This window comes from Manis javanica, chromosome 9 (assembly GCF_040802235.1).
Source record: "Manis javanica isolate MJ-LG chromosome 9, MJ_LKY, whole genome shotgun sequence".
NCBI classification, from domain to species: domain Eukaryota; kingdom Metazoa; phylum Chordata; class Mammalia; order Pholidota; family Manidae; genus Manis; species Manis javanica.
In genome coordinates this window covers 67,243,880-67,307,111 of record NC_133164.1, presented here as the reverse complement: position 1 = coordinate 67,307,111, position 63,232 = coordinate 67,243,880, and the positions used below count along the sequence as shown (strand labels likewise).

Below are 63,232 nucleotides of genomic sequence, written 5' to 3'. Positions count from 1 at the left end.
ACACTTTATGGGGACAAGATTATCTAGTTAACATAAGTGATATAATATCATAAAGATACAAATCAATAATAAGAGGGACCTGGAGACTTTCTGTTTTATATCATTGGGTTTTGTTATTCAGTCCACCAATATATTAACTTACGGTCCATTCTTTCTTACAACGGAATATTCAAGGAAGGCCAGTTTAATCAGAAAATTCTGCAGTTTCTTTTAGCATATTTCACCAGTGTGGCAGAATGCACCAATGGTTGTGACAGACCCACTGGTCCCCTCTCCATACTTTGCTCTCATCATTTCAGCACCCACAGCCCTAAAGTCCTCCCCTCCTGTGTTTATTCACTTCCCCGGTGGCAGAGCCCCTGCACTCACCTGAGCAGCAGGCATGGGGAACTGTGTCCAGAGATGGTCCTTCGCTATTAACTGATGGTAGCTGCTGCCCACATACGGGAGCTCCCTCGTTCCCGGGACGGTCTGACTCTGCAGAGCATGTGCTAAGCTACACTGGCTTCCAGAGTTTCCCCAGGAGGGCTGAGCTTCGGGTGCCCCTGGTGGTAACCGGCTTTTATCAGCTGCTTTCCTTTCTCCATTTCATCTCCCCATTTATGATCAGTGGTTCCTTCGCCTCCATCCCTTTCCCCCCAGATTGTCCTTAACTCCTGTTTCAGGTTCTGCTTCTGGCTGAATCCAATGCAAAATGTGATCAGAACAAACCGAGAAGCCTGGATCATTAATCTATCAGGTAGCAACTGGCATACAGTTTGGAAGAAGTATCTATTAATTGCAACACAGCCAAGTATCTTCCTTTGAAAAAATGTGACACATTACATTTTGGTCCAAACAAATATGAACTTGGATGAAATGGGAACCTGACATTTCAAGCAGTTCTGGGGAGATTCCTGAGGCCGGGCTTCTCCCTCCGGGGTTTTCTCTAAGGAGAGGTGACTGAGACAGGCACAGAGCACACTGGGATATACCGAGTATGGCATATTAAGCTTTGTTTGTAAAATTAGAAAAAATAGAATCAGTTGGAGTCTGTCTTATTTGAACTCAGTCACCGAGTACATGGCTAGAAAATGAGATTTGAATTTTATCTATTGCTTGGTATCATTTTTCCAATTGCACTTTGCATGGTGCTTTATTAAGCTGTCCAGGCTTAGTTTTATTTTGGCACTTGTTTTGCTACCAAACTGATGGTCAGACCAGTAGTAGAAACCCCTCACCGAAAGCTAGCCAGAGGTGGCCTTTTAAACTTGCACATCTGAGCAGGGCCCTCCCCTGCTCAAGCTGTCCAGGGGCTGTCCGCTTTGCTCAGAGCAAGTCAGAGCTCCCCTGCCGGCCAGCAAGGGCGGACTGGACGTCAGCCCTTGGAACGTCTCAGATTCCATTTCTTAAACTGCGTTTCTTCTTTCACTGGCTCCAGCCGCGTGGGTCTCTGTGTTGTGTTCTTCCTGGAATGCCCCAAGGACATGCCTACCTCTGAATTCTTGCAATTGTGCAGCTCCCTCCGCCTGAGAAGTTCTGTACCCAGAGCCACATGGCTTGTTTCTTAATGTTCTTCAGGTGTCTGCTCAGAACAGAGCCTTAGAATAGAGCCGATTCCCGCCACCTACGTGCACGAGCAGCCTCCCGCCAGCCCCCTCCCAGTCGCCCCCCGCTGTGTTCCCCTCCAGGCCACCTGCTGGCTGACACCCGCGCGTTTGCCTAGTCGCGGGGATGGTCCGTGCCCACCCTGAGAGTGAACTCCATGGGGAGAGGGACTCTCTGTTCTGTTCCGTCACAGCACCACCACCCCTTCTTGGCACAACGGTCAGGCATTCAAAAGGTATCTATGGAATGAATGAATGGATGAATGAGCAAGGTGGTCGAGGAAGGAATTTCCGAGGAGATGATACTTAAATTGCTACATAAAAGATGAAAAGATGCAACCATTTGAAAATAAGCAGGAAAATGTGCCCTGCAGAGTGAATTCCAGTCTCGAAGGTGGAAGCGCTTCCTCAGGGGGTTTCGCCTCATCTTCTCCGTGACAGCCTTTCTAGCCCAAGCTGCCATTGCTTTCCATCATGATCTTCATGCCAGATCAGGTGGGTCCCTTGAGGCTATTCTAGGACATGAAATGGAAATCTACTGAAATTCTTAAAACAGGGGATCGGCTCAACCTAATTTATATTTTAGAAGGCCACACCACCTCATCTGTGGAGAACTGTTTGAAGAAGGCCAGTATGGAAGTTGAGAGATGACTTAAGAGGCAGTCTGGTAGGACGGGGCAGAGATGGAAGCTATGAGATGGCTTGAGTTATATCTTAGTAATAGAGTCAATCACAGCCATTAGGACTTACCACTGGATCAAATGTGGGAGGCATGCTGATGGAAATGTTCCAAGGGAGAGAGAGAGGTTGAAGGTTTAGGAAAAAAGTCATTAGGAAGGGAATGAAGTCCTTGGGCACAGTGGGGGAACGTCTTTTTTATGAATGGGACACTGACTCCATCGCAGTCAAGCACGGGGATGGTGGGCTCAGGACAGACAGAGGGGCGGCTTTGACAGGGGCAGATGAGTGGGCTTGAGTTTGATGACTTGTTTTCTCAGTGAGCAGTAGGCTTAGGTCAATAATGAGAATGGTGAGGGCAGATGAGGTGTGGAGTTCTGAGGACCAAGCGTAGAGACGTGACCTAGTTCAATGAGGCGGGAAGTCTGTGAGAGAATCCAGATCATAGAGAAGCATTTGGCCAGAGTCTCAGAAACTCTGATGAAGGGGAGAAATCACAGCCATGGGTACGAAGCACACGAGCTGGTGGGATAAGGAGGACATGGCCAGAGGCTGTGCAGGCAGAAACAGGCCCCCTGGTTTCTATGCCAGGTGAGGACAAGGAAGCGGTGCAGGTGGAGTCCAGCAGTTGAGCATTCTGGGGGTCCGTGCCTCACCCTGTGGTCACTTCAGTGATGGCGACCACTCTTAGGAGTTGGAGAAGTCACAGCAGACTGTGGGCCAGAATATTAAGGGTCTTCAGTGGAAGTGCAGGCATTATTAAGAGCTCTGCAAGTGGTAGAAACAGGAGATGAGGCAGATTACAAGCAGGTCACCGAGCCTGAAAAGTGCAGGGTTTTGTGCCGCTGAAGCTGGTGATGGTCTGAAGGTGGCATTGGACAGCGGCGAGCAGAGGGACTCCAGTAAAGATAAAAGGGTGTGGTTTTAAAAGCAAATGAGAAGGAAAGCCATTTTAAAAGAAATACATGCTAGTAGAAACAAAGTAAGAATTGGAATATGGAAGAGAGAAAAATAGAAGCACAAGGATGTTTAGAATATCAAAACAAATCAAAATTTAAAACACAAGCTATTTATCATTTATTTGTGTGAGGCTGCTCAAAGCTGTGCTCTGACATTACTCAGAGGCACTCTAGGCGTAGGCTTCTCAGTAAACATGAAAAAAAAGAGCTCAGAAATGGAAAAGGAAAATAAGTTTTAACAGTGTGAACATAAAATGACTATTTCTTTCCTCATTTGGGCTGAAAATAATCACTAGATTTGATAACTTCTAATTATTCCTTATAGTTAAAACCCATTGCTCCCCTTGTGAGTCAGAAAAGATAATGGAGGCATACCAATAATTTTATTGCTGTAAACATAACTCTTTGGAAATTACAGACTTAAAATAGCCAACAGATGATCAAGCAGTAACTAGTACCCAAATAATCCAAGAACATTTATGTTGAGATGGGAAGGCACCTTGTTTTAAACCTCGCCAAAGACGAATAGTAGATTAAAGAAAAACTTGTAAAATAGCAAAAGAAAAATAAGTTAGACTCAGTACAGTTTGATGATAAAGTGTTTAGTAATTCACATACACCAAAATGGAGGGAATATAAACAACTAAACAATAAATTATTCATTGTTTGAAAAATATTTGATGGCTAATAGGTTGATTGATTCATTTTGTCCTAGCATGAATTGAATCATCTAGAACTGGAAGGCAGAGTTTCTCTCATGGGTATTTGTAACCTATGTGGACTGCTGTGTCCTAGTGCAGTGTGAAGGGGGTCTTAGAAAATACCAGAAATCTCACAAAAGGTTGGGATTTATTACATAGGCACAAAAGAATGCAGCTAGTACTTTTAAGAGTTGTTTTTGGTTTCAAATGTCTTTTCTGAGTAGCCGTGGCCATTTTAGCCAATGATTGCACTATCTTTGGACTCCTAGTGAAGTCAAAGGGTGTCACATCTGTTATATCCTGGTTGACATTCAAATGTTTGTATAAACTCAGAAATGAATTATGTATATAACTAGAACATCCAGTTTGAGTGGACATGTAATTCTTGAAACTATTTAATTAAAATTCTGTCAGAACATTACATCGACTGAAGATTATGATGTTAAAAATTTGATACACAAATGCAGAACAATGAAGCCCTATAAATGACCCCAGAGAGAAATTTTTCTGTAAATTTTTCAGTGCAAATACAGTTAAATCAGGCAACATACATAGAGACTAATAATGTGTAGTGGATTTATCTGGAATTCAATGTCAAAATTAGCTCAGGATGGTATTTTGGTTGATATTAAATAACAAAGGAAGTATTAACATACACTAATTTTTGCCCCTAATCACCACTGCTCTAGAAAGTCAGAGGTCTTATAAACATCAAAGACTTTGTTTTTAAAGTATATATACATAACATTTAAATTGCTCTTTCTTCCTTCTCTCTTTTTTAAGAGCAAGTGGATCTGAGATTCAGCTTGCAATATAGATTTCAATTATAACTATTCACTTATAAAATAATTTCAATATCTTCGGTCTATGGGATGACCTAAAGTCTTTGAGTTAAAGCATCTAAAGAGAAGACTTGAGTTGTGCCCAAAGGCTATTCATTGAAAAAAAAAAATGCCTTTAAATGACTGTTAGAACAGTTAATGTCTTTAAAAAGGTAATTTTAAGAATTAGAGTTATAAAGAGTTAGAATAAAGAGAATATCAGTGTGTAATCCTGAAAAAAAATGATTTGAAATTTTTAGAAATATTGGTAACTAATACTGACATGTTTTTCTTTTGTCTCCCAAGGCTTTATGTGACTAATGGATCTTAATAACCATGGTTATTAAAGACTGTCACTCCGGCATTTATTAGACAACCTAAAAAATATTTCTGGAAGATATTGAGAGTCTTAAGAAAACACTTCTGATGATATGTCACATCAAAGTGACAAGTAATCCAATTGTGGTCAGATACCACTCAGGTACCTTTTAATTAATTGGCTAATAATTAATTATTCCTTCAATCTCCTGGACCCAGGCTACTCAAGTGTATTTCAGTATGTACCTTTTGACTTTGTTTTTAGGAATATTACCCATCATTACTGGAATCCCCAAAATGGGAGAAAGAAATAAAAGACTCCCATTTATGACTTTATTTATACCTCCGCATTTTGGCATCATACTATCAAGATTTTATATAGCCCACAGAGTTAAAATAAGATATCTCTTGTGGCTTTGAAAATATTGACATCAGCTTTAACACTGAACAAAATAGCTCTAGATAAAATAATTCACTTCCTATCCCACTTTGACAAGTGTTGGAGGTTAAATAACTAGTCTTTGATCTTGTAACACCCTGGGAAATTTGAGTAATTGGAGAGAGTAATCCTTAAGAGATTTGTCATATCCAGTTTCACTTCACTGAGCTCATATTATCAATGAATTTGGAAAAGAGAAAAAAATTCCTCTACCATGCAATAGTAAATTTACCTCTAGTTTAATAATGCTTTGGTTCTATTCAGGGATTTTAACCATTTTTAACTATATAGCAAACACACAGAAATGACATACCATCAATAGTACATTACTAAATTTTGTAGCTAGAAAAATATATTGTTCTATATAATTTGGAAACTGTCTACAAATTGGAGCATATATGAGCTGAGAGCTTATGGACAAATAAAATCAAAAATGTAAAATTTATGCTAGTGAGAAAGTTCATTAGGGAGTGGGATAGAATAAGGAAATGGGGTTTTCTAGTATGGTTTCATTTGTGTTAACACAGTATCATCAACTTTGTTAAAAGTTGCGAGTTGATCCCTTCAAAATAGCAGCAGAGGGTTGTTTTAAAAAGTACTGAACTCGAGTAAAACTAATAGTATGGTATATTACTTTACTGAACAATTCTAACTGTTCCCATTAAACATTTTACACGTTCTAAAAACTCTTTTTAGATCCCCTTAAAAATATTCTCCCAAAGCTTAACCATACTGCAGGCTTATTTTTTCACAGCTCAGCTTAAGTAAATTCTTTTTACTTAGGAGATGGACAATAAGCAGCTGGAGATTAATGAATGACACTTACTAAAAAACTCAACCTGAAAATACAATGCAGTTGCCATCTGCTTCCCGGAAAGTAATTCACCACGAGGGATGACAACTGTGTCACGTGTTCCTTGCTTCAATCTGAGAAGTACACTTTGACATATTTTCTTTTATTAAGTCAGAGCCACTGTGTCAAAGGGAGAAATGAATGTGATTCTTGCAGCCTGACCCGTGTCCAATACGGAATATTGCATCTACCAGTAAATGAAAGTAGAATCAGAAAAGTCCTTGACTCTTCAGGAATTTTAGTTGAAGCCCCATTTCAAGATTGAGGCTTGGACATTGCGAATCTCTCCCTGTTGCCACTTTCTGGTGGGATTTCCCTCCCATGAATCATTTCATAATTTGCCAGAACAGGAGGGGTTGGTGGCAAGTGGACATGGCCATATACCTGGGTTTTCTTCTTTAGTAGTAAACCCTGGTCTGAATATATGGTTGGATTTTTATTTATATTATCTGTGAAATGGGGCATTTGGCACATATTTCAAATTCTTCCCACACACATGAGCAGGTATTACATGTTCAATTCTTTGTGAGTATTGCCTGTGTTACACGGCACATCGAAACAGAGCAAGGAGAATTATGCCAATTGCCATCTTAAGGCCAGTGCTTTCCATGACCAAGTTTTATTTACTACACGTGCTGGAAATACACCATTGGCCATACAGAAGCAAAGAACCTCCAGGCCATACAGGCACACAGAAGCCTAAGTTTTAGTTCACTGTTGCGATTCCATTAGTATTAATAAGAAAAGGGTCTATGAATGCTAAGGAGAGCTGCGGCCCACAGCACCATTTCCATCTATTTTTCTCCTTGTGGTCTCTCACTGTGCTCCACGATTGTCTTAGCACTGAGCTGTGTGTCATGAATCACATGGTTAGTTTTTGGTGGTGGGAAGTGGACCGAAATCACAATTGCTGAAAAAAGCATGCTGGGCCCCTGCTACTTGGTGTACTGTACAGTGCTGTACTTTGTGATCCGACTCCGGGCCATGCCCGGTGAGGCGGACCCGAGGGTCTGGCTGAACTGCTGCTCGGAGGAACTCCTCGTGTGGCCTATGGTGGCCGTCCCTCCCATGCTGACACCCAAGCCCCCGCCCAGGCTGCTCAGCCCACTGCCGCCGCCACCTGCTCCCGCTGCGCCGCAGACCAGGCTGCTGCCTCCGCCGAGCGCAGCTCTGCCAGAGCCAGAGACAACTCTCTCTGTTACAATGACATTTTGGGCGTTTGCTAGCTCGGGGGGCACACTCAGACCGCCCGCCACCCCGGGGGTTGGTCGGATCACTCTTTCTGTTACAACCACGTTTGACTGCTCTCTGGAATCGGGGATGGTCAGAGAGGTGGGCAGACAGGAACCCGGTGCTATCACCCTCTCTGTCACTATAACGTTTGCCCCATCTCTCAGGTCAGGCATCTCTAACATGCCATGCAAGTTGGCGCCGGAGATGGGACCGACCACCCTCTCCGTCACCAGCACGTTTGATGCCTGTCGGGTGTCGTGGATGTGGACAGAGGGCTTCAGAGTGCCAGAGGTGGTGTAAGACTCGGTCACCGTGACATTACCGTAGCCCAGAGGGTCAGGAATAGGCATGGGATGCTGCACACCGGGTCCTGAGGGGCAGACACCCTCGGAAATGACTGAGGTAGTGCCGAAGGGCGGGGCCATGGGCGGGTACCCACACACGAGGGGCTCTGCGCTTTGCTGGGGGCAGATGGGCTCAGCACCGTCTGGTGGCCAACAGGGGTCAGGGTCGGGGTACAGCTCCACTTCTTTTCCCAGGCTGATATCTGCCAACTTCTTAAATTTAGGCCCCAGGGTGTCCAAGAAGCTGTCGTCCAAGTCTTCTCCAATGAAGCTGCAGCAGCCTACAGAGCCGGCAGGGGAGCCCACACCTTCGATATCGTAGATAAGCAAACAGTCATTGGATGGGCGCCCTTCATCCTCGTCAGCATAAGCATATGCTTTCTGAATTTGCAGAGGAAAGAAAGAATGGAATCATGAACACATATTTAACAATGATAGAAGTCTTTATCGTTATTTTTTCTCCCAGGGCATTACCAAAGATGGATAGATAAAAAATTCTAACACCTACTAGAGATTCTTTAAAAGTCATTATGTAATTGCTTGAAAGAAGTTGGTTAGAAATATTTTAACTGTAATTCTGATAATACTTTTATTCCAAAAATTTCTGTAGATGGAATTCTTCCTAATAGTGCACTTTGGATTCAAAAGAACTCAATGACTCACATGCATTATTTTGTAATTAAAAACACTGAACTTGAAGTACATCAGATTGGTGTCCTTTTTTTGGGTTTGTTTAAACAAGGTAGGTCATAATTGATTTTGATTCATTCAGAATTGCACTTTTCTTCCTTTAAATGCAGGGTATTGTGGTGGTTCTGTGAAGATTTATTTCAATGTGGCTTTTTAAGCAAAACAGCAGGAAAATTTGACTCTGGGTCAATGACACTTTTGTATTCGAAACTGAAGGTGGCCAAAGACAGTTGTTAAAAATAGAAGAGCTCAGTTCACAGTGAAAATTTGATCTTTCTTGTTAGTGATACTGGAGTGCTGACCTTCAGGCTAAGTATCAGATACCTTTATTAGCAAACCAACTCAGTGTGCTGTTTCATTCAAAATCCATTTTTTGAGTCTTTACTATTTGCCAGACACTCTATTAGGAGCTCAGCAAGGAAGTAATGGACCCAATCAAGTAAAGTCCCTCGTGTAGGGCTTACGTTTTATTCGGATGAGACAGACAACACAAACACATTTGTCAGGAGGGTGAGGGGCAGGGTGAAGGCATACAGCCTGTTGGGGTTGTTTTCTCAGGCAGAGTGGCCGAGGACGGTGTCTCATAAAGTCATGTTTGATCAGAGATTAGAATTAAACGACAGGGTGAGTGAAGCAGATAGAGTGTTCTTGGCAGAAGGAACTTCAAGTGCAGAAGTTTTGAGGCAGAATTGTGCTTTTCATGTAAATATAATATTCATTTGTAAAAATGTGGGCAGGAGGCATTCCTATGGATTTCAGCACAGGTCTCCTTGATTTCAAAACATCAGCCACCTTCTAATCCATTGGGAGAGTTAGTAGGTATTTGAGGCCAGGATGCGGACAGATGTCAATATATCAGAGACAAGAAATTCCTAAAGGCTTAAGCATCATGTCTTATGTAACCACAGGCACTGCTAATTTTCCCTGGGGTCAGCTGGTTCTTAGAATATTCTGGAAGTGTACTGTGGCTCTTGAACCCACTCATCGTATGTGTTTTATGTGCCTGGACTTGAGTTGGGGACTGGCAACATGATGTAGAGACTGTGGACAAGACACTAAGAAAGGCTGTAGACATGTAAATGAACAGATTTTAGCAGTGGTGTGTTCTATAACATGTACAAAGTACAGAAATACAGGTAAAAAAACAGCAATCCAATTTGGGATGAGAGGGTTAAGCATAAAAACTTCAGAGAGGCAGTGATTTTTGGGTTGAGTCTTGAAGGATGGGTGGGGATTTGTGAGGGTGGGGATGGGATACAGATATCCCTAGAGGGGCAGACACAAGCAGAGGCAGGGAGGGCCAGACCAGTGCGAAGAAGAGAAAGCACTTGGCAAGTGGAGTTGCTGTTAGAAGTTGTTGGAAGGAAGAGGGAAGGGGTCAGTTTGTGGATGACCTTAATTGCCATGTGAAGGAGTTTGGACTTCATGCTGCAGACAAAGTAGAGCTGGGGAGGCATGGGGTTGGAGTTACTTACCTGACAGAAGTAACTTTCCATGAAGTTCATGTTCAGACCCCCTTCTCTACATTCCCTCATGGAATTTCTTCTTAATGTTCCAGGATATTCTGGACGTATCTCAGAGGCTCCTGATGTCTTAACTCCATCTATTAATTCAAACCCTGTCGTCCTTTCTACTCCTCCCAGCTCATGCATTTCTCTGCCACCGTACTCGTTTGTGTAGACTCCTAAACACGTCGATCAAATTAAATTTACTTTCTCTAGCATATTGTAGACAAAAAATTGGTTGCTTACTATAATGTACAGTTTGCATTTGTGAGCAAAGAAATAAAATGAAGGTGATAGATAAAGAAAGGAGGTATACCTAGGACATAGAGTTCAAAAAATTTTATTAATCAAGTTGTTAATTTGATAATTATTTGTCAATAATGCTTTGTAGGTAATTGTATTGTGCTGGGAGAGCAGGCTGCAGAGAGTTTACAAAAACCTCTGCTTTAGAGAATTTATTTCAAACTGAGGAAAGCTGGGAGAAAATACCCAAATTCTAAAGTTAAATAATATAAGAATACCCCAACATATCAGAAGCACAGAGCCCTGGGAAGAAGGCCCCGCGAGCCACTGGGTTTTAATGAAGAAACCAGGCCTGTGGACTGGGGAAAGGTTTGCTTGGAGAATCTTGGATTTGCAATTGAATGTGAGGGGTCAGTAGGAGCCTGTTGCAATATTGGAGGAATGTGAGATAAAATGATGGCCTGGACTATGGAAGTGCCATAGTCAGGGAGAATGTTGGTGGTTGGACCCATGTACCTTGGCTTTAATATTGCGGAGACCTTGATTTGGGGGACAGTGTGTTTTTCATACTTCGGTTACTCTGGTGTCTCTCACTGTGTTTTGTTCAAGGTTTGCACAAAGGTCTGTCTGCATAATGAGCAAATAACTGCATAAATAAATTCTGATGAAGTTCTTGATTTGACAAGTCTTGAGAACTGATAGGGCATCAATTAATAGGGAAACCGAAGAGTCAATGAGTTTCTGCTTTTGAGGTGGGGGACGTTGGCATCACTAATAAAAATGGACACATCAGATGGAGGAATAGTTTTTACAGACCAGCGTGTCCAGTACTTTGCATAAGGTTCAGTTCTACAAGCTATAAACATTCCTATGCTTCCTATATTTTAAGGAATTTAAAGTAGAAAAGAAATGATTACAAGTTTGAAAAAGACTAAGAGAAAAAAATAACATAATAATATTTATTTACTTTGAAAAAAGGTAAGATGGTACAACTATTCTTAAAGAGAGGAGTTTTTAAAAATTAGTTGTTCCTTTTATTATACTGATAGCAATCTGCTGTGAAATTCTAATAGCATTCATTTGAGTCTTGAGACTCAATGAGAATTTCACTCAAATTCATTGCCACCTGTGAACTTCCCTGTTTTAAGGGTAGTTGTATTTCTAGTCTTATCCACGGTTAAGGAGAAACTTCCACCACATACACAGAGCCTCAGCTAGAGCTTTGAAAGATTTTGATAGTGTTTTACCCACTTACTTTCGATTTAAGAGACTGGACACATCATTCTAGGTCAACATTTATGTGGATGGTGAGAAGGGATGTAGTTTTTTATCTGTCATGGTAGCAGCTGAAGTCAGAGTGCTTTTGAGTCATCCATGAACTGTGGAGGTAGATTCTAGCCTCAAAACATGAGCACAGACCTCATTTCATTGGGTGGTACTCTAATTCTGATTATTATTTTTTGGTAAATAACATCTGCTCTTTTACACAAAAAACTCAACCAACACTGACTGGTGGTTACAACTCAGTTCTTTTCTCCTGTTTGTGGAGGTGCTCAATCACTCTGGTGATTGAGGAAGATGCTAAAGATTCAGCATGTTAGAGTAACAATTACTGTAAGTTTTTCCTGTCCTTTTAATTGGCAAACTAGTCATTTAAAAAGGAATGGGGGAAGCAATTTAAAGACCCATGAGATAAATGGGACACAAGACGACATGTAAGGAAAGAGTAGAATTTCTTATTAGTCAGTTGAGCTGCTAAAATAAAAAATGTCTTACCTGAGTGGTCGATGCCTTCCATGATATGTGCATTATTGGGTAGTGGTACACAGACGGTGGTCATATCCTAAAAGACAGGAAACAGTTTCCCATTTGTAATCACTTTCCTTTCTATTTCTATGGTTAAACATCGGTTTATTTTCAGATTATCTCAGACTTTCTGCAAGAATACTATTCAGAAACTTTAGAAATCTATTTAAAACCTGAACCTCATTTAGAAAGCCTTCCTTGGTTACTTGCATCTAATTTCAAAGTGCTTTGATCCCTCCCTTGTCCTCGTGCACCTTGGTGATCCCGGCCCAGAGGAGAGGGTGGACTGTGAGTGGTCACCGAGTCTTGGTTCATGTGCATAAGCACGTTTAGGAAACTCCCAAAGGCTTCTTACAGCTGGCACTTACGGCGAGCTCAGGCTGTGGCCCTTCTACCGCCCAAGGCTGAATCGCTCCCTCTGAACATTCTGGAACAGGCTCAAAGCCGGCTCCACCGCCGGGGGCGCCTCCACAGTCGCAGCAGATCAGCAGAAATGGGACCACTGATGGTGAAAGAGCAGGCACAGGAAATGATCAGTTGGGCTATATTGAAACAAAGCAACCTGCTTATTTGTGATTAAATTTGAACCCCTGATTTAACTCCATTTGGTGCTAAAATTATTAAGAAAGTTCGAGAAAGCAAACTGAATAAGGGTCACATTCCAAAATCAATGTGATCATCAGTATACTAGACTGAACCCGTTTTCATTTGTTGTATAGCAGTCAGATTACAAATAGTATTATATTAGTAAAATAGATGAGTCTCATCCTTGTCATCACTCAGGAAGATACTAGAAGGAAAGCCGGAGAGGCAGGGCCATGTGTCTGGCGCTGTGCGTTCCCACCCACGGTCCTTCATTTTTTTCCTCTCACACGTTCCTGCCTTTATTTCAGCAGTAAAATCTTATTCATACTTCAAGCAACTGTTTTCTGTGAGGCTCTTATTTTCCCCTACATGGATATCTTTCCTTGAAATTATGCATGCACAAACAGAAAATATTACACTGCTAAATGATGACTTTTTCTGTTAATCACTTGGATTTTTCTTTTTCATCTATATATTGTAAGTTTTGTAACACAGAGCCTTTTATACTATGTGAACTTGATAAATGATTTGGGATGAATGGACAAAGAGAGAAAAGGACGCAGAAATACATGCAAGGGGGCAAGAGGAGGGGAGAGGAAGCAGGTTGGGAGAAGGAGCGTGACCCGGAGGGCTTGACAAGGGAGGGAGGGAGGAGCAGACGCTCACACGCTCCGCTTTCGTGGGACTGTGCCAGGCCCACAGCTAGCTTGTGAGTCAGATGAACACATCCTCATCAGTTCTCGGCCTGAAGAACGAACTCCAAGCCAGAGGTGCGTATTACTGGCAGAACAGAGAAGCAGCACCGGGTAATTAAGTTACTTTCATAAAGGATTTACTTTTAGAGTCTTAAAATGTTGGTTAAAACTGATATGGCTAAAACCATGAGATGAGAGGATCATTCCCTTGCACGCACACTTCACGTCACACTCTGCGGACCTGCCGGTGCTGCGGGCTCCCACCGCCCTGCCTGCAGGGCGCTTTCCCATTACATGGACTGGGCCGAGCAGTTGGAGGTTTTACCTTTTAAACCCAGCAGCTGACATACAAATTTCTTCAGAAGCGCACAGAAGAATAATTTGAAAGTGTATTTTATCAAAGGGTCAGAAAAGGTCTCCTCCCCACAATTTTGGGGTGGTGCATAGAAATACGACTGTGAGAGCACTTACGTCCCAGCACTAGGAACCCCATGATGAGCAGCCCGATGCCAGCAGGACCAAAATGGATATTGTCTGGGAAATAGTCACTTCCAGTATATACGACTGCACTGGTGAAGTCCAGTGTGTTGGTGGAAAAGCCAGTTTCAGTGGAAATTATTTCTGTTCCACGAGTGGTACTACCTCCGGAAACTGTGGTACCTCCAGTAATAGGCCACGTAAAGCCTTGAAGGACAATAACAATTGTTCCAGTACAAGTCCTTTGAAGAACATCTGTAACAAGATTCAAAATAGAGAAAATGTTTTATACATTTACTGTAATAATTGTTGGACAATACAAAACTTATTTTCTTTATGCATCAACACTTATCTGAATGTCTTTATTCCCATCAACTCAGTAACTCCCATATTACCCCCAACAGTGGCTCAGTTTTTAAATCAAGCTGTGCTGAATATCAGTGCCCCTGAAAAACTGTCTCCTCTATTGAGAATCATAAACATGCATTGGCTGACTATGTGTTAGATGCCAGAGAGGGGACATTTCTAGACTGTTTTTTGCACACTTTTCTACATATTAGAGCCCATTTTTATTTGTTGTTTTACTGCTTTTCATCTTCGGTTCTTGTTTATTCTGAACAGACTGGTAAGTCATCTCTACAAAAACCTGACGTAAAGCAGCATGCCCCCTAGGCTCACAACTCCTAGCAGGGGGCAGTGGCCCCCATGGAGGTGGGAGTCTTGATAGCAATAGGAAGGGGACAGCACTTTTGCTCCATAAGCAGATACTGTAACTTTGTTTTCTTCTTGTTCTTCAGTTTCCTTAAGTTATGATGTTTGTTGGGTAAACACAGAGGTGGAGATATTTATTTGTTTCAACTTAATTGCGCCACACTTGCTGTTTGTTTCATCTAACCAACCAACCAACTAGTCTTTCAAAAGAGTAGACTAATTTTGAGTACATTTGATACAAAAGGTAGTGTATCAAAATGCTTCTACATGTAGATTAGCACCCGAGTGAGGCTGAAGTAGTATTGACTACAAGGGCACACAGAGGAATGCCTTGTGGTGAAGCATGTCCTATCGTCTGGTTTGCATCAGTGCACAGATGGGTATATACATCTGTGAACACTTGTCAAACTGTACCCTTAAAAAAGGTGTGTGTATTATATGTAAATTATACCTCAGTAAAGTTGAATAAGAAATACATCTGCCTTTTAATTGTGTCCTTATCTTACAACAAAATTGGTCTCTTAAACAGTATCAGATAATCATATGTTTATATAACAGTTTAACAAAAAAATAGTATATGTCACAGGTGATAAAGAAGATATTTTTAAATGAGAAAAGTTCCTTAGACCAATTCAATAAAGGCCTTAGATAAATAAAGACAGTCATAGTCCACATTCTGTTTAAATGAATGGAAGCTACTTGTGTCTGTGTTCCATATGCAGTTGCTTTAACTCTTCTCTTCTAAACTACCTTGACAGGGATTCATCCATTGTCTGCACTATATACTCCCCACAGGATTTGAATACATGATAATCCACAATTAGGAATTGCTCAGTGCAGAAAAACCACAGTACTGACAGTTCACAGTGTGATTTTCTTCTCTTTCAGAGATAAGACTTCCAAAGTCTAGCATCCACCATACAGCATAGTTTCTTCACAACATGTGCTATTAGGCTAGAAATTTGTCATAATTCTGAGGTTTGGTTGAACTTTGGTGTCCATAATTCTTGCTGTAGCGTAGGAATGATAATGATGGAATATTATCTTATTCTAGAGCCCATCTAGAGATGTTTTTACCAACATCTCCCCATTTCCTCATCCTCCAATGCTTTTTCTGCTATTTTAAATGCTTTGTAGCCATGTAGCTGGTTTTTAGTATTTTAAACACATCACTTCATCTTTTAAATATTATGCAATCTGTATCTATGAAGCTAAATTTGCTTCAAAAGTCACCATAGCATATCTATTTTTAAAAGAAAATGTGATTTATTTTTCAAATTATATACACACTATACTATTCTTGTCTATACATTCAGATAATCTAAAGCTAAGTAGATTTTGCCTAACTGGAAGAGAAGAGAAATAGCAATATTTATGTTCCTACTGTGGGACTTTACAGGTGTCACAGTGATAGAATCCGGACCTAAATACCACCTTTTGACTAAGCCCACCCACCTTCTCAGACAGACCTAGGTGTCTTCTTCCCTAGGCTACAAGCATTCTCCAGAGGATGCATCAGCAAGCCACAAGCCCATCTTTCCCCTGACCACTCCTCTCAAAGAGGCCGCCAGAGCCCTGGCCACAAAAACCCTCTTGACCTGTTAGAGACTTTCCTTCCTTTGTTCTGTTGGCCAGGACAGAGGGGTCCCTCTCAGGTTCAGCAATAAACCTGCTTGGACTGTGGAGTTCACATCCCCTCTCTTCTTTCACACAGCATATAATTTTCTCAAGAACTTTGAGTTATTGTTATAATCAACCTTATTCTTATTACTAGTAACATGATTTATTGGATTGCTTGTTTGCATTATAAGTAGTTGGACATTATATATAAGTAGAAAAATGTAGAAATATATAAAGAAGCAAAAAAACAAAAACAAAAACACAAAAACAGACTCATACTAGCACTACCCAAGACAACCTGTTGATATCTTACCTTTTAGCCTTCATTACAATGCCTAAAATCTGCTAATTATGTATGCTACATTGATAGATCATGTGGTTCATTCTGTTTTAAGTTTTTACTTTGCATTGTAAGAACTCTTCCATATTTAAACAAACTTTTCATGAAAATAGTTTCTGGCTGCAGAATTTTATATCAAGTGGACCGTGGGTTATCTACCCAGTTGTCTATCATTGCTATTGCCTTCAATATTTAACCAGTACAGATAATACCATAATTAACATCTCTGTATATTCTGTCTTTTTTATTTAGGATTTTTTCCTAATATTATTGGAATTGGGTAAAAATATAGGAATGGTTTTGCTTGCAGTTATTGTTTTTATTTATCTCTATTATATAAATGTGAGCTATGTTGTCAGACTTTGTCCACTGATGTAACCTGGCAGAATGGCTGATGTTTTGCTAGCCTTCTATATATAGTTTCTGAATAAATGAATAAAGATACTCCTGGAAGTATATACCAGAGACATGTTTAAATCCAGTCTATCTGACATCAAAGTCCATATATCCTTTCAGCTCAGCTTTGTCAATTCAATTATTGTTTTTATTATTTTTGTGTTATCATCACATGTGATATATATCTCCAGAAGGTTGCGATTCTTGAAGATAAAAGGACTGCTCTCTATTTGCCAGGAGCCCAACAATTTTGTAAGCAAAAGTTACGTTTTCCCCTTAATGTATCCAATTAAACATGAGGTTGAAGGTAAGAAAAGGAGTAAGCTAGCAATTGCTTAAGATGATTTCAGCATGGAATCAAAACATGCTTGATCTATGGATGGAATCAACATTTCTGTACATTTCTATTAGTAATATACATTTTAAAAACTATATTTCTTTTGACTGACTGTGGAAAAGACCAGTGTAAGTTGGTTAAATTCTGAATTGTTGGATGGCTTGAAAGAAATGCTACTTTCTTTCTTTTTAATCTGTAAAGCTAGTGGGAATTCTCAACCCCTTTTTAGGATCATTGAAAGAGAAAAAGGGGAGGGAGAGAGAAAGAGAACGGAGGGAGGAAGTAGAAGGGAAGTAGCAATCACCACTTTGTGGAATCAGCCCTGGGAACTTCCCCTGTTTGGTGCCCAGGCTGAGTTAATTTTATTGGCCTTGAAAAATAATATGAGCATGCTGCTCCCAAAGTATTTATATAAAGTTGTACATCAACTTTCCAAAAATTATGTGAAGTTAACTTGGTTTCTGGACTAATTCTTTGAAAATAATCTCAGAGTACAATTTAAACATTTCAACTCTTGACATTAATCAGAACTAACCTCATGGAATGTCAGCACTTTTCTGAGTGCTTCTACATGTGGTGGCTCCTTTAATAGTTCTCGGTCCGCACTGTCATCTCCTCGGTTTACAGAACGGAGCACTGAGGCGTGAGTGGGTTAAAAGTCTTTAAAATCCCATAGCTAGTAAGTGATGGTACAAGACAATCCAGTCTTATTCCAGAGCTCATGGACTCAGCTGCTAAATTATACTGCCTCTATATCATTAACAACTTGATTCTACAATACCCAGATGATAACTTTTGTTGGAAAAGCACTTACTTCAAAACATAAAAATTAAAATTTTAATTTCTGAGTATGTGTGTGTGGGTGTATATACATATATGTATATACACATATATATAAAACTTCCTCTGGAAGGGAAAAAAGCTAAATTGACTCCTTACCATCTATAGATAGAATCGTTCCTTGGTATCTTCCCCCAAGCATCTCATATTGCTCCATGGTAACTCTATTTCTCAAAGTAATTATGCCTGTTCTTTGGTCAATAGCGAGCAGACCAGTTGGATTACTCCCCATTATGTATCTGTATTGGAAAGAAAATAGGACAAATTAATATCTAAAAAGAGAGTTTTTTTTAAATTATAAAATGTGTATTTCCAGTCAGTAGTTGTAATTACTGGATATTGTTTTCAGTTATTAGAAACTTAATTTTTTTCAGGGCATTCTCAGCTGTTTGAGGATGCTTAGATGAAGATTTAACATAAAAAAATAAAGAATTACTGAGCCGCCTCTTCTGATAAAGTCTCTTAGCCCACTTGGATGTCAGGACAACCCTTGGATGGTTGCAGCCTTCTTTTCATTTTGGTAGCATCAGAACTATCCTGGAAGACCCAGAACCTGGGACTTCCTGGGCTGCTCCCGATTCTAAACTGTTCTGTAACTGCAGCAGTGACCTCTCCTTCGCCAGCTCTGCCTTCGTTCCTCCCTGTTTTCACCCCATTTACACAGTGACTTCATAGGACTTCATTTGAATTCTAAACTGTCCTTGGCTTGTGTCTTTCCACACTATTGTCTTTCTTGCTTCATCTTTGACTTTGATGTTCTCCTTCTCATTTACATATTGGTTAAACACCAGTTAGATAACTCTGTGTCTCAGGCATTGTGCTAAACTCAGGGATTAGAACTGGGAGAGGAGATGGGTGGGGGTGGGGAGGTCTGCCTTTAGTGAACTCACCTCTGTGGGGTACAAGAGAGTCCATCAGGAATGGTGGACAGTGTGCTAACAGCTAGATCAGAGATACATGGTATGAGGAGAACAGAGAACTTAACGCTCGCCGGGGAGGTCTTTCCCCTCATTGTTATTCTTGAACACAAGTTCACGTGTAAAGTACATATGCACATATACACATAGATTTTTCGTGATCAAGCAGAAATATTTGGATAGAGTTTTAAAAAGCTACATAGCATGACACTTCCTTAGTATAATTTTTCAGTTATATTAAACATCAACATAAACTGATTTCTCGAATAGAAGTTACTACTGACCAGTATTAAATACTGATTAAAGTGAAGAAAGTAACTGACATGAGCCAACTATATCTAATGGATTTCAAATTGTGGCATATTTATGGTGGGAGAATCAGTCCATAAAATCTTCCAGGGGGAATAGCTATGATCTGTGGTAATTCACTGAGAGGTCAATAAAATATATACACACAGTAGTGTTAAACTTTCAAGATACCTTATTTTCACATTTTACTTTTCTACATGTTTACATCTTACATTTTGCACAAATGTTTATATTTTCTTAAGTTAAACACTCTAAATTAAGTAACAATTCAGAAGTTCATACCTTTTGTGATTGAATGATGTTCTCAAAAATAACGAAAAATATTTTAATTCAGATTTAAAATTTCTAGAAAGAACATATGTCCTTAAGTTCAATACGTAGTGAAAACTAATTGGAAAATAGTAGTCTTACCTAACAGTTGTTGAAGGCAGGCCTGTGTCCAGATCAGTAGCTATAAATTCTCCCACTTTATAATTTGCTCCCATATTATTATTCACTACGTACGTCTTTGAACCTGGTCGGAACACTGAGCCTTCAACTACATTCTCTACCTGCACAGAGACTGTAGTTGCTGTGAGTTTATACTGAGACATAACTGACTGATGAAATTCAGCCTTATTTCTAACAGCAATACTAAGCTGCAGATTCTGCATAGCTTCATAATCCAGGGGCTAGAAAATAAAGAGTGAAATAGTTTTATGAAAAGAAGAAAAAATGTTCTAGAAAAAAGAAACATCTTTTGATAACAGGCAAAAAAATTCTTACATCTCTTTCCTTTATTAAATATAAATACATATAAATATAGAATCTGTTGTTATTTTATCTTTAATTCAGTACAAACACATGCAAACATACTAAGGGAAAATCCAATTGTTCTAGATCATTTGTTGAAAAGTTGGACATACATGACATGAGTTCTAACTGTCCACCAAACAAAAAACTTATTATGGATGGTCACACTCAAGTATCTTGTAGTGCAAAGACAGTTTACGTTAGTTTTGACCATTTCATGTTTCTCAGAAAGTAGCTCTATTTATTGCAAAGTTTGGGCCAAATAACCATAGGTTCAATCGTTTGACTGGTTTTATCCATGAGGAACTCTTTAGAGGAAGTTTTACTTTTGTAAATGTGACTTCAATAAGTCAGGTAATAGAACTTGTATATACATCATAAAAAGGAATCCTTACTGTCTTAAATATAGTGTGGAAAAAATTCACTTCACTTTGTAAAATAATCAAATAGTCATTTTCTTTATGAAGGATGGTGTTAATAACAACTATCTATAAAGCCCACAATGATGACTTATGCCCGTAAGTACCAAATACATTTTTCTAATTTTCACAAGAGTAATTTAGATGACCATTAATTCACATATTGAACTTTCCACTTAGCTAAAATTTTCAATCTTTGCTCTAATGTTGGCTTTATTTGCAATTTTAAGAATGGCTATGAAATCATGTATAGGTATACATTTATACACACACACACACACACACACACACATTACTTTATCATCATAACCAAGGAGATAATCCATGATGTCATGTCTGGGAGAAAAATCATCATTTCATTTTACAGAGAGAGATATTGAGGACACATAGACTACTTTTCTAGAGGAAGGTACTAATTTGAGGTAAACTAGATTAGGACTCAGTTTCCCAGGCATCCATCCAATAGTAGCAGAAAGCATATGAACTTAATAGCCAGAGAAACCTGGGTTTGAACATCAGCTGTACCACTTACGGGCTGTGAAGACCTGAGCGGATTATACACTGTCTCTGAACCTCAGTGTGTTTATCTGCAGTGCAGGCCTGTGAGCTAATCTGCGGGGATGCTGTGAAAAATAAACAAGAGCCACTGCCTCTGTAAATACAAGCTGCAGGAATGGGGCACTTCTTGAAGATGCGGGAGACAGATGATCATGCATGCCTAGGGGAGCAGAACTCCTTGGGAGTCTAATTCCCAAGGGCTATGCTGAAGGCAGGAATACATGTCACCACGAGGAATACATATTGTGTGCATCACCATCCAGACACAGCTATTTCAGATTTTAAAAACTTGCTAAATCTTGTGGCACAGGGTGATGCCTCACCATCAGCTCCCCAGGAGTCAGATACTTTTTTCTCACATCTTAGAGGCAATTCTTCCACAAGTAAATGTGATGGATCATTAATGTAAGGGCACACAGGAGAACTCTGTTGCCTTGGGCAAATTTCTAGTGTATTTATGTTTGTAAAAGCCTTGGTCGGCAGCCCCAGTGAGATGAGAATGTGATAATCTTACAATTAGAGTAATTTAATTTTAATTTTATGATAACACACTTGAATAAACTACTTTCAATTTATGTGATGAATATATTCTTAGTGCATAATAATTGATGTACAATACTGATACAGACACTTTCTTTGTTAAAATGTTAAATCTTCTTTCAAAATATTCTTCAAATACCTTAAGACACAATCTTAAGGATTAATCATACTTTGTTGTAAGCATAAAATAAGATGCTTTCAGTTTATGTGAACTGTGAGAAGGCACTGCATTGATAGAAAAGAGTTTGAAGCTAAAGTTCAGTGCCTGTTTTTCTGAAATGATACAAGGAGAAAATCTCTCTGTGAAAAAGTTCTACGTTATATATAGTCCTTAAAACACAGTATTTTTATTCTTTCATCCACTCAAGTTTGTGAAATGTTAGCATCGTTTTAAGATTAACGTTTTGAAAAGAACCAAGAAAACAAAAAATCTAGGATAATTGTACCATACCTTAACCACCTTTAAAATTCCCACATTTGTTCTTTCATCCATTTCTATCTCAAACCAATTTCCTTCATTTCCAGAGATAAAGAAAATTACTGCAATCCAGTTTGCTGAGAACTCCTCGTCCAAATCGATTACTCTAATCTGGACCAAGTTTGAATCAAGAGTATTTTCTTTGATAGTTATTTTATACTGAAAGAAAGAAGTACAAAAATCTTAATGCAAATAATGTGAGAGAAGAGCTAGACTAGAGTTATAAAAAATGTTTATATAAAGAGTGTTCATTATATAGAAAAGGAATCTGTATTTATAATTTTACTTTTCATTGGTAAAAATCTTTTTTTTCACACAAGCCAAAGTCTTGTCTAACTTTGGGGTGTCTGTGTCTAAAGATAACATGCATACCTCTAATTAGAACTGTTTGAACAATTGTTAGAATGTAATGCATGTAAGGTTATTAATTGCAGAAATGAAAACTTACTGAAGACTGTTCCATGTATGGGATGTTGTCGTTGACATCGAGGATTTTAATGCTGCATTCACACTCTGCTGACATGCCATCTGCCCCGCCATCTCGGTCAGAGCCTCTTACAGCAAGAGAATACTGGCTGTATTGCTAAAAATATACAGTATAAACAATATCACAGCTGACATAGACATTATTCTTTGGCATAGACAAGAATATTGGCTCAACATTTACATAAATCTGATGGAGAGAGGGTAACATCGAATATTGAGAACTCACAAATCTCACATGTATCAATATGGAAGTTGCCACTTCTGTTCCCAACAATGCTTATCCAGCATCGTTTAAAAGAAGCAACAGTAAAAAAAAAAAAGATGTCCAGGGGTTGAAAAAGTTTATAAAGGGCAAAGCAGATCAACATGATCAGGAGAGAGACAAAGGTTTACCAAGAATTTATGCTGTAAAATTCCAAACCCTAAATAATTAGTCCCTGAAATGGGCAAAAAAGAATACAGAGACAAGTGGTTTGCGTTTATGGGGGTGGGGGCAGTGGGTTGTGGCAGTGGAGTTGTGGATGATCTGTCTTCCTGATTCTACCTAATGGTGCTTAAATTTTTAGAAGTTGGTAAAAGCTGTGTAGTCTTTCCCAGACACAGGAGTTTATGCATCCTCCTTCAGACTGTGGATGCAACTTTAGGGGAGTCATAGTTAGTGGCATCTTGAGGTCTCTCCATGAAGCCCAGGGCAAAAATAGCTGCCCTGGTGGTTTCCCAGTAATTGTGGAATTACTTCACCCTTTAGAGCTCCTGATGCTGAAGGAATCCCACTGGGCTGTATAAGTTGGAGAGAGAAAAAGCTAAATAGTCAATTTCTATCATTCTGATCCTGTAATTCATTTCCCAGAGTAATCCCTGGGCTGCCAGTAGGTGAGAGGAAGAAAATCTGTTACTGAATAAGCTTAGGGTATCCTGGGTTAAAGAAAGATGAACAGGTTTCTTAGCTTGTAAAAATTCTTGGAGTTTTTACCATGTTCACATGCACTGCAGCTTGCTGAGATGGGGTCATAAGAGCAAGTGCTCCTTAAATTCATTTTATTATAGAACACACTTTTTTTTTAAAGGAGCTTTTGCCTGTATTTTATATTTTTATGTACTCTCTGGATATAGGTTTCTTAAAGAGGCAAATCATAAATAGGTATAAAAAATGGCAGTACAAAATGTATTTGAGGAATCTCCATTTTTTTCATTTTGAAGGCATTTCCTATGTCATTGCCATTATGTGAAGAAATCATTTAATTAAAATTTGGAGCTTTTTTCTTTTTCTTTGACTTTCTTAGACATGATGCTTTTAGCACCACTGAAAAGTTTTGAGACTAACAACCCATTCAAGAGACAGTAATCACCTCTCGGTCTAGAAAATTATTCATTGTCCGTATTTCTCCAGTGTATCTGTTGATAATAAACATTGGTGAATCCAAAGGTTCCTGTCTTATGATCTTGAAGGCGATCTTTGAGTTCAAATTGTTTGGTTCATCGGCATCGGTAGCATTGAGAGTCATCACCAGTGTATCTAGAAATCAAGGAAAAATCATTGCAAACAGGCAGTTGGCATTTGTGTTCCCACGCGGTGCAGCGTGTGGCTCCCCCAGGGCCGGCACGTATAACGTGTGCTCTGTCATCTTCCCTTTTGGCTTCTTCAAAGTATCAGTATCTTAGCTCTTTTCTGTACTTCTGCCTTGACAAAAATAACACATTTTTACCAAGGCCCTAGACATTACTGATAGTTAGAAAACAAAGAAATGTTTTATTCTGCCTTTCCATTTCTCATTCTAGTATAATTCCTTTTTTTTTTCTTCTGTTTTAAGACTGCTATGGTGGAGCAAAAGGACATTAAGGCCAGAATGACTCTTTTCCGACTGCAGCACTTTCTAGCTGTATGACCTTGGCCTCAGTTTCCTCAGCTACACACGGGGGTAATACTAGTACAATCCTCACTGACTGCATGAAAGGATTACACAGATTAATGAGGGGAAATCATATGAGTTCCTACTGAATAATGCACACTTACAAATATACATTACTGCTCTGTTTTTTGTGGTCCCTAGTGATGTTGTGGGCACCTAGTAGGTTGAAAGATTTGCCTGCTTTAACTACATACCTTGTGCTATCCCCTCATCTTTTCCATGAATTGTATAATTTCTTATAAATTCAAGATGCCCTTACATTTTATTTTTCTTCATTAAAATACAGTAACTACCCTTTGAACTTTTAAAAGTACCATTCTAAGAATATTTGTTGTAAAAATTCACATGACACAGGAAGTAAAAATGGAATAGAAATCTGTTCTGTTTTCTCTAGTACCATCCTCCAGAGGCAAACACTATCTTTAGTTTCTTAGGTACATATGTCTGTAATTCTATAAATATATACAAACACATTTTTGGAAACAAACAGGTACATATGTCTGTAATTCTATAAATATATACAAACACATTTTTGGAAACAAACAGGGCCATATTTTACATACTATTCCATAATGTGAAGTTTTATGTAGGATGTTTTTGACAGGTAGATGCTCTATCTACTTTATAGGTGCTCTGGTGTCTCTCAGCCAGCACCACCGGAGACAACCAGCTGGTCTGTGCATGGTGGGCCAGCCAGGGGTAGGCTTATGATATGCGTCAGGTATATAAAATCAGTGATGTGAGTGAAAAGTGAACAAAACCTGTATTTATTGGGTCATGTGTAAGAGGGGGAAATGTTTGCTTTGAACTACTAGAGAGCTGGTGTGAGTTGCAGGGCGAAATCCTGCTATACTTTGGAGTTGTTCCTCGTATATGACAGGTTAGTGCTGCTTCCGCAGTGGAAGGGAAGCCATTACGGAGACTTCTCACCCCTTTCTGCTCTGGATGCTTTTCTAGACTGATCTCTTGCCTTTGGGACATAGTACCTTGATATAGTTTAGCCTCCAGTTGCCTGGATGTTAAGAGTGATCTGGAAGCCAATATATTCTTGTTCACTTAATAAAATAGACTACTTACTTGCATTAGAATTTTCTTCTATTTGTCCTATGAAAGTAGACATAGAAAACACTGGAGGGTTATCATTTATATCCAAAACCCTGACTCTGAGCTCAAGAATCCTCTCTAAATCTTGGCCCAGTGAATTCAGAGCCCGGCAATAGATCTAGGAAAGAAAAGAAGAAGAATTAGCTGGTGCAGCACACGTTTATGAAGTCTGTACTTTGCGTGGGCTCTGTGCGGGCTCTGGGGGCAGCTAAGAGGAAGGGGGCACCTTGTTTCCTGCTGGGCTGGACGTACGAGTAGTGCTGATGGTCAGCAGGGAGGATGGACATGAACTCAAATATCATGGAGGAAGGGTGACACAGTGAGAAATACAAAGGAAGAATAAAAAAGAGTGCTGGGACCTCATAGGAGAATGTAGTGGTTGGGATTCATCATGGAAGAGAATTTCAACAGGGAATTGGCAGAGCATTTCTAAGAAAAGGGATGCAGGTGGGGCAAGAAACGGAGCAATGAAAATGCACTGTTCGAAGTCAGGAGAAGGGGCGATGGGGCTGGAGGGTGTGGTAAAGGAGAGGCATGTGGGAGCTTTAAAGAAATAAGGTGCCTGAGCAAGGTGGTGGCCACGGGTGTTTGTATCATCATTATTATTCATATTTGAACTGTTCATAAGTTTAATGTATACTATTTTACTATGTGGTATTTCACATAAAAGTGCACTGTGCTTCAAGGAAAGCTAATAGGCTAATAGTTTGTAGGGGAAACAGTGCTAAGGAAGAATATAGATTTGGAATAGAAGCCTAGGTAATTGAGGCCGTCTGAGGAATGCAGGCAAGCAGCGTGAGTGGGCGGCTACAGTGCAGATTCCTGCTCGAAGGTGTTTTGGGATATGGATTGATGGAACTTTGAAAGAAGTAGTTACAAGATCAAGAAGAGTTTTCCTTTTCTTTATTTTTTTAAGTATTAATAAGTGCTGGCCATGGTGATAGATGGAAATGGAAGGAGCCAGACGGAGCAAGTGGAAGAGAGACCGAAAAGCGAAGTTGATGGGATAAGGATCTCAAGGAGACAGGTAATGATGGGACAATGGGCATTTCTTGGGATAAGCTGTGGGAAAAAGAAGAAAATCGATCCTTTATTTGGATTAAACGCAAATCACGTCTGGACTGGAGGAGAGAGAATTAACTGTGGGAGTTTGGGCTGGAGGGTCAGGCTTTTCAGTGAAGCTGGCCACCAGGCCAGCTGCTGACAGTGGAAATGAGGTGAAGGGTCGGCCACGGGCAGTGTAAGGAAGGAGGGAGAAGCAGTTCAGGATGAACTAAAATATCTCCAGGGCATATTCTGAGCTCAGGTGAGCTTGAGCAATGTGGACTTTTAATACAGTGGCTTTACTCAGAACAGGCTCTCTTGCCAGTTCCAGAATCAGCACTTGGCATCAGTTAAAGGAGTGGATATTCTCAACCGAGTTCAGTAAATAGAAGTATAAGTTAGGTACTTGGCCTTCCAAACAACATCTAGCTTCCCGCTAGGTACAGACCAGAGGTTACCATTTTTGCTGTCATTTAAATGAAACCTTCCTGCATCTAAATCTTTTGTTTCTCTTGGGTCAATGGATGCTCATGAGTTAAGAGACAACCACATATGCCTAATATTAAGGCTCTTGAAATCATATCAAGTCTGATCTGAGCTTAAGATAGTCCAAAAACAATTTAGGTCAGTACATATATATTGACATGGAGCCCACTTACAATGAAAAAAGGGGTGACCTCTCGATCAACTATGGATGTTATATTAATTTCACCAGTTTTCTGATTAATAATGAAGATTCCATAAGGTGGTTGGTCAATTCCTACTCCAGAGATGCGGTAGGTAACCTGCTGGTTTGCGGCACAGTCAGAGTGAATCTGCAGGAAGAGCACAGTGAAAACATCAGAGAGCAGACAGGAAGGGCTCTGTTTGATGTCTGACAGCTGTCTTTGCTGAGCATCGTTGAATGGGAGTACCTGTTATCCTTTTGGAAAATGACAGGAATGGAGAATTAAGTTCCTACACAAGTAGGGTAATCACAGCTCTAGCATTTTCAGTGGCAGCAGACAATGCAATAGAAGTTCAGTTTCTGTTTCTTCCAGTAAGGACAAAGTAAAATATCAGCCAATACACTGAAGCCTATGGGATCCCTGCTCTCTTATTCACTCAGCATCACCACCGTTCACACTGTTTCCAGGCTCTGTGCTGCCACTGGCACAGTGAGAGACTCCTCACACTTTTAAGGACTTAACCAATTTGTTATCACATACTTTGATCTTCTGATTCAAGTTTTTTTTTTATTGTAAAGCTTGAGAAGAAAGTTTTAAGTGTATTTACATAGGTGACGTTACTTGACTCTATGTAGAAGCCGTTAATTCTAAAAATGTGGAGGATGTATTATCAGAAAATCAAGGGGACGACCCCAGATAAGTGGTTATAGAAACCAGGACTCTTTCTCTGAAATAAAATATTGTGTGACTAAGCAAACCTTCCCGGGAGGCCTCTGTACATATATGTGTCAGTGTGTGTGCATCTGTATGTGCATCTGTATGTTTGTATGTGAGTCTGTGTGTGGGGATGTGTTTCTGAGTGTGTGCATGTGTATACAAAGGAAGATAATAGAAAATGAAAGGAAGAGAGAGTATGAAAAAGGCTACAATGTGAATGTTTATGGAAAAGCCATATTAGGAATTCAGCTCTAATGGATTGAGGCAAAAAGAGCACCCACGTGGACATAGATCCTCCGAAGGTACTGAGGGTTCAATTCTCATTTAAATCGTGATTTTGTTTCCTTTTCGAGTTTGTGGTAACACACGGTCACGTGTATATTCACTTTGGCAGTCAGGTGGGTCAATGTCCAACTGTTTACCTGAGTGCGTACATTTCTTAATGCACCTTTGAATAGCTCCACTTTTGACAGTCTGAGTGATGGAAGGTCTGTCCTATGTTGTGACTTTTCAGTGAGGTATGGTCATAACATATTTAAAAGACGCGTCCTGACACGCACCCCGGAGCCTGGCTCCCGGGTCGGGCCTGTGGGGCGCACTCACTTTGGCAATGGGGTTCCTCTTGGAGTTGTCCTCGCCCTCCCGGCAGGCTGCGGCGAACTTGATCCATTCGCGTTTCTGCCTCCTGATGGAATGCCACTTGATGGTTCCATTGTTGGTGTTATAATCTCTTACCTTGAGGTGCCAGGATAAAGCAATAGCGTTTGTTAATTTTTATTCATAATTCACATTCCACTGAAGCTTTGGGAGGAAAGGGTAATTTTAATGTCAGAGAGGGTGCTTTTACTGGGAAAATAGGTAGTTTTGACGATTTATTTATTTTGGCATGGCGTTCACTTTACTTATAAGGACGAATCTACTTTGGAAAATATGCTGTGACTCCCAAACCATTTTCCTTGCTTTTAATTTGGAAAAAAAATAGATTTGCTGTGTATTACCTGGATTCGAAATTCACTGTTAACTTCCACCACCACCTGTAAAAAATCAGAATCACAATAGTCAACTTACAGTTAAATGCTTTACAGTACATGCTATTCAATTATTTTAAAAAAAGATCAAAAAGTCCTGTGAATCACTGTAATTATTTTGTCAGTCTAGTAAGTAGTAGGTGGATCGGGTCCCTCTCGGGTCTGCTCGTGACGCCAAGGGTTCCTTTCCTTTGGTTTTTACTTTTCAGTTTTGCTCTTCTTTTTATTACTTTCATTTTTGTCCTCTGGTTAATTCACACACAGCCTGTGCAGATACTTGCGGTCTTATGAGTAGGATGTCTGAAGCCAGAACCCGGGAGGGGCGGTGGCTGGGCGCTCAGGCCCTCTTATAAGTCTTGCACCTGCAAAGCTGGAGATTGGCTGGTGCTATTCCATGATATTCAGCTAGTAGTTGTGATACTAGAACTTTTGACTACGGTCTCAGGGCTTGAGTAGAGGAAAAAGTTTTGGAGTGAAGAAAGGATATGAGGAAGAAAATATCTGGAAAGCGACAGAATATTTACTCACAGAAAGATTTTCTAGTATTTTTGAGACTCTTGGAAAGTGGTAATTTTTCTCTTTTTTTGGGGGAAATATCAGAATAAAAAGCTCTAAAATAAAAGCAGATAATTTCCTCTGAAAAAATGAGTGCATATTTCATGTCTTACTGTAAGTACTAAACAAAATAGGCATCAGTGCACGCTGATGTCCGAGAGGGAATCGGAGGAGTGCGGGGGCGAGTTGCTGGGTGAGCGGTTTTCACTTGTTTTTTTCTTCTGCATTAAATAATTTCCCTGCCTAACTGCCTCATTTCAGCTCTGGCCTTGATCTTTACATAGGAATTGTAGTGAAAAATCAGGATGACTTAAACTATTTTTCTGTAAAAACTAAAGGCATTTCTAAAAACACAGACATTTGTGTGTTAAGTTTAATACACCACAAAGACATTGTAAAATATCTAGTTAAAAACTAGGTGTGGACTTGAAGCCTAGTTTGCATTTATTAAGTTTTAAATTGCACTTAGAATTAATTAAAGATGGTTACATTTTTCATTTTTATTTCTCCTTAAATAAGAAATTTTTAACTTCTGTTTGATTTTCTCAGAATTGCAAAGTATGAAAACTGGTACTACAATTAGATTTTATCTGTATCACCAATAAAAGGAAACTGTAGTTTGCATTTTAAGCATACTAATAATAATTTCAAAGTATAGTAAATTCTTTATAGGTAGTTTCAATTTCACCACTAAGTAAAAATAAATTTTTAGTCTCCAGATACATCTTTTAAAAAATTTGCCATAACTGATAACTCAGGAAATGTTTATTTATTGTTGATATGAGTGGTATAGGAGACAAAGTTTTTATTAGAAGACGTAAGTACACATGGTATATACTCAATGTTAATTGTCATCATTATTACCTTATAATTCACTGACATATATTCTTCACAAACAGATATGGTCAATACTCTAATATCTCTACTTTATAGTTTAGGGTATTGAAGTTGTGGCTAAATATAAGCCAGTACAAATGAGCCCCAATTTGCATTTGAGGCATGGGTTTTACAATAAAGTATAAGACAGCCTATTCCAAACAAGTTACTGAATAAAATATACCACAAACAATTGACATTACAACTTTGAGAATTTAAAAAAATTCTTATTTTCCTCTAATCTCATATTACCCTTGTGATGAGGAATACCTGTGTACAATAAAGTAACAACAATAGTCGTAATACTAGGGGAAAAAAGAAAATGAAATGGCCCAAATGGTTTGGACAACGAACTGCACTGTTCCCGCAGAGCCCCACCTCAGGTGCAGAGGTGTTCACACCCACGCGTGCCTCTTGCTGCCTGTGGACTCGTGAGCACACTTTCCTCTTCCTTGCTGGGCGGTGTGGTCGGCAGTGTGAGGATACTTGGTCTGGAGGCCGTTTCCTCACAGCGACAGAACTGTGTGTGTGTACCTGTGGTCTGTCTCGTGCTGAGTGGCAGGCCCTGCTGTTTGTTTTGAAAAACTATGCCAGATGACTAAGAAACCTTCCACCTTTGTGAAGCTGGCTCCTTCTTTTTCCCAGGAGAGGCAACTTAGGCAGAAGACCAAGTACGTTGCACCATAGTGTCAGGCTCTCAATTAGATTCGTAATTAAAAAACTGCCAAGTCTGCTTAAAAATATGTCGTGTTGACATAGCCTGACTGTCTTTTGCTCAGAGTCTAGAATAAATTCTGAAACAAAGTCACTCCTGGACTTTCACAGGCAAAATAATGAGAGAAAAAGAGCACTTGGTAGAGGCAGAAAATTTTCAAGGTATTTCCTAAATTCTCTGAGCTTTTTCTCGTTTTAAAAGGACACAGGTAGACTAAATTATATTCAGTTACCTTTCCAATTCTAACACCACACCCCTGTGTGCAGCAGGAAAATATTGAAGGCTTTTTAATCATGGGAAGACACGATAAAATTGTTGGTTTAATAGATGGCTTGACAACAGGTGGTGGGAGTGGTGGGAAAGCAGCGCTTACAGGCCCCCAGCGCCTGAGTTCTGCAGGAGGTCAGGTCAGGGGCAAGAACCAGCTGAGCCCCAGAGGAGGCAGTGGGAATGGCCGGGACAGATCAAGGGAGATACAGATGGGTGAGCTTGACAGGGCTTAAGAGCAAGTAGGACGTGGGAGTCGAGAGGGGAGACACTCTGGAGACGCGAGGAAGGCAGTGGCAGGATGAAGCAGGTTGGAACACACTGTGTGCGATATGCCAGGGAAATGTCCTGGTAAAGATGCTAAGCAATTTGAAATATGTATCATCACCAGGAACCCGAGTTCAGGCCTAATAGGCAGATTTGAGAGACATCTGCTCAGATAGGATAGTTGAAATCATGGCAGAATTTTAATTCCCTAATGTGGAGAATCCAGCAAAGAAGCAGCCTGTGGCTGAGAATGAAATTAGGGGGATTCCTACATTTATGTAACTGGGAATAATGACAATAAACAAGAAATGAAGAAAGAGAAAATAACTGGCTAAAGAAATGAAGAGAAAATATAATGCATTTTATGGATGTCAAAGAAAGTGAGGATTGCAAGACACCTGGCGGGTTACCAAGTGTCAGATGATGTAAAAAGGTTGAGCAGAGTGAGTACTGAGGAAATCCCAGGGTTTTCTGTGGCTTTTCAGAGAATGCTTTCATTTGGTTGAATTGACTCTGGCAGACTGAAAGGACCAGGGAATAAGATGGTGAGGAAGAGGCCAAAAAGATGGTCACTGTTTAAAAAATTTGGTGATAAAAGGAAACAAAGATAAGATAGTAGAATTAGATGTAGCATCCCAGGAAATATTTTGGGAGAGGGAGACATGGATTTCTGAAGGCAGAGAAAGAGGGAAGTAGGAGATTCTGCTCTGAAGAGGGAAGGTTCAGAAAGAAGGTGCCCTCTGGAGGTGTGATGGACAGGGGAGGAGGGCATGGCCGAAGGGGAGAGCTTTGAAGACAGTTGGGGAGGAAGAGAGGAGGATGGAGGTTAAATTCAACCAATGATGAGACGGACTTTGAAGGACATTGTCCTGAATGGTCTAGACCTCTGCCCCAAAGTAAGGGTAAGGCAATGAGGGAAGCTGGACTCCTGGGTGAGCTGGGAACACGTGCTGTGGGGGCTGTGATGGACACTCGCTTGGAAATGAACGCAAGTGTTACCAGGCTGAGAATATCTCAGCTCTCTTGCCCACTGGATATGGGCTCAGGGTAAGCCACTTTGCTATTCGGTGCCTCCATGTCTTGTATATATAAAGCTAAAGCCCTTTCTAATTCAGTAACTGTAAGCCAGCAGTGAATCATTCACTCCCAGTGCATCCTTAGTGGGTCCCCTTTATTTCTATTTTAGTTGCTAATCCTCATAGTAAAAAAAAAAAAAGCCACAGGACACAAAATTGCATGCTGATTTCAATGATTCTCCAATTACACTCATTTTTAGTTTTTCTCTTTTGTTATTGAGGTTTACATTTCTTTGCAAATAATGAAGCAGTCTTGAAAGTAATAAGTTATTTTCATAAGGAAAACCTTTTGCATTTGATAGTTGTGAAGTGCTCTTCCACAGCCACTCAGTAGTTGTTAAGTATAAAATTATAACATTTGTTAATTGTATTTTACATTGCAAGGCTGAAGTTAAGACAGAGCTAAAATATAATAATTTGTTTCTTTTTAAAAGCCTCCCCTTTTATCTTTCCTGTGTATTATTTGGATAAAAACTATCAGTCTGGAGTTGAAAACACCTTGATGGGTTAATTTCTTTTATTTGTGAGTTGGTTTATTTATTTATTTAGTTGATAAATGCATATCAAATGTGTATTATGTTGATCCAATGCTCGATTAAGACTTCTAAAGGGCTCAAGCCCTAAAAATATTCTGGTACACCTTAGATGGAATGCAAAGCAAATGTCATACTACCCCATAAAAATAAGTGTTAGGGAAATTAATTGTGATTATTCCTATGTCTAATTCCTTGATGACTTTTTGGGGCATGTGGGGCAGAGAAATAAAAACTACAGAAAAGTTCTGTTCTGGTGCCTCTACTTTGTGTAGTTAAATATCTATTGAGCAATCCTGAACTGGATGGAGCGGGGCACAATGAAGGATATAAAATGAGTCAGACACAGAACCTGCCCTCAAATGACTTACAGTTGAGTAGTTTTATAAGCAACAGCCTATCATTAAGCAAGCGTAAAAGGCTGCACTCCATTCCCATAGGCCAGTTGAGAGCTGTCTCAGCAGCAGGTAGCATTTAAACTGCTGTGACGTGCTGCAGTGCATTAAAGGAATTTGCATGCCAGGCATCACCAGCTAGGGTGGCATGACCCACACTCTGTAAGGGTGTCCCCTCTCTAGCAGGGGCCCAGGAAATCTAACTGCAGTGCCCGTTGTCCTTTCTGCGCACACAGTAGTTAGGTAATGCCCATTAGCACACAGGGATGCCCAGCAACAATGTCCTTGGAGAATGCTCAGTGGAGAAAAAGCTCTCAGGACTTAAGTGGCCTGGGTATAGACAGCAGTGTTATTCTTCTAGATTCATGAACTTTGTAAAATAGGTGAATTTGTCCCTTACAATTTTTCTATTCCCTAAATCAGGTTTGGCAAAACATTTTTACGCTGTGGCAACTCAAACCAATTGAATGATGATATATTTGTATTCCCTGTTTTCATAAATGTGTCAGAAGATGATGATCCTAAATTTGCACTGAAATAATAAAGCATTTATGAACATCTTATAAATGGTAATGATTTTTCTTAGCTGCAGTTTATACCAACATCTATATCACTATAGTATATGCACAAGAAAGTATAAAGAATCCTCTCCTTTCACTTGTCTTCTGTTTGGTCTGTGCTTGTTAGTCCTTCTCTTACTTTAGGCATTGGTGAACACAATTACAGGAATTTAAGATGTCTGGCTTAAATAAGCTGATGAACTGCATAATGAAGTATGTATTATGTTTCTATGTCTTTTAGCCTGAATGCTGTGAAATACTCTGAAAGGCTCCTGCTTATTTCCAAAATATTTTCAGCTAAGTTCAAATTGTGGAGTTCATTTGTCAGGTGGTCAGAGGATGGTGTTTTTTTTTTAAAGCTAATATTATTATAGAAAGAGGAGAAGCTAGGCTAGTATGGTGAACTGAAGCATGCATAATAAACAGATAGATTTATTTGTTCTTTGAATGCACATGGCAGACGTTTGCCTTTACAGAAAAAGACACCTTGTGATTTGTGTTGATTTGAGTTCACTTAGTGAACCCAGCAAAGTTCCAAGTGATTTTCAAAAATCATTAGCACTGTAAACATCCTACTTCCTCTGTTTTGCTTCCACATGGTGAGCATGCCCAGCCTATCCCACTGTCATGACCATTCACAGGGGTTGTTTCTGGCGGCTGCATAGGTAACATTGTTCTCTGGCCTAGATACATCCTAGCCCCCTCCCCTGCCCAAATGCTAATTTTGTGAAAATGAAAAAGAATGAAAAATACATGCAGAATCAGTAACATTTACTTGGCTTGCAGTGTTATTTATAAAAGGTGGAGGCTGTTGTGTGTCCTGGAGGTTTGTCCGAATGATGGAATGGTCACGAGGCAGTCTTGCTCACTATAAAAGCACGTTCTTAAGCTTCCTTCTCCCTGATCAGACCCATTAGGCTGAACAAGGTCTAACACCTCCAGGTATATTGAGCAAGCTCCACAACATGCTTGTAAATAGATGGTTGCCCAGCTCTCAAATGGATTTGCATGAAAAATACTACCAGTTTGAATTCTTAAATAAAAATTGCCCAAATATGCTTCCTACTATAAATTTTTTCTTACTGACTTTGAGCAGCAAATACACTTCACATAGTTTTGTGTGTGTGTGTGTGTAAGAGCAAGCATTTATAGTGAAGGTCTCATAAGGGTGAGTGGAAGAGGTTGCTATAGAGGTGGTGAATTTTCAGGAAAAAATGAAGGTATTTTGAAGCAAAAATAGTTTGGATAACTCCAAAGGATATTTATCCAAATCATTCGATAAAATTGGTGGTAAAAATAAACTGATTTTCCAAACGTTAGAAAGTGAAACATTTTACAAAAAAAGTTACAGTAATGTGAAAATAAGACACTTAATTGATTCTAGAATAAGTTCTTTGAGAAATGATTTTCATAAGGTATATGAGAAACTTGCAACAGATCCCCAAGCAAAATATGGAAACAGTTCACAAACAATCAAACAGACTCAGAAAAGAAAGTAAAAATGCCCAGGAACGTCTCCGCATAAAAAGAGAGGAAAATTCAGTGGGGACACTCGATTTTGATAAAATGACACATTTTACTGAAGAATGACTAACCAGAAAGAGGTTGTTTAAAGGAGTTTTATAGGATGCAATTAATTAGAAATAATCATAAAAATAAAGAAATAAAGTGTCTTATAAAGTCAATGAAAGTACATAAATATCTGATTAAATTTTAATCAACAAAAGTCTATAATGGTTCCTAATGGACCAAATTTTTATGAAATTAAAAACAAAAGTATTTGATTATTTCACGATACACAAATGCTCCCATGTTCAGATGTATCACACTCATTAACCTCTGCCACATCCCCAGTTACGGTGTCAACTGATCCTAAAAATCCATTAAAACATTCATAGATTAGGACTCAAGCTTGAAGGTCAGCTTGGAACTAAAGCTGCCAACTTGTTGATGCTCATTTATAATTTAGAACCAAATCCACTCGCTATGACCTCTCTTAATCAAGAAACTGAATTCAAATTAACCAGCATACTTTGAATCAAAGACCTAACTTCTTATTTTAGAAACTCAGCAATCCAGTTAAAAAATTAAGCAAGTGGAAACAAATACGAACCACAGTGCTATGTCCTGCCAAATTGGAGGGCAGTTTACCCAGCACTTGCCTCTTGGATTACATTAACCTCACTGTGAGAGAGGCTGTGATTTTAAAATTTCCGGCATAAGGGAAATGGAGGTATAGCATTGGTGTTGCACTTAGTATTATCCCTAAAAAGGAAAAATTAGTAAAGTGTGTGGGGAGAGGGCAGTGATAAAGCATTTCATTACATCTGCCTGACCACCAGATGTACAGTTTTCTTATCACAGTCATTATGGACTTCCCAGTAAGAACCAGTATTGTAATAATTATACTTCTTAATTATAGCCATGCCTTCACCTCTGTGTCATTTATAAATCTCCTACACAGCCATGCTTCTTGTAACAAAATATGTTGTTTTAAATAAAATCATAGTTTAGCAGTGGGTGTTAGTCATACGGATCTCAGCCACACAGGAAACCACAAAAACATGGATAGTAAGGCCAGCTACAAACTGCTGTGATTTTAATTTATATGGCTCCTAGTTCTATGTCTTAACAATTTTTGTGCATTTACCAGAAAAGATACCAAGAGAATGGGAAAATGTTTAGGTTAAAAATCAGGACACACCCGTGATATTAGTTTAAACGACAACCTGCAGAAGAGAATTTGAACAGGATGCTGTTAAGCAGTGATTTGACTTTGCCAAATTCAATGTTTTCCCAGCATGACCTGGCGATGTCATGCTGTCAGAGATGTGCTATGATGAGCAGACACTGAGGCATTAGTATGAACTTGAGTCTTCAATTAAAGAGAAACACTACTTAAAAATCTAGTTCATAAAATCACCTTGTCATTAACATAAAATTTTAATGGGTTTAAGTTAGAAATAACATGAAATAACACTTTCTAAAAAGCTCTCACTTGTTCACACTGAGAATGATTATGAAGGGTTTTTAGCAGAAAATGCTTACCAGAAAAACGAACAGCACCACAGCTGTTCTGACGTGCCGGTCCATTGTTGCCGGTTCTCTTACATCCAAGACCAAGGGAGTTCTGTTTCTTCTTCTCTGTTCTTTTTCTTCCCCCCACTCAGCTGGTGTCAGATTAAAATAATTTCAGTAGATGTTCCTACATGCAGGCTTTGAGGTGTTTCTGCCTTGACTGGGCGCGGGACTGAAGGTACGTATAACCAGTCTAAATCCCCACCCTAAAAACTTGGGCTGGTCTCGTCAAAAAGCTTGACAAGATCATCATTGCTCCCAGGTAAAAGCTTGGGACACACCCTTCTTCCAGCTGAGAGACAGCTGCTCTCTGTGGAGCTGGAGGAGTCACTCCTTTGCTGAAGGTTTTCAGTGTTAGGCATTAGAAATGATCAGAAGTATGCAGATTTATAAAACTGAGAGGAGCTCTTCACCCTGTGCCTTATCTACAGGTTGTTTAGTTTCTTCCCTCTTAAAAAGGCAAGTGTGATGCTTATGTTATTTAAAGAGGGTTATCCTGCCCATCCTCATAGCCAACTCTCAGGTCACAGTGGGAAGTGATGAACGTCAGATTTCAGGGGATGTTAGGAAACATTCAGTCATTTTCTAAGCTGTTGTTTAAGAGACAGAAAATTTCCTAATGTTGAGAGCGAAGATTTTTTTTAACCATTCATTCAAGCAAGGAAAACTCTGATACTTACATTATAGGGTCCTCTGCAAGTCGCAATTCCCTTTACGTCCCTCACCTCAGCCTAAATTCAGGAAAGCCTCTGTTTCCTCTCTAAATAAATGTCTTCTCTTTCCAATTATTTTCCTGTCTTTAAGATTCTGAATTTTTTTTCAAATGCAGAAAAGCAAAACATAAAATATCAATAAACCAGATTAAAAGTAAACAATCACAACCACCATTTAAAACTCCCGTTGATAATTTTTGAAATGAGGATTGGTGTCTGAAGTACTTAGCAGAGACACAGAAACCTGCCCTTCAGGTGAGGGGGGTTGGAAGTCAGTGACTTCTCATGCCCAAGCCTAGAGCCAAGAGTGTGCGGTGAGCCAAGAGTCTGCACACGGAGCCAGTTAGAACATGGGGATTGCATTGAAGAAACGGCTGCCCACACAGGCAGGTGGTGAGCTGGACGCAGCCTGGAGGTCTGGGGCAGAAGTGGTGAGAGGTACCGCTCACACCGCAGCGTGTGAACGGCTCTCGAGAAATCTTCTCTTCACCCTGCAATGTCTAGTATGAATACCGCAAGTGGCAGGAAGCCTGGGGAACTTGCAGGCGCAGTCTGGAACAAAAGACTGCTCTGAGGCAGTGCCTTTCTGGTTATGCTCAGAAAGATGCTAAAGATGTCCCAGAAAGGAAAGGGGTCTCTGAGAGTCAGAGGTTCCGCAGAACGCTGTCATTTCACTGCACGTGTGGGGCAAAGAGGGTTACTCAATAGTGGCTTGGAATTTCACGTTTTTCCTTATGGGGCTGAGAGAGAAGGAGATAGGCGACTGGTTCTGACCTTTAGTGAATAAGAATGCTTATGACAGGATTGGTTCATGTGAAAAAACAAAAGGGGTTTGTCAGGCCAAATCAGTTGAGTAAGATAGAATGTGAGTGTCCACTGTGACTTAGACTGAGTCCTGCGTTAGTAGCAGGGCTGTGTGACTACAAACAATGGAAGACTCACAGCTGAAAGGCCGACTCCCGCAGTCTGCCCGTGGCCAACGAGAGTCATACCCACCTTGTGCTCAGGGCATGGCTCGAGGGTGCTCACAGGCCTTCCTCACCCATCGGATGACTTCCCGAAGCCCAGCCCTGGCTCCACGCCTGCCCCAGTGCCCTGCTCCAGCGCCCCAGACAACGGGAGCATCCAGCAGCTGCTGGAGAGGAGGTGTGGTGGAGCCCCAGTGGTGCCCAGTAGTGCCCACGGTGCCCAGCAGTGCTCATTTTGACTGTTGCATGAGATCTAGTGACATCAAGCACAGTGGGAACGGGAGTTCATGAGTCACCGCCCCTCCTCCTTCCACTTCCTCCCCTGCCTTTTCTCTTTCCTACTCATTTTAGGTCCCTAGCACGGCCTTGTCTAATGCGGCTTTCTGAAGTTGTGAATGTCTCCCTCTGCGCTGTCCAGAGTGGTAGCCACCAAGCACGCATGGGTCTTGAGCATGTGGGATGTGCCTAATGTGACTGAACAACTGAATTTTTAGCTTCATTTAATTCTGCTAATTTAAATTTAAGTAAACGCACATGACCAGGGATTACTGTGTTGCAGTGCCGAAAAGTTAGCACATCATCGTTTTCATTATCTTCCATCTATTCTAAGCTTCAACTCCTGTTTTTTTTTTTAATCAAATTAAACTCCCTTTCATTAAACCCACCCTATTCCTTTTCTCAACAGAGGGAACTCTGGCTTAGTTTCAGGACCTGGTAGTTCCCTTTCCCCTTGTATTCCTGTGATGTCAGTTGGCCTTGTCTCCAGTCCTGACTCCTGACTCATCCTAATTCCTAACACCAAGGAGTTAAGACGCTTTCCAACATATGCAACTCCAACTCGTTTCTGTGTTCCCATGGTCTCAGTTACTCTTTCAGCCGCCTGACCTGTAACTGCCGTCCCACACCTGCGCCGCTCCACTCCCGCGCTGCATCTGTCCAGCCTCCCTGCCCTGTTTTCACTCTGAACAGCGCTCAGCATGTGGACTGCCACACACATACCAACAGTTCTCATTTCGTGGAAAATTTAGGAAACTTGGAGTGTTTTCCTGTTTGGAATTTCCCTGGTCAGCTGACAGATTTTCTCACAGGGACCAAAACTCTCCTAGGAAAAGATTTTCCTCTCCCTCATAAGGCCCAGCAAGCACTAGGATGTCATCCCAAGGGCCTACATTTCTGTATTTGTTCACAGCTTGGGATCCTGACATGTCTTTTTAAGGACAAAATAGCATCTTTCGCTAACAGTGATGGCTTCTACTGATTTGGTATTTCTTAAGCCTAATTAAAGCAACTGACTGTTTATTCCCCTTTATTTACACAGCATGCATAGCCAAGGACTCCTGCATCTCAGAGAAACCCTGTGGCATATTCATGTTACATATGAACCTCTACATTCATATATGTGTCTAATCAGCTCTACACATTGTCTACAAAATAGGTGAAAGATAAAAATGAATGTTAAAAATGGAAAGGAATTTTCTCTTAACAACAACAACAAAAAAAGCAGTCCCTGTGTGCTGACCTCCAATGAGTTCTGCACAGTGGTAGAGAGGGCATGTCAAAGTGTGGGCAAAGGGTCTGTTTGTTTCTATGCAGAAGATCAAGGCCTAGCTTGGATACCCAGAAAATGAACTAAGATACGATATGAGGAGGAGCTTCCGGCATCAGCACTCTCTGGAGGACTCGTGCCGGGGGATGATCATCAAAAAGCCTCCACAGGGATCCGGGCGATGCTGCAGTCGTGGCTGCGTCCACCCCACCGTTTCCTGGACTTGCCATTGGAATGAGGAGGGAGATGTCTAGGCTGGCATGTGCGTATAGTGAGACAACGAATTTGACCGGATCTGTACTGTTGGAACTCAACCAGGAGTTGGGAGGGGTGCAAGGTGTAGCACTCCAAAATCTTATGACTATAGACTATCTACGGTTAAAAGGACATATGGGACGTGAACAGATCCCAGAAATGGGCTGCTTTAATTTGTCTGATTTCTCTCAGACTGTTCAAGTACAGTTGGACAATATCCATCATATCATAGACAAATTTTCACAAGTGCCTAGGGTGCCTAAATGGTTTTCTTGGCTTCACTGGAGATGGATGGTAATTATAGATTTGCTTTGTTTATGTCACCGTATTCCTATTATGTTAATATGTGTGTGCAAATTAGTTAGTAGTTTAAAACCTATACATACTTAAGATACTCTACAAGAAGATATGTCAAAGAAATAATCAATCCTCCCATGTTTTCGTCCATATGCTACCTCTATAACTTTTCTTCTTCCTTCCTAATTACAACCCTTAAATAGAATTCGTGCCTCATATCGAAGTTACCGAGTATCATAATTCCTCCAGGTGGTAAAGATACCTCGAGACAAGTGCTGGGCATAGAAGCCACAGGGCATAAATCTGCAAAGAAGTAAAAAGCTAACCTTTTCAAACAATATGGCTTCTCTCTCACTTACCAAGTTTACATTTCCCTGTATGGCCCCGGAAGATGACTGGTTAGCCAGAGACGGGTAAGATTCCTCAAGGGAGGAACAACCTAAGACAGGCACAGTCGCAGGGGGGCCATCAGGTGAGAAATTGGGGAACAACAGTGGTGAAGCTTAGAACCTCACCCCCTCCAGTGTTGAGAGAAAGCTTCTGCATCCATGGATGTCTTATTGCCCTTGTCTAGCTCGGATTAGCACATAGTCTACAGGCACACACCTGATCATCTACAATTGCTCTCTTACAACACTAAACTATGTTTTCTACCTTTATCTTGCATCTACCTACCACTTCAGCAGTTTATTAAAAATAAAAATAAGAATAATAATAATAAAGGGAGAAATGTGGGATCCACATATAAATCAAGTATAAAAATCAAACGAATATTCATATTTGACCTGATTGTTTATAGTTGATAATGCGTGATCAAAACCGAAAGTTTCTGTGATGAATGCCCTTGTACTATTCACCATGTAAGAACTTATTCACTATGTAAGAATTCGTTCACCATGTAAGAACTTGTTCGTTATGCTTCAGAAGATTGGAGACTGAAAGAACTAGGCTTGAGATGGATTAATGACTGTACATTGAGCATTGACCCCCCCTATACAGAATTTTATTGTTGTTAACAACCATTTGATCAATAAATATGAGAGATGCCCTCTCAAAAAAAAAAATGGAAAGGAATTGAGATAAATATGTTCAGGATCATATAAACAAAACGTTTTGGCATTTCCCTCTCCATTAATATTCCTATGAGATAAATTGATTCCAGAGCTTGTTCACATTGTTTAAAATAAGACTATTCCTCAGTGAGTTACACATAAACAAGTCTGGGGGATGAAGGCTGCTGTTCAGATTAAATGAGACCTATCTGTTTATATGTAACAACCAGTTGCGAAGTCTGACACTTCACTGGATGTTTGATTTGAGCAAAATAGCTATAGAAATAATTTGGATAATATTTGGGACATAATAAACTTAAATATAATTATTAGGGAATTATTATAAATTTTATTAGGTTATGTAGTAATCTACCTTTGTTTTCAAAGATACATGCTAAATCACGTAGGGGCCAAAACTTCTGATGACAGAAATTTTCTTTATGGTAATTCAGCAATAACACAGATGAAGTAAATTTGACAAAATGTTAATTGTCAAATCTGAATGACAGCATATGGCTTTCTCTTGCACAGATTATAGTTTGTAATACAAAATATGACTTGTTAGTAAATTAGGAGAATCCACAAGACAGATCTAATGTGTGTGAACAGAACTCATGATGATGGAGTAACCACTAAAATTACAGTAATTCATCATGGAATAAAGATAGATCTTTATAATCAAGTTGTATTTTTAGAAAGACTTCGTTTAATTGACCATAATAATCTATGGCCTAACTCTTTGTCCTTTCTTTTAAATCAGATCTAAGGAGAACCTTAATTTTTTATTTTTCTCTAGTCAGTTCTAGATGGAGAGAGTTCAATGGCATCACCTCTTTATGTACTTTATATAGGAATATACATTCATGAGCAGGGGAAATCCCAAATGATTTCGAGGGCTTTTGGGTTCTATGTTAAATATTTTATGATAAAGTGAGAGTGGTGTGAGAGACCAAGCTGCAATTACTTGTCCTTTGAAAAAATTAAAAAGTAATTCTAACTGAGCATCACTGCATGTTCATTACGGTGCTAGGTTCTGTGGGGTGTTCAAAGTAACTGTGAACTCATCCTGTGCAGAGGTTACCTTGTAGTCGCAGACATACTGACACAGGAGCGTGCTGTCCCCTCTGAAGGCTGTCCTGCTCGTGCTTCTGTGTGTACCAGCTGCCACCCGCTGTGCACTTCGGATTTCTTGTGCACAATCAGCCTTCCCTTTTGCGTATAATACATTATTGTGTGTTCAGTTCTGCAACATGTTTTCCTTGGCCTACTCTGTGCTTCGCACTCTTTGGCTATTGGGGTTACAAAGATGGATACAGCCATGTCCTCGCCCTGGAGTGGCTTGGGCCAGCTGGAGTGAAGACCGCAGTTTCCTCCAGCTCGCTGAGTGGAAGCATGTAGTGGGTGCTCGGGGACCCTCAGCCCAGCTTTGTTGGAGGTGACATCAGAGAAATCTTACACTGTGAGCCTGCACCTTATGATGGAATAGAATTGATCTCTAAAATCCTCAATTTCTTCTTTTTTTGGGTAGCTGTCCTAAACCAATGCATGCTTTACTTCCAAATGTATGTCTTCTCTTGTTTCAGCTCGGCCTCTCCATCTCCACTTCGGCTGCTCTGCAACCTCTCCAGGCCCTCTTGACCCGCTACCACTGTGCCCTCCTCCTCCCTGTGCCTCTGAAATCTTCCCTTTTAGTTCATTTTGTGTTCTTTTTCCAGAACAGTTTCTGAAACGTGGTCTTCTTATGTCATGCCTCCTTTCAAGAAATGGCAGTAATTCCCTATTTCCTTCCAGATCAAAATGTCTTTATATTGCAACCCCTCAGTGGCAAATTTATGTCTCCAGGTTATTTACTGTATCTGGTGGAAACTAAATGTAATCACCCTCCGTAGTCTTAAGATTTTTCCACTACTGCCTTTCATTGTTGAAGATGCTGCTTTTGATGACCATGATGCCAGTAAGTTTCAGGGAAATATATGGATTAGTACTTGTCTAGAATATTTCCCATTAGTCTATGAGTAGATAAAATTTTATCAGTTTCAGAAACCACTGGTGAGTACAGTTTTAAAAATGCAATTGCACCAATAGTTCTTGAGCCCTGCTAGGGACTGTGTTAACTGTCCTAGAAGAGATAAAATAGGTAATAGGAATTTCTATCCTTAAGAAGGCTATAATTTTGACTGAATCTCAAAGGGTGTCTCTATCACAATACACTTTTACATATGTGCCATAAGAAAGGAGTATAGTGTTTTATGAGCCTGCAAAAGGGCAATAATTTCCGTATTAAAGGAATTGGGGAACTCTTCAAGGAGGAGGTAGATTTTGGAATTTTCAGGATGACTGCATTCTCCACAAATGGAGATACAGATGGGAAAGAGGGCAGAAAAAGTTACATAGTTTTCAGGCCAGAAAAGAGTGAGATTAAGCCTAAGGGTCCCGTCTGTGAGAGGTGGCAGCACTGATGCATGACCAGAACGTGGGGGACTCTGAGTGCCCCTGCTGAGGGATCTGGGGGATGTTCTAGGGCAGGTGAAGACCACGGTGGGCTGGACCTGGTCAATGTTGTGCTTCAGGAATTTGTCCTGGAAGCTTCATGATGAATGGGCAGAGAAGAGACTCCAGAAAGAGAAAGGTAAGTTTGGAGGCCACCGTAACACTCTAGGTAATGGACCTGAAATAATGTGATTTCAGTGAGAAGGGAAAGGAAGATAAGAGTGGAATGGAGGTAAAATAGTACTAGATGGCAAATTCAGTGGGGGTGGAAGAACAGGGCCGTGGGGATTGGAAGGAGATGCTTCCCTCCTTCTGATTTTAGATGCAATGGAAGAAAAAGGAATCTATCTATGGGCTAAGTGTATAAATTGACCTGTTTTTAACATTTTGCTTGTGTTTAATTTTTCTGTTTTCTACTTAAAAAAAATTAAAGCTTTCATCCAGATTTATAATTTGTTAACATTTTCCCACTTAGCTCTTTCTTTATGTACACATACATTTCTTGGTACATTTTGTACAATTTGTGTATTTGTGTATTTTGTATATTCTGAATAATTTGATAGCAAGTTGCATATTTCATGATACTTCCTTTCTGTCTAACTGCTACAGAACATATTTCTCCTAATAACAGAGACTTCTGCCATATAATCATACTTTTTGTCTTTGATGCAAAAAGCATCAGAAAGAATAATGATGGTAATGACTTATGTCACATTGAATAAAAAGAATACAGGAGTCCATGGTGTTCCTTAAAATGTATGGGGTGAAGAGAAAGCTCTTCTTTAGAGAAGACTGCCAGCTAATAAATATAGAAAATAATAAAATGAGACAATTTTAATATTGTAACACAATAATGGCTTTAGGTAAAGATCATCAGTGGGTGTTAATACTACTGAATGAAGATTTTCTTGGACACCAAGCAGTTATGGAGTCTCAAAATATCTCATCATCTTACTAACTGATCAAATAAGCATTGTCAATAATGTGAAAAATTGACAATATATGCCTCCTTGCCTGATGCAATAAAAATTATACAATGTCACCCACGTAGTATTCTTGCCCAAAATGTTTAACCTGCATCGTCAAATAAAAAACAATCAGAAAAATCTCAATTTTGGAATATTTTGTAATAAAATGGCCTGAGTCCTTGAAAAATGTCAATGTTATGAAATAAAATATAGTGGGGTGTGTGTGATAGTTTAAAGGAGACTAAGGAGACATCAACCCTGTAAACGATGTTTGATTCTCAATTAGATCACAGAACATCAGTGACAAATGAAGAACAGCAATAAAGGACATTTTATGGGACAAGTGAAAAAAATTTGATTTGGGGCATTTTTAAACTCTAGAAAATACCATGTTTTTATTGTCTATTTTTCTAAATATTTTTATTACCAATTGCACACAAGACAAGAAGTTGGAGTTGCAGTCCAAATCACTGACAATGGTCTAAATCATAGTTTAATAAAAGGCAAAAGTTTTACAGGAGACAATTAAATATGAATATTTATAATTATCATGAATATTTTTGCATCAAGCTAAAAAGCATAGCATGCCCCGGGGGGAAAATGCAGGAGAAACAGAACTAAGAGATTTCAATTTATATCCTTAGTTATTGACAAATTGTAAGAATATGATTCTGAACACAGATTGGAGAAAGACAACAAAAATAAGAAGCAAAAACAATAGTACCCAAACCAAAAGGAATTATCATAGTGGCTGAAGTTTGAAACAATATGCTGACATCTGAATTTGGGGAGCACATTAAAAAAGTAGTTGTGACCAACTGAAATTCTCGATAGGACTGTAAAGTAATTCAATGTTAGAAAAACTTATTACAGCGTTTACACTATAACAGCTCAAATTTTAAAAACAGCTTCCAGTTGGTGCTTTAAAAAGCTCGATATAATCTATCATCTATTTTTAAATGAAAGAATGAAATACAAAGAAATGGGATGATCACTAACTTGATGATGATAATTATCATACAAAAAGAATCTGTCATTCTGCTCAGCTTCTAACTGGTAAACACATGTTTATTAAATTCAGGATAAAGATCCCACTGTTACATTACTTAATATTTTCTGGAAGTACTAGCCAAATAAAAATATTGGAAAGGACTTAAAATGATTATTGTCAAAGATCATAAATGTTTCTACATGGGAATTTCAAGAACATCAATTCAAGAGTTATACAAACAATGTGAAAATTTATAAAGGTGGCTGGCTATTTAAAGAGCAAAATTCAGTAATCTAAATAATTATCAGCTGGGGAATATGATGAAAGAATGTGATAGTTCATAGTACCGATTACAGATGTAACTGCCTCAAATGGAAGGCGAGAAGAGGGGTGTAGAATCCGCACAATGAAAGCTTTGAAGCTTTCCTGTAGGACAGAAGGAGCTATGAATCCCTAGACATACCTTGTTTTTGTACAGAAAGAGGCAATGTAATAAAGAAACCCTCCTAATTGTTTTTTGTGGAATACAGCATGTGGAGTAAAAAATAATTAAGAATAAAAATTTGAATTCTAGTGTATGAAAAGTATATTAAGGAGTAAAGGCAAGTGTGATGAAGTATCAAACATGACACCACAGTGACTGACATGGTTTGGAACTGGAAAATGAGTAAAATAATCAATAAAATAGACTTAAGGATTCTGGGAATAATTCAATATATAGGTTAAGAAAAAATCTCTGGTCTGAAATTCAGATGGCTTTTCAAATCATTGAGAAATGTACATAGTTCAGAAGATGGCTTTGAGACATCTCAAAATTAACCTACTCCTTATACCAGAAAAGATTTAAATGTAAGGGAAGCCAGTCATAGAAAAAGGAAATTGTGTAAGAATTTAAAAACCTTGAAGTGGGGAATGTCTTTCTAAACCCAGAAACCATAGAGAGAAGGACTGATAAATTTGAGGCACATAAAAAATAAAAACATATATAGCAAACAAGCATAAGCAAAGAGAAAAGGTGGTAAACTAGAAAAAAGATTTTTTCACATGCGTAACAAAGTCCATTTCCCATAATATATAATGAGCTCTTGCAAACCTGTAAGTAAAAGGCAAAGGGCACGAAAGGTATTTCATTTAAAAGAGCATAAGACAATGGAAAGAAGAAAAGATGCTCAAACTTAGTCAGAATTAGATATATAAATAACAACCATAAAAAAACAGGTGAAAGTATTTCCTTGATCAGATGAGCAGCAAATAACAAAACACCAGGTGACACCCACTGTCAGGGAGCAAGTCAGGAAACAGGACGCTGTCTCCTTGACTGAAAGTGCCACTTGGCAGAATGTTTTGGGAAGGCAAGTGGACAAGAGCTAATGAAAATTTAAACATCCAGACACTTTGATGCAATAATTTCTATTTTTTACTTTATCCCAGATACTCTGGTGCAACTGATTAAAATACACCTACAGGGATGATCACAGCATTATTGTAGTGATACTGCAAAATGGGTAATGACCCAAATGTCTACCAGAATGTAATTCGCTAGATAAACTAGGGTACGTTTATATAGTAGAATAAAAAAATGAAAAAAAATGGTATATACTGATATGGAAAGAGGTTCAAGTTATAGTATGTTTAAAGCCAAGATGTAGAACAGTGTACACACATTATTTTGTGTAAAAATATATGTTGTATACCCACATTTTTATCTATGCATAGAAGTTTTCTGGAATATTCACAAAAAAGGAATAGTATGTTTAATTTTGTGTTCTTCTGATCCATTTCTGTATTTTACCATTAGCAAGCCTTTATTTTATAACAAAAAGTGAAATAATCAAGTTTGATAATTGGCCTTTAGAGAAAGAGGTAATATTAAGTGTCCATCTGAAGACAGGGAGAGAGGTAAGGGTCAGGTGTGTGAGCTGTCAGTTTAAAGGTGACTGTGAAATTGCAGAAGTGGAGGAAATCCCTAGCGAGAGCATGAAGAGAGACAGGAAAGTGTCTGAAGGGAGAACTCATGTTTACATTGGCTTGATAAAGAGGACGAAGAGTCGGCAAAGATAGACAAGGAGCTTCAAAGAAGTGGCACAACCAGTTCAGTCCAATATAATTTAAATCAAAGGAAGAATTTCAAGATGAAAGCTTCAAAACAGTCCTGAAGATGGGAGGAAAATGGGAGGAGCATGAACACTCCTGATTTCTTCCCCAACTCTCTGGCTGTTGCTGTTGTGTTTCTTCACAGGCATATTCTTCTCTCAGCACTCACAGTGCATTGGTTGCAGAGGGTTGGTCTTATATTCCTCTTCCTTATCTGCAGTCTCTAGATTGGTCTCATACAATAACCACCTACAAGTAGATCTATCTGGTCCAGACCATTTTTATTCTGAATTTCAGACCTGTCTATCCAAATGCCTGCTGGACATCTCCTCTTGGAAATTTCAAGTACAGCTCAAAATCAACAGGTTGAATACTCATATTCTCCTTCTCAGAAAGGGCCCCTTCACTTTGACCAGGCAATAAGGCCACCATCTATTTAATTATACCTTAGATATTAGTGACACTTTTTGATTCTTACCCTTCCATTCACCACCCAGCACCAAGTTCTATTGATTTTATACCTAAAATCATCTCTCAGATTCTTTCCCTTCTCTCTGTCTTGACTACCACTGTTGTAGCCAAGCTAATTTTGTGCCTCACCTGAATGCTGTGCCACTTCCTATCAGGTCTGCATTTGTTCTGGCCAGACTCTAGTCCATTTACTGCATTGGTGCTGGAAAAAGTATTTCTAAGAGCAATCCTCAGACTATCAATCTCTTTAAAAACTTTCCATGATTTTTAGAATAAAGGGGATCAAAAGTCAGATGGCACATCTCCTTTGCAGTTACCATAGTTACAAGTTTATATGTATTTGTGTGATTGTTACTCTCTGTTCTCACCACTAGAAACTGTTATGTCCATGAGAATAGGAATCATGTTTTTTTTAATCAAAATTGTATTCCTGGAACCTAGAACATGATAATGCTCAGTAAATATTTTTGAATTAATAAATAAATGAATGAAAATAAAGTGGAGGTTCAAGAAGAAAGGGTGGGTGTTTCCCACTTTGTTGAGAGCTCTAAGAGGATGAGGGCAAATGATAATAAGGTAACACATCTGAAGTAGCTGATTGCTGGTGGATTCCAGAGGACCTGGGATACACGAAGGTGCATGGAAGATACAGACTATGGATGTACTCTGCAAGGCTCAAAAGTGGGGAATGGGGTCCCCTAACAAATTAATACTTAAGACATGCAGGGCACAAGGGTTTGGAAGTCTCAGTGAGCTGTATAGAAGCCAAAGGATGAGATTGCTAGAAGGCTAATAGTTTGTCATCCTAAAATTTCCATACTAGAATTTAAGTGTTAGAAACATGCCAATCTCACAAGCCTCATGGTGTGTTCACGGGAACTGGCATTCATGACAGTGTGAGCTGTACTCTTGATCTGATGTGCACCCTTCCTGAGTTGGGGATCATGTCTTCCCTTCTGCTTTGCTAGTGTTGCCTGGGAACCCATATATGCCCAATAAATATTCAAAGTTAAATTAAATTAAAGCCCTATTTTTCAAAATTCTACCACTGTAATTCTCATAGCACTTTTCAAGACTCAGTGTCTCACAGTTGCTTCCATACAAACCCTACTTCATCGCAACTTCTTGAAAAATGTTTATTATTTGTTACATTCATTTCCTCATCACTTGATCTCAAGAAGTGATCTTTTCTCCCATTTTTATACAATTGGGGGTTTCAGGAATACATGTGCAGCTGCAGCCAGTGAGCAGTGCCTTGTTCTTGGCAATTATGATGGAGAAACAACAAGAAACCTGGGGACAGGTTTTAAAAATGTTTCTGGCTCTTGGGAGAGCTTTTCAGCTCGAGCAACTGCAGACGTCATCAGAATCCCATGATACCATCAAGTAGGGACTAGGCAACGCTTCTGACTAACCTCTGGAACTGCAGATCCAAGCAGTCAAACTGGTATGCTATGAGTCACAGAATTGTGGGCTTAGAGTTAGTGAGAAGAACACCCCAGAGAATCTGGACATTTGCAGGCATTGATAGAGGAGTATGTATAATGGAAACGCCCAATTCTCTCAGGGATCTTGTATCAATATTGCATCAATTCACCTCAGACTAGTCATATCAAGGAGTAACTACAGGATCTAAATGTAAGTTTTACCATCAAAAATGTTTACTTCCATTGAGAGATATTTTGGGGCCTTGCACAATAAAAAAAATATATGGGGAAACTACTTCTCAAAAGTTCTTAAAATGTTGGGCCTTATTTTACATTTACTAAATCCACAATTTTAGAGTGTGGGGCCCAGAAAACTGGATTTTTAGTAAGTGCCCAACATGGGTTGCATGTATCTTAATGTTTGAGAAGCTTGGAGATGATTTTATTTCTAAGTTGCTGTGGTGCATGTATCACCATTCTTACACAAATGAGCAGAGACAAGTGATCCTGGGAGTATTCTGTGACACAAGTCAGGTTTTTTGGGCCAGTTTCTGACACTTTCAGCAATAGAGGACTACCTGAATGTTTCCATTGATTAGTATAAATTACTTGACATAAAGGGAAAAAGACAAAGTTTGGAGTCAAACTGACCGAATCCTGGGTCTTCCACCACGTAGTCTTGGCTGAATCAGTGGTCCGTGAGTTTCAGTGTTCTCACTTGAAAATGGAGGCAGTCATATCTGTTTAATAGGCAAGGGTTTATGGGCATTAAGTGAGAAGCGTGAGAAATCGTGGTGAGCTTGTGGATCTTCAAGCAGTTGAGTCGAGATGACATGAAGCTGTGAAGGGAAGCATGGGAGAGGAAAGCCGGGGATACAAGTAAGGGGCCAGGCCATGAGAGGCCCTGTGGCTGTGGGAGCCGTTTGAGCCTGGTGAGCGTAGTTGTACAAATTCTAAAATTCATGGTCTTTGTTTTATTAGAAACACCTAAGTAGTTCCTCTGCTCTCCCCTTGAACAGCCTCAGCTTCATTCATCCAGAACTTCACCGAGAGTCCTGAGGGAGATGACAGGGACGTGGCTCAAGGGGCCTCGAGAACACGAAGGGGAAAGAGGCAGTGCTAACGGCCTGACCAGCGAGCAAGGTTGCCGGCAAGGATGCAAGGGCCTCAGGGGGGGCTTCCAGGGACTTGGGGAGTCACACCTGCTGCACTGCAGTGTCAACAACCGTTCCTGGGTGCACACTGGGCTCGGGTCTGAGGATGTACGCAAGGGAGGTGTGCATGTTGTGACTTAGCACAGTGTTTTTATATATGTGGGTAAAAATGGGTTAAAAGGTTTCATAACAACTTCTGAAGTAGAAGTTTGTACACGATTCTATGGGTGAAAACAAACAGAAAACACTGATCAGCTTTAAAGAGTGAGAAGCGCCTTCATAAATAGTTAACATTTGAGATGGATCTTAAGGGGACGTGGAGGGTGTCTGTAGATGGAGAAGGACGTGGGGAGGGAAAGTGCATCGTGCCAGAGGGACCTGTTTGTGCCCAAGTCCCAGCGAGCCGAGGCCCTGAGCACAGGAAGATGCAGGGCAGGGCCTGGCGATGATCGCCCAGCTTAGTCCTGCTGTGACGGCCACACTTTCTTAATGCCAGAGGAGGCACATGGGACCTTCCTTTTCCTGCCTGAGCGCCTCTCCAAACATTTGCTTAACGATTTATCACTGTTGCTTCTCTGTCACACATCTCCCTGGAGGACGTTCCCAGCCGCTGTGTGTGCTTGTGTGTTGGTTCATAGGTGCACATCGGTGTGTATGTCTGCTGCAAACTCCTCACAATGCAGTAAAGATTGTCCTGTCCTTACCTTTTGTTTAGCATCAAGACTTTTGGATTTAGGAAAAGTGGGGGCCTAGATATCCAATTGTGAAATCTCCACATGCCTTTCTCCCTAATTCTAGAAATACAAACTTTTTGGCATTGAGTGAGACCTTTCCCATCAAGCCTTGCTTTGGCTAAAGTTCCTTATGTCAGCACCCTTCATAAAAAGTAGTTTGCCCTTCAGCAGTTACTTCCCTCTAAAGAGAACATTTCCAAGAGGTCTTTTTTGTTGTGAGGCAGGTGGTGGAAATAGGGCTGCACTGCCAGTGTACTGGGGTCCCAGTCCAAGCAGGATCCTCAGTGCCCCCTCCTCCACACACACTCAGACCCCAGCAAGCACTTACTTGGTTTAAGAATCCCACTGATTATTAAAACAAGAGAAGATCCTGTCAGTGGAATAATTTGAGAAAGTGATTGATAATAGATCAGCAGAAATCTGCCCATTAGTGAAATTTAGTAATTTATTCATGTAACAAATGTGGACTGTGTTCTTACTACGTGTCTGATGCTTTGCTGGGCTTTGGAGCTCCAAGTTATCCATAAGGAGATCACAGGTCAAGAGCATGATACTCTTGTGGAGAAAATGACAGCATTTTTTGCATTTATATTTATATTATTGATTTTCTTCAGATCAGTGCACCCTAACCTGTAAACCAGAACTTGATAGGTTGAATTTATTGCAGGGAGCCTCAGGCATTCTACATTTAACCATTATTGTCTGTAGACTAAATAATTGGTAGGCCCAAATTTATATATTCTCCATTTATTTATTAGAGTAAATAATTAATAATACTTCAAAATATTTATTCAAATTTTCAATTATTTATCGAATTTTCAAATATTTATAAAAATTATCCTATTTTTAAAAATGATAAAATTAAAATACAAATTAAATTGTTACTTTAGTCATAGAGTATTTTTTCACAAATATAATTAGCAGTATTGTGTTTTAGTAACTTTTATATAGCAAACTACATAAATATTTAAAAGGAGAATCTTATTTAAGAATAGAAACCACTGATGATTTAAACTAACATGAATGAGCTTAAGATATATATTTTAAAATAAATAATGAGCAATTTTTTAGTGTTTTTCCTATGCATAGGAATTTTCCAAGAGTTTTTGAGATTTAAAATTATTTTTTCATTGATCCCACTAGTATTTATTAAGTGCCATAACTAGATGCTCTACCTAACACAGAATATTGCATAAACACTTGATATATTTTAATGATATTAACCACTTAACAAGATATATGGATACATTTATTTCTCTGCTGTTAACGTTTCAACGAAAATGGTATTCACCCAGATAAAAATAAGGTCTTCAAGTATGAATACAGGGGAAAAAAAATGGATGCAGCAAAAAAGTTATTTTATTACAAAAATTATAAATAGATTTTCTCTAATATGTTCTTTGATCTGAGGCTTGAATTGCCCTCTTAGATCACAAAGTTGATGCAAAAATTGTTAGTTTTAAACTTCCAAAGTTCAACAATTAATAAATGTATTGAAAAAATCCTTAATAGTATTGTTTCCTGTTCATAATTAGTAACAGAATATAAGGACTGAAAATGAAAACCAAACACAAAATTAGAAATTCTGGGAGTGCGATTGTCTGCCGCACACATTTTATTGCAGTAAGGGTGTAGCGGACCAAAGAGTTCCAGAGTTAATGAAAGCCCTTGAAAACCTGAATAATTTCAAAATAATTTTAAAGTTAGAGACACTACTAGAAGTTGGATAGACCTTCTTTGACTGCCTAGCTACATGTTCCCTTGGAAGCGCTTCCCACGTGTAACCACAGCTGTAAACAGTGCCTTCCATTTAGGCTGTGGTGCGTGCACATGTGGGATTGCAATCAAACTTGTGAAACCAAGAATGATTTGACCATTTGCTCATGTCCACGGCTACCTTATTATTGTCTCACCACCTGCCACAGTTGCTTTATAGCAATAATACTATTATTTTGCTAAGTTAATAGGTCTAATAAATATGTGTTCTCAGGAAGAACTTGTTAAACTTGATTTTTTTTCTGAGTAGGTGTGACTCAAATGTAACTTCACAGCCATACTTGTGATTTCTCTGCACCAGCTTAAATTACTCACATAGAACTGAGTTTTGAAGATTAAGCGTTTTTCATACTTCAAAGACATGAAAACATTAAGAAGACACACTGATTTTTTTAAAGTCCCATTTAAAAATATGCAACACTAAAAATAAGTTTCCCTTGATGCTATTTAAAGAAAGTTATGGTGAACTTCTTTAAGCTGTCCTCCCATCCATTTTTAAGTGAATTGTGCCTTGAGTAAAGTCGCCATATCCCTGGGTCCATTGAGTAGAAATGTTCCAGTAGGTGAAATAAAGCTCCTGTTTGTGATTCTAGGAAAGAAATATTTTTGTAATAAGTACATTTTGCTATCAACTAAAGAGAAAAACACCTGTAGAATTGAGTATAGCTGCGTGGTGGGTTCCTAGCATAATGTTAATTCCCTGATGATTTTTTGTGGGTTAGACTTTTCTGTCATCATGAGTACAAATTATTACTTTTTATACCCCAGGGCTTACCATGCAGTGTGTAGTTGATATATTTTTAGAATAATTTGGGAACAACATGGCTATTACCTATTGCTTCTATTTCAGTTCACAAAAGACACACAAGGGTCTGAGATGGCTGAAAAGACTTGTCCCAGGTCAGCTCAGGCCTTTGGCCTCTTTTAGTGCTTTCTTCCAAATTGGCTTAGCTTCTCAATGTGAGATTTCATAAATTTAGCCCATTTTATTATGACAGAAAAAGTACCATTTCAAATATAAGATTGCATTATTACAACTTAACATGACAATCAGGATGCTACATAATGATTCTGTCCAGGCAATTCTATAATTAAAGGAACCAGAAGAGGTCTATTAGCTTCACAATTAGAAAAAGAATGGAAATTTCAGCCAATAATTGAAATACAGGATGCAAATTTTGTAACGTTTTTCTCTGGTAAGTGAAATAACTTGGTCTTTGTTCAGTTTTCCAATGCTTATGAATTTAAGGTTGTCCGGACACTATTCCATAGTTACAGTTTTAGTTGTTATTCTCTTGATAGTGACAGTGTTACGATACATGTATTTCCATTTTTCTTTAACATAATAATGGTAAGACACATGAGTAAATTACTAAAGTCTTTCATAGTTCATTCTTAATATCCATTCATCCTGAGATCCAGAAATGCATTTTATTTAAAGTGTTGTATATTTAACCACAAATATTAGACTAATATTTAACATTACTTTATTGCATTAAGATAGCCATCTTTGAAATTTGAAAAAGTATATATCTGTCAAATAGGAGTATTTCCTGTGAATTTCATCCTGCAGGTAGTAAGATTATAAACTAAGTGGATGAGACCAGAGTCATACTGGTGATAACAACCTATGGAAACCCTTGAATGACCCATAAACAACAATATACTTTGGTCTGTGATCAGAACCCGATGTACTGATATAAAACTACACGTCTAATGTAGGGGAGTAGGTCAGTTGCCCCAGGGTGGGGCAGACTGGGACTAGGCATTTCCTAGCTACCTGACCCTGAGAAAGTTAGGTCACCTCTGTGCCTCAGTTTCCTTATTGGTAAAATAGGGTTCATACCAGTGCTTACATCATAGTGTTAGCAGAACCATGTGGTTTAATATTGGGCCAAGCAGGGAAGAAGTGCTGAATCCGTGTCAGTCATTATTGTTATAATACAGGAAGATTCTTAATAGATCAGAGTACCTGCGTACCATACACATTTCCAGCTTTTTAAACTGTGTGGTCAAATTCACAGGAGTTAATCCTGCACATGATTTAGCTGGCCTATTCTGTTCTTTCCTTTCTTTCCTCTGGAGTGTTGGATTAATTTGTATTTTCTTTAGCTTATATATGTATGCATTGGGGCAGAGTGCAAAATATATTTCTTGTGATGGGTTGTGGTTAAGAAACAAGAGTGGTAAGTGCCTCCCTGGGACGTCTGAGTTCCTCCTCGGAAGCCTCCTGGCAGGTCGCTGAAGGGCATTTGGGCGCTGCCTCAGGTGTTTTCCCTCTAGTGAACGAGCAGCAGCCCAACTGGCTCTTGGGACAGGCAGTGAGCATCCAGGCATCAGGAGCCTGGGCCGTGGTGTAGCCTGGGCACGAACAGCACTGGGTGGGGATGCAGCAGCCTGTGCTTGGACTGGGGTGGCCTGCTTCTACATTTGATGGCAGTGTATGTCAGGAGCTGGTGACAACCCTGGAAATGTGGCTCACCTCGGAGCACTGTAGCCTGTGGAGATCTCTCCAGAGGGGTCAAAGAGGAGAGGAAGAAAGGGGTGGATGTCACAGGCAGTCCAAGGGCATGTGTTCACAAGAGTGTGTGAGGCACCCTGGGGGTTCTGTTGCTCTAGGTATAGCTGGGGTGCAGGGTAGATTTTGCAGGGACAGGAGGCCCTTGAATAACAGCTGGAAAACAAGAACCAACCAAACAAGTTTGCCAAAGGTTTGTGTGCAAAGATGCTCAGGCCATTTACTCTATTAGATCGGTGTATATTTAAAGTGTAAATCAGTTGAATGGGATTCAGATATATTCTCTAGGCCAATAAACACTGCACATACATCTTCTAGAAGAAAGAATATGTCAGATGGCTGAAAATGACAGCTCTTTGCACAAGTCGCCACAGGGTCCCTACATACCTGAGCTAGTGTGGGAGCTGCACCAGAATCCTTCCTGTGCTCTCCTGTGGCCCCATCCCGAGACCCGCTGACAGTGAGCCTGCGGGTCTTAATCATTAGTCTCGTACCCAGTGAGCTGCATAGACAGGCCCCATATGTACGCCTAAAGGTTGCATTTCTACCAACGAGTGAGGGTGGGGGCATTACTAGCTAGAGGAATGCTGTGCTTCACTTGCTATCCTAAGTCTTCAGATCTGACAAAGACCTTCCTGTCTGCCCTCGTTACTTCCAGCTTCCAGCATGGACTCCACCCAGCTGCTGACTTACCATCCTGCCTCCAAATGCTAAGCTCCTCCACTCCTGTCACTTTGCCCCTGTGGTTTCATCTTGTTGGGGAGTCTTTCTGGCAGCCCCATCTCCTTCCTCAGCCTGACAAATTCTTTTATTCTTTAAAATGCATCTAAACGGCCTCTGCTTTGCAGCCTTCCCTGACCCCTAGAAGAGCTAGTGTTCCAATAGCCATTTCTCTTGTAATACCTGACACATTCTGTTACGGGGTTCAGGAAAGAGGTCTGGACTAGAGAAATACCTTGGCAGTCATTGGCTTCTCCATGATTTTTAAGGCCATAAGACAAGATGATATAATCCATGGAGTGGCACAAGGAAGGAGAGGAGACCGAGGGCTGAGTCTGTGGGATTCCAGCCAGGAGAGCTTAAAAGGCAGACCAGCAAAAGAATCCATGAAAGGGAGAATAGCAAGGGGATGAAAAAAGAAAATGCAGTCCTGGAACTCAAGTGAGAAGAGCACGTCCCGGAAAGAGCATGCTGATTGGTCACGTTACATGAGCAAGGACGCGGCCACTGGTGGGGCCCAGTGTCTGGGAGATGCGGGCAAAAGCTTGATGGAAGTAAGAGAACTGGAAGAGGTGGAACAGAAAAACTGACATGGGCCTCTTGCCAAAAACTTTGCTATAAAGTGTCAAAGAGAAATGGGGAGGTAGCCGGGAGGAGAAGCAGGACCAAGAGGTTTTTTCTGGCATATTTGCTTAAGACAGATTTTTAGATGAGAGAAATGGAAGTACATTTGTGTGGTGATTGGAGTAATACAGTAAAGAGGGAAAAATTGAAGGCCAGGGTGCTGCTTTTTGTGTTCACTGAGGACTGAACTGAAGAGAATGCATTTTGACAAAACTAAGGGAGATTAAAAGTACGTATTCACAGCTTCCTGACCATACAGGCAGTGAGCCCAGAACGTATTATTACTGCAAGTAATCTTCTGACATTTAAAAATACTGATAAACAATAATGCAATTAGCATAACGAATGTCATATGTAATTAACATAAATAATAATAATGAGACAGATGGTCATGGAGTATCTTCCCAGCACTAGAGGTCCTGGAGATACAAGGATGAGAGAAACACAGTTCTTAGTTTTCAGGAATTCATTAGAGGACCGTGGCTCCTAGTGTGGATCTGGAGCCAGGCAGCTGGGCTGAATCCTGGCTCTCCCACTTACTGGCTGTGCTGTTGGACAAGTTACTAAAACTCTCTTTGCCTAAATTCGTACATTTGTAAGATGAGGTAGTACTGTGAACCTTATATGTCAGTTATGATGATTAAATGAGTTAATATAGTGAAAGAGATGCCTTATATATGTGGTATGTATGGCTGTTATTAGTCAAATGTTGCAAGTGCCTTTTAATGGAGGTAAGGTTAGATACCAAGGCAGCAGAGCGAGACAGCTACTCATTTTGACTGAGGGATTGGAAGGGGTCCCGGGATGCTCTGCACAGAAGGCACATTTAAATGAACTTTGCAGAGTGAGTTCAGGCTTTATCAGGTGGAGTAAAGCTAAGCAGAGACTCTTCAAGCAAATGCTTGGAGTTTGAGAGTTTGTGGTGTGTGCTTGGAAGCAGGGAGCTCGGGTGCCTTATAAGATGAGGCTGGGAAGTGATCACTGGGGACATTTCAGGGCCTTGATGCCGTCTGCAGAGTCTGGAGGTCATCACTGTTCAAAGAGGGGGTCCTGCAGGGCTTGAAGCAAGAGCAGCAGGCTGGCCCCCAGCATCTCCAGCTCAGCGTGTTTGCCTGGCCAGCCCAGTCATGGCAACTTCATTTCACTGGGTCTTCCACTTACATTTTTCTGACATCCTCACTTTTTCATAGTTTTCCACAATCTCTCTCATGTTTATATGCTTTTGCCCTCTGTGCCCTCTGCTTGACGACTTATCTTTGAAAAGTCAGCCTGGGCTGAGCTCTGGAATCCCTCCGGCTCTCCAGACAGGCAGTTCCTGCTCTTCCTACAGGCTCCGAGGGGGGGCCGGCCCTCCCCTGATTGAGCACTAGTCCTGGTTATTTAGTGTTTGCTTTCCCTAACAATCAAGACAAAACAAAAACAAAAAAAACCCCCCAGAAAACCCTTTAAACTCCTTGAGTTCTCACACAGCTTGAAACACAATATGCCATCATAAATGCTGAGTTAATGAGTAAATCAGTGAAACAACAAAATATTTTTAATACATTTAGGAAAAATAAGTGTTCAAAGAATAAGGAAGATAATACGGAGAAAGTGATGTTAGAATTCATAGAAGTTCAAGGAAATCTCTTTCCAGTCTGTCCAAAAAACATAATCCTGGGAAGTTACTTTCAATTTTCTGGATTCATCGTTGACAATTTTTAGCTGTACGTTTCTTTTTTTTTAAAAAATGAGGGTTTAAAAGCACATAAAATTGAAGGCTCAACCCAGGTCCAAGACATTATCTTTCCAAGGTCTACACTGGATGGGAAAATTTCAACTACAAAAGAAAGCAGGGCTCGAAGGAGAGGCTACTTCCTGACAGAGGTAAAATCAAACATCCAGGACCAATGTGTGCACGGAGCAACTTGACATTTTGTGTGGCCATCAAGGTCATCTCTTGGAGACAGTTCTCTGGGGATGAAGGCAAATGCGAATGCACTCGGTCACCGGCAGTCCCTCACTTGGGGACTCCCAGCCCTGCCTTCCCTAAATCTGTCACCTCCCTGTCTGCCCATCCCCTTACCACCTGCTTCCACCTCTAGGCACGGAGGCTGCCTCCCTCCATTGACCTTTTGGATTTGTTTTATAATCAGAAGGAACACATCTAAAATACCTCTGCCACTATTTTCATCCTGACTTGAAGTGCAGTTGACTATTGACTTGTTTTCCCCTTGTACTTATGAGTCTCTTTTACACACATGCACACACAAGGACACACACTCACACATGCATACAAATGTAAACTGGAAGAAAAAGACTGGGGCTTTCTTGTCTTTCACAGAGGCTTTGTACTGTAACAAAGATGGAAGAGATTCACACTGGAGAATAAATATGTGGAAAGTGCTTAGTAAATGCTTGTGGGTTGTTTCCTGAAAAGAGGGTAATAGTATGGGAGAAAAAAAAAGAAATGAACACAGAGCTATCTGGGCACCACAGCTTACACTGTACTGCAAAATGCAGTTAGGTGGCACCATTCATATCACCTTGAATTGGGCATAGAAGAATAGAATATTTATGTGTCTATTTTTAATAAAGAATCTACTAGAAAGGGATATTAAATAAGGGACAAAAAGAGAATGTGGTTAAGGAAAGTGGAAAGATCCACTCTGCTGTTTTTGGAATGCTCTCCGAGATTCACTTATGAGCAGGGTGTGGACTGTGAGGGGAACGTGCAAGCTTGCACTTGCTGTGTTCTGGGAAGACAGAGACCTGCCTGGTTCGGCTGAGATCTTGGCATAGCCTGATGAAGGTGAAAGTGACCTAGTTTCCTTAGCTGGCTAAGTTATTAACTGGGGGGAATTCTCAGAAAATAAGGGGTCAGACAAACTTTTTTTCCAAACCAGAGGTTAGTTGGTAAAAACCACCACATTTATGCTGCCGATCATGCGCCTCCTCCAAACTCTGAAAGAAGCCAAACAACATGGTTATTTGATGTTTATATGTTTTGCCTAAAGTCAGAATTCCCTTTAGATGAAAACAAATCATTCATTTCCTTGGTCAGAAATAAATCCTTGTGGCCCTGTGGGGACAGAAATGTGGTTAAGCTTGTTCGTTTCCCTGGGTCCACACACATGAGGGGTTCTATTCTTCCCTGGGGCACCATCTAAAACCCCACACGTGAAACCCTGCTCTCAGGAGCTGCTGGCAGTGGCCCACCCAGGCGGTCAGCGCCGCCGTTGTCAGGAAGTGGTCATCCGCTTCAGGGGGAGCGCTCTTCGCCCACCACCACTGCAGAAACCACTCCCGAGATGAGTTGGCTTGTCTGATTCATCACCTAGGTGGGGGGCGTGGGCGGGAGGCGATACATGTGGAGGTAGGTATGGAGAGCTTCTGACCTCACCAGGTGTTCTCTTTGTTTTGTGAACACGTCTTGTCTTCCTCTAGGATTTCATCTAAGATTTCATCTCAGCTCATGCGGGGGTTCTACGCAGACCCGGTCTGTGCCGCGCTCCTGAGCGGAGCCATCTGACGCAGGAAGCTGGGACCAGTCCTCTCTGCAGGGCTTGGGTTCTTTTCCCAGCTCTAACCAGACAATTACTGATCCTGGACTTTCATATTCAGAAGGGTAGGGAACTGTGTAAGAAGTTCTGTGCTACAATACGGACAGGATTGTTTTAAAGGCCATGGCACTAACATCCACCTTCTGAAAAGCAAGAGCAAACCCAAAGGCATGCGCATGTAGAACAAGACGCAGAAGGTGGTAGTGACCAAAAACGTGCCATTTTGGGGGGTGGACATGAAAGACCAGACAGACAGACAGAATGGACTGAGGAAATAATGGCGATTCGCTTTTTAAGAAAACTTTCACACAGGAAACATCTCATCACTTGGGGTTTTAAAAACTTGGTAATAAAAATAATGGATTTTGTAATGTGATTTATAAAAAGTGACGACGGGATTGCATCTTCTTTGTGAAAACTGCTTGTTGATTTAATCTACAAACGGATCTTCATTTAAAAAAATACCGTCCCCCACCCACTCCCCGCCCCACCCCGCCCCGCTCCAGAACTGCTGATCCGGCTCACCAAGCCGATCATCCTGTGACTCCGGTTTTCCTTGGGTGTGGGCAGTAATTCCAGGCTGGCTGAAAGCTTGGAGAGGAGCCGAGTGCACACCCATGTGAACACAGAACAAATAGGGAAGATTCATTAGGAATGAGCTGGTTCCCACGAACGAGTGGGATTTACTCATCTGCCCTGATTGAAATTATAAAATATGGGCTTGGGAGTGGCTAAGGAGGCAAACAGGGAAAAATATTAAGTCAGGGACAGCTGAATGTTTAAGTGTTCCTAATGATAGTTCAGCAACATGAGCATGAATGAGAAATATAATGGTTAATGCCTCTATTACTTTTCTTCTTAATCATTATTTTAAAAGAATGAGAAAACTATTAGTGTTGTGATAACTGTCTCACATATTTGGCTTTGTGAAAGCATAGATATAATTCTTGAAAATTAAATATCCTAAATATTTATAATTGATCATTTTTTTTTAAGTGAAGAGGCTTAGTTTTCTACTTAGACTGTGCAAAGTCAAGCGAATAATGACAGGGTAATTTTCTTGGGAAAATTTAAAATAACTTTAATTTCAAAATACAACATTCTTTTCCAACTTCTGCAGAGTTCAAGGTTTTCTGTGGAAACAGTATGTAGTAAAACTTTCATACCGCATTTGCTTACAAGCTGGGACTAACATAAATTGTGGATGATTGCTAACATGTGCATGGGACACTGTTTTCAAAGTTATGAGTAAGAGGTTAAATTCTACCGTGCAGCTTGTTGGTACAACTACAAATAGCTCTGGGGGAAGCAAGCACCTAGCCTGAGCTTTGTTATGTAATTCACAAGGGCAATTATTTACTGGCTTTTCTAGCCAATCCTTTAGTCTGAGGGGTATTATTCCAACTAATGACAGCAGAGGTCA

The 63,232-nt window shown here is 40.0% G+C and overlaps 1 protein-coding gene across 1 annotated transcript; it reads right to left on the bottom strand.

Annotated features, from left to right (window-relative positions):
* Window positions 1–3,587: 3,587 nt before the first annotated feature.
* Window positions 3,588–37,652, bottom strand: DSG1 (desmoglein 1). Its single transcript, XM_017661754.3, has 15 exons — window positions 37,440–37,652; window positions 29,118–29,153; window positions 28,723–28,854; window positions 27,394–27,549; window positions 25,664–25,808; window positions 24,026–24,192; window positions 22,639–22,773; window positions 22,164–22,349; window positions 19,815–20,074; window positions 18,277–18,416; window positions 13,928–14,188; window positions 12,545–12,678; window positions 12,147–12,213; window positions 10,098–10,306; window positions 3,588–8,313 (listed from the first exon to the last, which is right to left on the bottom strand). The coding sequence occupies exons 1-15, from the start codon at window positions 37,482–37,484 to the stop codon at window positions 7,291–7,293; spliced, it is 3,096 nt and encodes a 1,031-aa protein (XP_017517243.1). The 5' UTR covers window positions 37,485–37,652; the 3' UTR covers window positions 3,588–7,290.
* Between the last annotated feature and the right edge of the window lie 25,580 nt (window positions 37,653–63,232).

Bases quoted from the DNA above. Each gene is read 5' to 3' on its own strand.
- DSG1 (XM_017661754.3), bottom strand. From the start codon at position 37,484: ATGGACCGGCACGTCAGAACAGCTGTGGTGCTGTTCGTTTTTCTG. The intron at 14,189-18,276 runs GTAAGGAGTCAA...ATCTTGTTACAG, and splicing joins AACGATTCTATCTATAGATG to ATGTTCTTCAAAGGACTTGT. The intron at 12,679-13,927 runs GTAAGTGCTCTC...TTTCACCATCAG, and splicing joins GGGGTTCCTAGTGCTGGGAC to TGGTCCCATTTCTGCTGATC.